Source organism: Castanea sativa, chromosome 3 (assembly GCF_040712315.1).
Source record: "Castanea sativa cultivar Marrone di Chiusa Pesio chromosome 3, ASM4071231v1".
Classification (NCBI taxonomy): domain Eukaryota; kingdom Viridiplantae; phylum Streptophyta; class Magnoliopsida; order Fagales; family Fagaceae; genus Castanea; species Castanea sativa.
The window spans coordinates 22,011,093-22,083,181 of record NC_134015.1 but is presented as its reverse complement, the minus strand read 5'-3'; the positions used below and the strand labels follow the sequence as shown (position 1 = coordinate 22,083,181).

Sequence of the window (72,089 nt, the reverse complement as noted above, 5' to 3'; positions counted from 1 at the left end):
ACTGAAACAGAATATATAGACAAAGGGTCAGCTAGAAATTTCATTTCATGGGACCTGCTATGAAGAAATAATGAAACTTTGAGGTGGCCAAGCACATAAGATTCTGGAGAGCATCAATTAGGCCTTGCTCCACTTGCTCCAGCCCTTACAGTAACCATCCTTAATAATTAATGGTGTGAAAGCTGGGATAGAGATGCAAATGATAACGAAAATAGTATATAATGCCTGAAAATCCGTTGGTTTCTCTCCAATGTCCAAACTAACCCTTTACTTTACAGTAACCATCCTTACTAATTAATGGTGTAAAAGGTGGGATAAAGATGGAAATGACAAAGGAAATAGTACAAAATGCTTGAAGATACATACATTGGTATCTTTCTAAATTAGTTTAGAGAAAAAACTCTTTAAACTTCTCATATATTTTTTTTAATAGATATAAATTTTGAAAATCTAACCGTTAAATTGTATATTTTTTTTTTATATACAAGATAGAATTCTACTCTAGCATAATCTAAGTATATATGTATGTAAAGCACCATCTTGGAGACTTGAATCCGGCCCTTGCCCCTACATTTCATAAGCACTTGTACTTGTAGAGTGACCATTACACCAAGGGCGTGCGATGGTAAATTGTATGTTCTTATTATATCATCGATGCTTACAAAATTTCAAGAATAATAAAGATCAATATCTATGTCATTAATCAAATGTTTAAATTTCAATTTTTTGTGGTCTACAATTATATATGAAAATTAAGTTTATTAGTCGAATAGTAAATAATATCTTATTTGAATGAAGTTTGACATATATGTTAAGAACATAAAGAATATGAAATTCAACAGTTAGATTTTCAAAATTCCCGTCCAATAAAAAGATATAAGAAGATTTCTCTATAAATTAGTTTAGAGAAAATTTTTGTTCATATTTCCAATTAATTCTTACAGTTGTTGCGCATCACATCACTCAAATTGAGAGAGACCATTAAGTATATACTAGAATACAATTTAATGCCTTTAGAAAAACAATTTATCCATAGAATTTTTTTTTTTGTAAATACACTAGAGGCAATAGTCATCCTTTAATAGTTGTAATGAAAGAACGTACTAAACATAAAATCATTCCCTCGATTGTAAATGACCTTCTCTAAGGTTGTTTGATATATACAATAGCCCCCAAATTGCTTGGAACAATATTACTTATCGTAATAAAGTAGTGAATGGCATTTATTACTGTACTCTTCTGTGTAAAACTAAAATATGCTCTTCTGAATATTACTTAAATAATCAAAAGATTCTATCACAGTGGTTATATATGGCTAGTTCCATTTTATCTAAAAAGAATGATATATTTGTAGAGTAATGCTACACAACATTTTTCACAATAATTTAATTGGTAAGTTTTTTCTAGTTATTTTTTGAATTTACCATTCACATCACTTTTTTACCTATTAATAAAAATTTGCTAGCTTTGCAATTGTGAAGGTGTTTATGTCTCTAGACTTATTGGTGTTTGCTAATCAATAGACTAATCAGAGAAATTAAAGGCATATTTGTAAAAAAAGAAATGTCAACATGAAAGTAGATATCAATGTCAAACATAGTTACATATAGGGCTTTCTTAGAGCTTGTTAAACCTGGCAAAAAGTAGTTATCTATGTTTGGATGGAGTGAGAAAAAGAAAGAATAGAAAAGAGTAAGGGGATTTTTTTTTTTTTCCTGTTAATATAAAGAGATGCCATTTGGTGTCATCAAAAGCAATGGAGATCAAAATGTCCATAATTTGGAAGCTACCTATGTAACTAAAGTGACAAGCTCTTAGAGCATCTCCAACTGTGTAGCTAAAAGCAAAATAATGTGTGAAGGTGAATAAAAATGAACATGACGGATCTAGGTAGTTGATGTGATAGTACAAGGGTGACAGATTGATAATGACAGCCAAGGAGGTCGGATCCACAGTGGACATGTCATTGGTTCCAAGAACCCCTAAATATGATTTACACTTTATGATTACGTCTGATATGGCTTTGCTTGATCTCCATGCAAACGTGTATGAGAAAAATTATTGCATCACATGTTTAGCCTTGATCAAAGGATTCCTATAAGGAAAAGAACTCTAGAAGGTATGTAAAAGGAAAGAGTTCCAATTTTGTAAGGAAAGGACTTCATGGTCAAGGTACGGATGTTAACCCTACACTACTATAAATATCCTAAAACCCTCATAAATCAAGGTACGCATTATTGACTCAACTCTGGCACTTTAGGGCTGTGAAATATTCTAACTTGACCTTCAGAGGGTTTTTGGCCGGCACCACATCGGTGCTCTTTGTTAGGTCTTCTTTTTTTGTTTTGTAGGTATTGTTTCGATTTGAGAGTGCGTGCAACTTATTGGTGATTTTTCGGCATCATCAGTTGGCGCCGTCTGTGGGAAACTAGCGAATGATCAGCCTTTGCTTTATCCCTGAGACAAAAAGTTACATGGTACTCACACGATCGATGGCAACAACCAACAATCAGGGCGACGAACCGCACGCCACGGCCCTGGAAAAGCAAGTCCAAATGCTTACAACAGCAGTCGAACACCTAACCAAGCAGAATCATGATTTGGAGGAGCAGTTGCGACAGAGGAATGCGCATCTCGACACACAGGAGGAGGACCAGGAAGGAACAAGTGCTGAGAGGAGAAATCAGGAAGGACCCGAAAGTAGCCACGCTCCGAGCAGACCAGAAAGGCAAGGCACCAACCGACCATCTTTCTCGGACACTTTCCCTCCTCATATAGCCGCTGAGATGCAGATGATGAGGGAACAGATGGATGTGATGATGAATGCCCTCAAGGGTCGAGTGTCCAGCGACCTCGATGACTTGGTCCAGTGAACTGATTCGCCTTTCACAACACTTGTTAGTTCATGCCACCTTCCCCCAAAGTTTCGCATGCCTCAGGTTGAGAGTTATAACGGGTCCAAGGACCCTTTAGATCACCTGGAATCTTTCAAGACCATGATGCACCTTCAAGGTGTGCCGAATGAGATCATGTGCTGGGCCTTCCCCATTACGCTAAAAGGACCTGTGAGGATATGGTACAGCAGACTGACGCCGAATTCGATCAACACTTTCAAGGAGTTAGGCACTCAATTTGTTTCGCACTTTATTGGAGGCCACCAATACAAGAAGTCCACAGCCTGTTTGATGAGTATTAAGCAACGGGAAGACGAGACGCTAAGGTCATACATATCCCGCTTCAACAAAGAGGCTCTCTCGATAGACGAAGCGAATGACAAGATACTGGTAGCAGCTTTCATAAACCATCTGCGGAAGGGTAAGTTCTTATTTTCCTTATATAAGAATGACTTGAAGACAATGTCAGATGTGCTCTACATGGAAATGAAGTACATGAATGTAGAAGATGCATTGCTGGCCCGAGAGGAAAAGCCTAGAAAAAGGGAAAGGCAGGAAGACACACGATCGGATAAGGGACGGAAGATGGCTAGAACTGGAGAGCAATGGGAAGATCGAAAACCCAAACCACCCACGGGAAGATTCACGAACTTCACCCCTCTCACAGCCCCAATCGACCAAGTATTAATGCAGATCAAAGATGAAGGAACCCTGACATTTCTTGGCAAGCTAAAGGGAGATCCGAACAAAAGGACAAAAAACAGATACTGTCGTTCTCATGGCGATCATAGCCACGACACGGCAAATTGTTATAACTTAAAACAGCAAATTGAAGCCCTCATTAGGCAAGGAAGGTTGCAAAGGTTTGTATCGAGTTTTGGTTGATAACGAAAGCTCAGTGGATATCCTCTACTACCCTGCATTCCAAAAAATGGGGATTGGTAGAGAACGACTGATCCCAACAAATGTACCACTCGTTGGCTTCGAAGGAACAAGGGTCTACCCTTTGGGCGTCGTCACGTTGTCTGTGACGACCAGAGAGTATCCCCAGCAAATAACCAAGGATGTAGTTTTTCTTGTGGTCGACTGCTCTTCTGCCTATAACGCCATCCTCGAACGACCCACTCTCAATGCATGGAAGGTTGTAACCTCGACCTATCATTTAATGGTCAAATTCCCTACCGAATACGGAGTTGGAGAGCTGCACAAAAATCAGGTGGCCGCACGAGAATGCTACGTCGCCATAATGGAAATGAACGAACACCTGCAAGCAATGAATATCGAGGAACAACGAATGGTAGCAAAACCGGTGGAAGAGTTAGAAGAAGTACACCTCGACGATTATAGGCCCGAACGGACCATAAGAATTGGCACATTGGCCAGCCAAACAGTCCCACAAGCGCTTACAATATTCCTCAAGGAAAACCAAGATGTTTTTGCATGGAGTCACGAGGACATACCAGGGATCGACCCATCGGTCATGGTCCACAAGTTGAATGTATCATCCTCATTCTCTCCTGTCCGACAGAAGAAGCGAGTGTACGCCCCGGAACAAGATCGAGCCATAGTTAAGGAAGTACAGAAGTTACAAGAAGCAGACTTCATACGCAAAGTGTACTACCTAGATTGGTTGGCAAATGTAGTAATGGTCAAGAAGGCTAATGGGAAGTGGAGAATGTGTGTCGACTTCACGAATCTGAATAGGGCTAGCCCTGAGGATAGTTACCCACTCCCGCGTATTGACACCTTGGTAGATTCCACCGCAAGACACGAACTTTTGAGCTTCATGGATACCTTCTCCGACTACAACCAAATTAAATTGGATGAGGTTGATCAAGAAAAAACCTCGTTCGTAACGAGTCAGGGGCTTTTTTGCTACAAAGTAATGCCTTTCGGGCTTAAAAACGCCGGAGCCACATATCAGAGATTGATGAACAAGATGTTCACGCACCAAATTGGCAGAAACGTGCAAGTTTACATGGATGATATGTTGGTGAAAAGCATTCGGGAGTCTGATCTCATGAGCGACCTCCAGGAGACTTTAAATACTCTTCGATCATACAAAATGAAGCTGAATCCGAGCATATCCACATTCATGGTAACTGCACGAAAATTCTTGGGATTTATGGTATCCTAAAAGGGCATTGAAGTCAACCCAGAGAAGGTGAAGGCGATCATAGAACTATCTCCTCCAAGGACGGTAAAGGAAGTACAAAGTTTGAACGGCAAGGTAGCAGCCTTGAATAGATTCGTATCAAGGGCGACGGACAAATGCCTCCCCTTCTTTCGCACACTGAAAAGATCATTTGAATGTACAGACGAGTGCCAAAAGGCATTTGAAGATTTAAAGGTGTATCTCTCTGCTTCACCATTGCTCAGCCCATCTATGCCGGGGGAAGAATTGTTCCTGTACCTTGCCATCTCCTCAGCGGCAGTCAGTGCAGCTCTTATTAAAGAAGAAGATAAGGTACAAAGGCTCGTGTATTTTATAAGCCGGGCACTAAGAGGAGCAGAAGAAAGGTACCCTCAGATGGAAAAACTCGCATTCACACTAGTGACCATAGCACAGAAACTCAAACCATGCTTTCAAGTGCATACCATAAATGTCCTGACAGATAAACCCTTACGAAAAGTAATGAGTAGTCCCGAAGCTACCGGACGGATGGCGCTCTGGGCGATCGAGCTGAGTGAGTTCGATATTCAATACCAACCACGGGCAGCCATGAAAGGACAGATATTGGTAGACTTTATCGTTGAATACACTATCATAAAAGACCGGGGGGCAGAGGAGACGCCCATGTGGAGACTCCATACAGACAGATCTTCCAATAAACATGCTAGAGGTGTCGTAGTTGTACTCCACACCTCGGAGGGAGATAAGATCAAATGCATGATCCGTTTGGACTTCTCTACCACCAACAACGAGGTGGAATACTAGGCCTTGATAGCAGGACTGGACCTTGCAATAGCTGCAGGAGCTAAGAGTATGGTCATATACTCCGATTCTCAAGTTGTGACCAACCAGGTTAACAGGAGTTATGAGTGCAAGAATGAAAGGATGAAAAGGTATCTTGAGGAAGTGAAGGGTCGAACGAATAACCTCCAAATCAAGGTGGTTCAAATCCCAAGGGAGGAGAACCAAGATGTCGACCGACTCGCAAAAGCAGCTTCAGCCGAACCTATGATCATCCCCAACTAGGTATTATCCTTCATCCAGCTCTCATCATTGTTAGATGGCACTAGCATGTAGGAGGTAAACAATGAGCGTTGTTGGACGGCTCCAATAGCGGCGTATCTCAAGGATGGCAAGCTGCCAAACAACAAAGAGGACGCAAGGAAGTTGAAGGTTAAAGCTGCCAGGTTTGTTTTGATTAAAGACGTCCTATACAAAAGAGGATTCTCCCGACCATACCTAAGATGCCTCGGCCACGAAGAAGTGGACTATGTGATGAGGGAGGTCCATGAAGGAGTTTGTGAAAACCATTCTGGATCAAGGTCTTTGGTACACAAGCTACTCCATGCAGGATACTACTGGCCAACAATGCAGAAGGATGCCCACACATACGTCAGAGCTTGCGACAAGTGCCAAAGATTTGGCAATTTCATAAGGCAACCAACAGAAGAACTCACCCCTATAACGGCCCAATGACCATTCGCACAATGGGGATTAAACATCATGGGTCCGTTCCCAACAGCGGTAAGGCAGCTAAAGTTCTTAGTAGTTGGCATTGACTACTTCACCAAATGGGTGGAAGCAGAAGCTCTGGCCACTATCATGGAGAAGAATATCCGTAGTTTTGTATGGAGAAGTATTATTTGCAGGTATGGAATTTCGAGGGTGCTGGTTTCAGACAACAGAAAACAATTTGACAACGACACATTCAGAGACTTTTGTTCCCAGCTTGGGATCAAGAATCACTACTCGTCACCCACCCACCCACAGGCCCATGGACAGGTTGAAGTCATGAACTAGTCATTGCTTAAGATTATCAAGACCCGGCTCGAGGGGGCAAAGAGCATATGGCCGGACGAATTACCAAGTGTTTTATGGGCATACAGGACAATGACGAGAACACCGACAGGAGAAACACCGTTTCGATTGGCGTATGGTAGTAAGGCCGTCATACCGACAGAAGTAGGTCTAACAAGCTACCAGGTGGAGAACTACGACAAAAGCAAAAATGACAGACAAATGCACTTACAGCTCGATCTTGTGGACAAAGTCAGGGCTGCAGCAGAGCAGAGACTAGTGCGATACCAGAACCTGATGGCAAAGCATTACAACTCCAAGGTCAGGCACAAGGACATCTAGGTGGGAGATCTGGTCTTAAGAAGAGTACTCGGCGCTACAAAATATGCCTCCCAAAGGAAGCTAGGACCTAACTAGGAAGGACCATATAGGATCATTTCATGGCATAGGAAGGGAACGTACTACTTAAAGACACTAGACGGAAAAAAGCTGAGTCATCTATGGAACACGGAGCACCTGAAGAAGTACTACCAGTAGACGAAGGACAAAGACAACAATAACATTTACCTCCTCATTTCCAGTTTATTTTTTCTAGTAGATAGCTATAGTTTTTATTTCCTACAAGTACTTTTAAAGCCAAAAGACGTTTTTCTTATTTTCTATGAACAATATTCTACCAATCCATTATAATAAGAGGAGTTTATTCAGAGTATATGGAATATATTTTGCTCAAAATCTACCAAGTCCACACAGTGGACGGATCATCCAACAAGGATGAAAATTTATCAAGTCCACACAGTGGACGGATCATCCAACAAGGATGAAAATTTATCAAGTCCACACAGTGGACGGATCATCCAAGAAAGAAGAAAATTTACCGAGTCCACACAGTGGGCGAATCATCCAACAAGGATGAAAATTTACCGAGTCCACACAGTGGGCGAATCATCCCACAAGAATGAAAATTTATCAAGTCTACACAGTGGACAGATCATCCGAGAATGATGAAAATTTATCAAGTCCACACAATGGATGGATCATCCAAGAAGGATGAAAATTTACCAAGTCCACACAGTGGACGAATCATCCAACAAACATGAAAATTTATCAAGTCCACACAGTGGACGGATCATCCAAGAAAGATGAAAATTTATCAAGACCACACAGCAAACGGACCGTCTCAGGACCACGTTCATTAAAATGATATAGTGAACGAGTCATTTAAAACAAGATAAGAATTTCTGGTTGAAGGATAAGAATCAACAAGGACGGCTAAAAGAAGACAGATTCATTGAAAATTAGTCAAAGCACTAACAAAATATAACAAGCAAATGACAACGGTTGGAATTAGCTATTCTCCCATACATTTCTGATATTTAAAATAGAAATAAATACATGTTATTCCTAAACCACAACGGTATCCTCGTTAGCATCAGAGCCTTTGGGTAAAGGTTGACGGGCGTCATCCTCAACGGGTCCTTTTTCACCAACCTTTAGGGCCTCGTCATCACCAGGACCTTCGCTAAAAAGCTCATATGTCCCTCCAGAGTCAACGGGGTGGGCAGGGGTCTGACCCTCGGTGTCTATATTGATATGAGCAGGGTTCAAATCAGGAAACGTGGCCTTCACCTGACCAAGACAATCGTCGAATCCGTCGCCAAAGGAGGAACCCAGTTCGGCCAAGAAGGCGTCGCAATCTCGGTATTCCTTTACAACATCAGTCTTGGCTTGACGGATGTTGTCTTCATTAGCTTTCACCGTCTCCCTCAGTATCTCCACCTCTTTTTCCAAATTTTCACAAGCCTACTCGGATAGCTTTAGCTTCTATTCATGATGAATTTTCCAGAGCTTCAACTCATCAAGCTCCTCTGCCATCGCCTTAGACTTTGCGCGGACACGTTCCAACGTCCTCTCATGAGCAAGGCACCGGTCCATTAATCCCTTAGCCGTCACGACCACCTAAACCAACAATATATAAGCAAAAAAGTAAAAACATAACGAAACAAGTAAGCAACAGGTACTGACCTGAGTAAGACTAAATAAGCAAGTCTCCCTCATTGCCTCCATCGCATGATTGCCTAGGTCTTTGTAATCCTCCTCTTTGATGATAGAAGTTAATTGACCAAGGGTGTACTGCGAATCCTCACAAAGCAAGATGGGGGGCTTCTCTTTGACGGGGTCAGGATTTACCATCAGACCCTTGCCCTTACCTATCCCTAGCTTAGGGGGCAACTTCGTCACACCGGACCCTTGACCAGCAAGCAATCCCGTCACTAGCTTTTGTTTCTTGCTGTGATGGTTAACCTTTTCAACTAGTAGCCTTTTTGCAGACGGATGAAAAGAACCCGTCTTGGTAGGAAGGTCAACACCTTGTTTTCTCTTGAGAGCTTGTTGTTTGATAAGAGCTCTTCTCCTGGCATCATCCATTTCTGCAAAAAGTAGATGGGTGAAAACAATGTTGCGCAACAAAGCAACGGTTGAGGGTTAAAAGACTTACGCTTGTATATTCCTAAGTCGTATCAATGGGCAACAGCTGTAGGTTCTGAACCGTCACAATACCAATGCAGGGTGTCCAAGGTGACGAGCTTTATCCAAGTCCTCTCCGACAACCTGGTGGTCTAGAAGATTTTTTCTAAAAAGCCGAATTGTTCTGTGGTAATAGGTGGATGGTCCCTAGCTGCAAAACTGAACGGTTAGAATAACTTCAATACCTCATAAAAACTTGTAAAGTAAGACGAGGCTCATACCGGACGGAGGCATTATCCCTCAAGTCTTATCCACCGGCATGTATTCGTGATCGTCAAGACGACACATCCAATCGTCTCCCTGAAGGAAGAAGTATCAACCCTTCCAATTACGATTGGAGTCTGGGGTCTCGGACACTAGCTTAGGCACCGAACTCCTTGGCACAAAGCTATACATACCCTTTGACTTGGTAATCTCAGACGGACAATAACAATGAAAGAACTCTTCCATTGTCAACCGTCTCACCCCGTCAGACATCACACCATACAAGACCTCAACACTTAGGAAAACTCTTCAAGCATTTGGTGAGATTTGACTGACGGCCAAATCTAAGTACTGAAGAAGACAACGGTGCAAACCACTTAATGGGAATCGAAGGCCCGCTTTGATCATCTACTCATACACACCAATGTCTTCAAGACCCTTGTAATAGCACTTCTCAGATTTAAAAGGTAGATGAATGGGAATGTTATCAGGTGTCTGATATTTCTGCCTAAGCATATTGAAGTGTGGCCGCTTGATGCCGGAAATGAAATCATTCACCGTCCACAGAGGAAGCATGACAAATTCCCTGAAACCATTAGGGCCTATGATGGACTGGATCGGTGGATCTATACCGTCTAAGTCATCGTTTGAGTCATACTCAGACCCATCCTCATCCTGCCCTTCATCTTCCACATTGGAAGGAGAGCTGGCTGACGGTTCCCTCTCCTCGCTAAAGGTGTCTTGGTCTGCTTGACCTGATGGGAACACCTCTTTGTAGCCCGCTCCCTCACGAACATAAGACTGACCACTTGATGCCTCACTAGACATCTGACACCTACATATGACATGTAAAGGAAACCTAAGACTCTAAATCTATACTGGCGACGGAATAAAATGCGAAATAAAGAACAGAAATTAACAAGCGAAGAAAGTACTCACAGGTGGACCATGTCAAAAGGCGACGGATGAGTTGAAAGGACGATGAATTTCAACTTCTTGAGGCGACGGATCACACAAAGTAGACAGTTACGCTCTGATCAGCAAAAAAAAAAATTCCAAAGTGTAAAAGTGAAAGGGATGGACAGTATATATAGAGGGAACGACGCGGTAAACGAAGGGGCGCATCGATTCCAACAAACTACCAGTGGAATACCACCACATGTCCCTAGCACATTTATGACTGTTCCAACGTGTCCATCAAAAAAATCCTATCACAAGTCAAAAATAACCGTCATTCCATAAGACCGCAGAGGAAAGTTGACGGCCTCATGTAATGAGGGGGCAACTGAAGGTGAATAAAAATGAACATGACGGATCTTGGTGGTTGATGTGACGGTACAAGGGTGACGGATTGATAATGACAGCCAATGAGGTCGGATCCACAGTGGACGGACAGATACAACGCGGTAGCCATTGGTTCCAAGAACCCCTAAATAGGATTTACACTTTATGATTACGTCTGATATGGCTTTGCTTGATCTCCACGCAAAAGTGTATGAGAAGAATTCTTGCATCACACGTTTAGCCTTGATCAAAGGATTCCTATAAGGAAAAGTACTCTAGAAGGTATGTAAAAGGAAAGAGTTCCAATTTTATAAGGAAAAGACTTCATGGTCAAGGCACGGATAATAACCCTACACTACTATAAATACCCTAAAACCCTCATAAATCAAGGTACACATTATTGACTCAACTCTGGAATTCTAGGGTTGTGAAAGATTCTAACTTGACCTTCGGAGGGTTTTTGGCCAGCACCACACCGGTGCCCTCTGTTAGGTCTTCTCTTTTCGTTTTGTAGGTATTGTTTCGATTTGAGAATACGTGCAGCTTATTGGTGATTTTTCGGCATCATCAATGTGCATAATGGAGAATGAGACCATAAAAATGGTCTACAATGGATTCTCTAAACCCTGAATTTTTTTGGCTTGTGAATAGTAGCTTATCAAGTCTGATGGGCTACTGTACATTAACAATTGGATTTCTTGGATTAAAAAATTATACCAACTACTTATTATATCAATTCTTTCTCTATCCTCTAGATTTCTTTTTTTCTCTCATTCTCTCCGTTGCTTCTTTTTTTTTCTCTCATTCTCTTCGTGAACAATTATTCTCTCCTCTTTTTCTCTTTTTGCTACAAAGGGTGATCTACAAATGATCACAGATCTCTCTCTAGAAGATTAACAATCCTGGATTTCTCTCACAAAATATGAAATCAAACTGGCTTGCCAACTTCAATCATTTGAAATCATATTTCTAATTGGCTATTTTTTGAGTTTAGAAAAATGGGTTTTTGGGTATATGATGGGTTTGTGTTATGTTTGCTATTGATTTGGATTTTGGGGTTTTAAGGGAATAGGGTTGATTGTTTATTTCCAGGTTTGGGACTGAGTTCAAAATGGGTTTAGATTTAGGTTAATCTTGAAATGAATTTGGATTTGTGTTTGTGTTTGTTCTATAATTTATTGTTCCCCTGTTTTTTATTCTTGATGAATACCTGACATAGTGTGAACAATGGAAATATTTTTGAAATTTTGATGTGAGATGCTTCTGCATTATAGTTTATAAACAATTCTTTATGTTGGGTCTTAGATAACCTTAATATTTTTTTTCCTGTACCTATAAGAAGGACACTGACTCTATAGTGGAAGGATAATTGCATTGCACCAAAGCAATAAGGTAATTAAGAATTTATAAGACATTGACAGTAGGGAATAAACTTTGAGGAAATAATGGTCCAAAGTTTCAATTAGAGAAAGCTTAACCATTAAGTACTTGAGCCAATAGATAAGTGATACCAGGACCTAATTTACCATTGGTTTCTACATGTGTTATGGCTTTTTGAGCTCAATATATGATCTGTCTGAGGAGTTTCTGCAGGGTGTGAAATCTGCCTGAGTGCGTTCGTTTGAATTTTTTCAGGTTGTGAAATCTATCTGAGCGGTTTCTTACAGTATCAATATGTGAATTATTGTAACATGCTGCAATGATATGGTGTTTTTTTTTTATTGTGGCAACAACTTAGGAAGTTTGTTCCATGGGTCATAATGCAAATTATGCACGTAATATGCTTATAAATGACTCGGATTCTGATGATGATTTTGAGATAATTGCGCTTCTTGCATTGGAAGAAGAACAATTAGAAAGAGAGGGGGCGTCAACGTCACATCGTGGTGTTGTAGGTTCATCCAACGTGATCATGGGCAAGGCTACCAAAGATTTTTTCAAGACTATTTTACAGAATCGCCAGTATATCCTCTTAACGTATTTCAAAAGAGGTTTCGAATGAGTTGTTCTCTTTTTCTACGTATTAAATCTAATCTAGAAGAGAAAGATGAATATTTTGTTCAAAAATGAAATGCTACCAGAGTGCTTGGTTTGTCTTCCCTTTTGAAGATGACTGCCGCACTAAGGATGCTTGCATATGGGGTAGCGGCGGATTTTACAGATGAATATGTGAGAATTGGAGAAAGCACTACAATAGAGTCTCAAAAAATTTGTTGAAGCCATAGTCGATATTTATTCTACAGAGTACTTGAGGTCACCAAATAGCAATGACATTGCTAGGTTGCTAAGAGTTGGTGAAAGTCGTGGATTTCTAGGGTTGCTAGGGAGCATTGACTGCATGCACTGGAAATGGAAGAATTTCCCATCAAGGTGGAAAGGTCAGTATAGTGGTCATAGTCGTGAGCCAACAATTATTTTGGAAGCAGTAGCATCATATGATCTTGAATATGGCATGCATTTTTTGGATTACCTGGGTCTCATAATGACATCAACGTGCTAGCCCATTCTTTTATATTTACCAAGCTCTCTCAAGACTTTGCACCTTCGGTGAATTACTCAATCAATGGTCATGATTATACAATGGGATATTATCTTGCTGATGGTATATATCATTCATGGTCCACTTTTGTAAAGACAATCCAAGCTCCACGAGGTAGAAAGAATAGTCTTTTTGCTAAAACTCAAGAGTCAACAAGGAAGGATGTAAAGCGTGCATTTGGAATGCTTCAAGCACGATTTGCAATTGTTCATGGGCCTGCACATCTTTGGAGAACAGAGGCTCTTGATTATATTATGAATGCATGCATAATATTGCATAACATGATAATTGAAGATGAACGTGATGCCAATGGAGCAGAAGACTTTGATTATGAACAAGTGCCTAAAAGCATCCCTATAATAATGTCCCACGAGCCTACAGAAGAATTTAGTTAATTTACGACGTTCATTGCAGCCCATGAAAAAAATTAGAAATAGAGAAACTCATTCTAAACTCCAATTGGGTCTCGTTGAGCACTTGTGGCAACGATATAGTGAGTTGTAGGATCATCTAATTTTAAGTTTTATGCTCGCATTAATTTTTATGTCTTTAGCCTTTATTATAATTTGAAATTTCTCTCCATTTATGTTAGTCTTGTATAAGTAAAATTCGATGTAATTTGAAATGTATCAAATCTATGTTAATCTTGAAATCTATCAAGTCTTTTTGAAAAATATGACTATTGAGAAATATTACCATTTGAAAAAATGGCCCTTTAAAAAAAGGGTATTGAGAAAATATAATTGTTGAAAAATTTGAAAATGTTACCGTTGGAAAATTTAAAAATATAGCTGTTAGGAATTTGAAATATAGCTGTTGGGAATGAATAAAGAAAGATTAAAAAAAGAATAAAGAATGAATGAAGAAATACTATTGAAATGAGATAGAGAATGGAATAGAGAATCTGTTAGAAATTGTATTTGAAAAAATGGGAAACTAAAAGGTAAAAATCACTGTTCATTCTCCAAACAGTATAAAAATTTAAAGAATCTGCTGAAGATGTTCTTAGGCAAGAATGGTTCAAAATTGAATTCCGATGATTCCTAGCTACGCAATCCAAACTAAGCAGGTGGTGGTGTGGTTATCCAAGTTCGCATCAGGAATTGGAAGCTACGAGTGTTGTGACGGAACTTTAGGCCCACCAAGATGGGAACTGTGCTTTACCTATGGGGTTTTCTTTTCTTTCTTTTTCTTTTTTTTTTTTGTTGCTAAATTTACCTATGGGGTTATTTGTTTTAATTGAATTGGATGAGCTTATTTTGGTTTATTTTCATATCAATATTTGTAAAGTTTAACCTAGTTTGAGCCCTATTGTGTATGACTACAAGTGTCTATTAAGGAGAATCCCCCAACACCGAGGTTAAGCATGTGTTTAGGGAAGTAAATAAATGTGCTAATGCGTCAGCATGGTTGGGGAGAACACAGGCTACTAATTTAGTTTTGTTTTCTTAATTATCCCCCCTCCCGTATTAAGTCTTTTGTAGACTTGGATATTTCTATGGATGTTAGTATTTGGCATTTTTCTTTCTGCTTTGCTAATATATTTCCCTTTTTACCAAAGAAAAAAAAAAGTAGTGAAGATGGTACAAAACTAAAAAAATTAAAAAAAAGTAAAGGTCATTACAATTATAATTAGGAGGAGGGCCATGCATGCCCTCCTATCTTTTGAAAATACACTTCTTCCTCTTATAATTTAAGAAATAAATAAAAAAGAAGAAGAAGAAGTTATTTACAGAATTTAATAATTTAAAAAATAAAAAATAAAAGAAGAAAAAGAAGAAGTTATTTACAGAATTTAACTAACAGGCCTTTTATTCTTATTTTTTTTAAATGTTTGGAGTTTTGGGCTTCAACCACCAATAAAAACATAACATGTGTCTTGTTGGAGCCTAAGACTCTAAACATGTTTGGACTTTGGAGCCAAACTTTGGCGTTTAAAAAAAATTGTATTAGATTAATGTAATTTTACACACTTTTGAACCAAAACATGGTTTGAGATAGATGCCTTCCAATTGCTGCTACATCAATCGGGCATATTTGTCCAAATGTGCATCATTCAAAGATTCTTTACCTTTTTTTTACACGTGAAATGGGATTCCATCTTCGATGTTTGACTCAACCCTAAAGACTCAATCATAAATTGGACTAGTTTTGGCACATTCAATTGCAGAAGATTGGTCTTGGCCAAATCTATCTTTTTGCTGCCACACAATAAGAAGGAAGCAATATGTGTGGTCATCAAGCAGCCGTGGTGAACCCGTTTTTTTTTTTGGCAGGAGTGTGGCTTTTATAGTTTTATGCCGAATAATAGACAAATCCTAGACCCCAATTATAATAATAATAATAATAATAATAATAATAATAATAATAATAATTGTAAGGTTGAATTTATTCAACCATGTGTTGGCTTTATTCCATGCCAAATTTGCTTGTAATTTCAGCAATTAGATACCCTATATTTAGATGGAATTAATGTAAGGGTTGTGTGAGAGAAAGTGTGAAGAAATTCAAGTGTGTGTGCATTTAGAGGTTTTTCGCGACTAAATCTCGTGAGTGACTCGCGACTGGCAACTCGCCAAAATGTCACACATGTGAAACATGCAAGAAGCTGAAGGGTCATGACAACTAGAGCACTACAGACAAAAAGTACAGTCTGGCCTGGCATTTTTCTTGCGACTCAAACTCATAACTCGTTTCAGTCACGAGAGTGAATCACCAGAATGCACTGTTTTGCAAAAAAATGCATTTTCACATTCCTCACGTACCCTACTATAAATACCCTTATACCCACGAAATGTAAAGAGCTTCCATAAAGAATTTTGAGAGAGAAACCCTAGAGAAAACCAAAATTAACTCATCCACAATCTTAAACTTTTGATTCTCCAAATTCCTCTACTCTCACCCTCTCCATTGACATATCCTTGAGAAGTTCATTAGTCAAATCCTTATCTCACTATGCCCATATCAGTGAGGAGGTATTTTGCTACTTGGGAAGCAGTTTAGAGATGATCAATTTATTTGGTTGATGCAATGGAGTTATTGCGAGATCTAGAAAGCTAAAAAAGACACGGCTAAGTTTAACCTTGTTAGAGCAAGAAGCTTGGAGGGCTTAGGTGCATTGGGTAGATTAAACTTGGAGGGTCTATTGCTATTTGTGTATCTCAACTTTATTCTTTAGTGGATCATTTTACCGCTTAGAGGGCAGCAAAGAGGTTTTTCACTGAATTCTTCAGTTTTCTCTTCGATAACACATGCTGGTGTTATCTTTGTATTTGCATCTCTCAAACCCCTACTCTTACCTTTTAATTGCTACTATGTTATGATTAATTATGGTGTAGAGTTGTTCATTTGTTTGAGGTTTTTCCTTGTACCTATTACTCCGCACATCTATTGTTTGGGTATAAGCTTGTGTTGGTTTAATTTGAAATTTGAGATGTAAACATTCATTAGTATTTTACACACTATTTGAGCTTTCATTAATAATAATAATAATAATAATAATAATAATAATAATGAAAACAATAGACTAATGATCAATTGGTTGACACAGTCAAGAATGGAACTAGTCAATTTTAAACCCCACCATATTACAAAGCAATGACGAACGTAATTGACATTTTGGAAAGAAAGGTACGTATGTGGTCCATTTGCATGGGACCAAAAATTGAAAATGTCAAAAAGGACGAAAAAGGTGAAAATGAGAGGAGAGGGAAGAGGTGAGGAAGCCCTACCAGTAGAAGGGCACTTTCGCTGAAGGTCCTGCTAGAAATCCGAATAATTAACCAAGTTCATGAAGAAATGGGATTTATATAGGAAGGACTACCTCACTTACGTATAGTCTTTCATAATCACCCTAATAAAAATAGTAGGGGGTGGTGGCCGGTGGGGTGGGTAACAGGGACGGAGGCAAGCTTTGACTTGGGGGACAAAAGGGCTCCCAAATTTTTTTTAAAAAATATTAGTAATTTTGTTCTATAAAATTACACTTTGTCCCTTTAATAATATCAGCAGTTCTTTTAAAAGTAATGTTTTTGCCATAATTTTTTCTACAATACTTTTACAAACTGTTGAAGTAGAAAATTCATATTGGTTTGTACTTGGTCCACCGCTTACACCATTTTTTGACTTATCAATAACCACTCACTATATCAACAATTTGTAAAAAAGTTTGTAACCTTACCATTCCTCCTCGTAAAGACCATAAAAAAGTCAATAGATTTAAAATCTAAAACAAAATGTACAAGCCCAAAAAATTAGCACGATAACAAAAATTATCAATAGTAAATCTAAAATGAAATAAGCCCAATTTTACCCAATACAAAAAACTCAGCACTTTAAAAATTTTGAATAAAATTATTTTGTTCTTACCCAACATCAAAGTCACACACACCAAAAAAAAAATCTCTCAAACGGCTAAGTAGTAGTAGAGCCAAAGGTCAGAGCTAGTGTACATAGCTAACAACAGACCTGCCTCTCCTAACTTTAAGTCCTAGCTCTGTCCTTGGTGGATAAGCGCACGCGCGCACACACAGAGAGCTTAAAGATTTGTATAGGTAGCTGATCAATTGATTATGTAAAGATTAAAGGCCTTCCTAAGAAATAATATTCATCACTGTATAGGTAACTGATCAATAAGATCAGGATTCTTTTAACATTGTTAAAATAAAAAATTGTATTTAGGTTGAGTTTGAATGTTCTATACTGCAGGATTTATCACGTTACCAACTTTATTATATAATATCAATACGAATGTAAATGAAATGATACTTTTACAACTGTTGAGTTAGAAAACTTAATGATAATGCAAGAAATATACATGCATGTGTTTATATGATTGATTTTCCCTTTCTCCTTCTCTATCCCCCCACCTCTGTTAGTAATTTTCTTCGATATTCACAGTGGCAGGTTGTAGTCAAACTGTCGTGAACATAAATTTGTGTTATTGCTCTGTTTAAGGTTCTTAATTATCAAGTTCCGATTCTTCTGATAACACTTCATGTAGGAAACTAATAATATTTTTTTCCTGATTCTATGCATGATGAATCCAATGTTTGGTCTACCACTTATCCTGTTGGGTTGGCTTCCATGGCAAGTCCGACATACTCATGAACACAATGAAATGGACTCAGAAAAGTCTGTCTTATTGAGAAGAAGATTCCACGCCTCTAGGAAAAATGTCATATCCATAGATTACGCTTATTTGGTATAGCAAACATAGGCGGACCACATTGTTAGGTAGCAGCTAGAATTGGTCTGGGATTGTATTCATGCATCTTCAAATCTCTCATCTCTCATTGTGATTACTGAATTACATACACACACATGCAAGAAAAAAGACACAAATAATTTTCACAACTTTCTTTATAATAATTCAGTATGATTTATTGTGATTATTGAGTACTAAATTTGGTATGTTTACAAGAAGATGATATTATTCTAATCATAACTTATTATCTTGATAAATTGTAAAAAAAAATTATTTAAAAAAAATCCCCAAAACTACTCTTGTTATCCATTCTCTTTAATGGACTTCAAGAATCCAAATTGCAAAAAAAAAAAAAAATATATATATATATATATATATTTACACACACAATATATGGCAAACGAAAGTTTTATACAAAAGTCTTTCTTTTCAATTTCAAAAGTATCCTTGAGCCTAGCCACTTAGCCTTTGTGAGTTGTGACAAAAAAAAAATTCTTATAAAAATATCATAAGAAGCGCATTTTTCAAAGTGAAAAGCCAATAGATATTAGAGAGGGATGTTATTGTTATTAAAAATTTAAGTTTATATATACGCTTTATAAATAGATGTATCAAACTTTTAAAACCCACAACAAAAATTAATTTAATTTTTTTATTAATTTATTAATACTACACTAATTACAATTATTGGCTTGTCAATTTATAAGTCTTTTCCATTCAAATTTTTATGATAATTTTAGTATTTTCCTATATATCACATTCCCCTCAAACAGTCGGCAGAAAGGTTTTTAAGAGATTTAGAAATAAAAAGAGGGGAAAAGAATATAGGATCATGCCCTTTTGTGCCATAATAACTCTAATGTGATAGGCTGAGTGGTGGAAAAAATTTAGTAAGTCTATGTGAAAATAATAGACAGTCAATTATAGTTTAACACAGAACAATTGTGAAAAAATGTGTAATATTAAAATGTGTGGTCTTAGAATTATTTATTGAGTCTCTCTGAAGTTGAAGGTCGGATAGTCTTTAAAGAGAAAAAGACATTTGGAGTTTTGGACTGTCCCCAACCTAGCAAGAAGTATTATATTTCAAAGTTGAAACAGCTCGTAGAACTGGATAAGACAAAACTCTCTAACAACCTCATCCAGAGCATTGCATTAAGGCATGGATGTGGCTATTCACCTAAGACCTAAAGTAAAAGAAAACCACATGCTAATGAAAGGCTCAAACTTCACGAGTCATCCCGTGTGAATTTAGAAAGTAGGATAGCGGAGAAGCAATTAATGTAAGAAGAAAGTTTCATCTACCCCCAATTAATGCAACTATAGGTAATCTATGATTAAGATTGATCACTCACTCATAATATGAGTTATTGTAGATATTTTAGATTTCAGTTAAAGAGAATTTTTAAAGAAACTATAAATTATAATTCTTACAAGATTGGATTTGGATCCGGTGTAATATCTAAGGTATTGCACTAGGTGCAATTACACTGATTCACTCTTACATCAAATTTTACCATTATATTTTTTAGCTTTAACTTTTTAACTTCAACTTTCAATCTCAGCCATCCAATACTATATATGGCACCTAATCTTAATCCAGCAAGATTTTTCTTTTCTTCCGGAAACAAGGTTACCTTATAGGTAACACAATGAGTGATTTAAGCTTCATCTACTTCAATTAATGCAACCTGCTACGTGTGATTTAGCTTGATCGCTACCCAATTATTGCAACCAGCTATGAGAGATTCAAGATTGATCGCTTATTCTTATTGTAGACATCTTAGTCAAATAAAGTTTTTTTTAAAACTTCAATTCTTTAAAAGGAAAAAAAAAAACTTTCAATTATATTAATTTAGTTCTTAAAGTCTTTAAAACGACCAAACGTTACACATACCTTGATCATTATTTTTCTTTTTATACAAAATAAAATTTCTACTCTAACCTAATCTAAGTGTATATGTATATGAAGTTCCCTTTTAGATACTTGAACCCCGACTCTTACCCCCCACACCCCCACAAGCATTTATACTTGTGAAATGACCACCGCACCAAGGATGCGCGACGGTCCTTAATCATTACTATATTTAGGAAAAGCAATCACTATATTAATGATAACATAATAGGGCAAATACCTCTGATACTTATGTTTAATTAAAACAAGGAAAAAGTTTTGCAACATAATGTCCTATTTTGATAATGTCCTATTGTTTCTCAAAAAAAAAAAATAATGTCCTATTTTATTCTAAAAATAATAATAATAATAATAATAATAATAATAATAATAATAATGTCCTATTTATTGTAGGATGTCTCCTAAAGATAGTAGGATTTAATTTCATAATTATCTCAATTTTTCCTTTTGTTTGTAAATTAGGGTTTTAGGGTGTTTTCTAGCCGCACTAGAACTACTTTAGGGTTTTTTGAGCATCTCCTAGCAATTTTAGGACTTCTTTTCTATTTAAATACATTATAACCTTCAAACTAGTTCGGTATTTACTTTAATAAAACTTCAAACTTTTTTTTCTTTATTTTCAGGTAGATTCAGTAATTATTCTTGTGGATTCAAAATTATGTTTTTTTGAAGCAAACATGTTTTGGTTCTTATGACTTTCTATGAGTTTCAAATTAATGTGTCATTAATCACAAAAATAATTCCACATTCATGTGTTTTGTGAAATCCACTGCTCTCAATTATTACCACATCAGCTTGTAAGGATTATTATAATAATTCTAGTATTTTTTTTTTTAACGCACTAAAACCCATCAATATCCTTAAATGCTCACTTGTCACAGCCAAAACAACAAGTGCATTACTTAATTCCTACGAGAGAACGTTACTTGCATATAAGAATAATGAACCAAACTGCAAGGAAAATTCATCACTTGTCTGTCCTACAAATAGCTAGCTTGACCAAACTTTAAACGCAAAGCAACAAAGACTCATCAACTCTTCCCATCGAGACATATGTTATTTTCATCAATTATTAGGAAAAATAAATAACAAATCCTCCCGTAGATGCCATTTTGAAGTGCCGTAAATTTGCCGCTTCAATAAAAATCCTACGTGGCATTCGAAACCACCACAAGAAATTTCTAATACCAAATGAAGTCAAATCAAATAAACAAATAAAAGCCACAAGATTCTTGTTTCACGTGAGAATATGCATGGCCCCTAATAATTCATTTGATAAAAAAACAAACCCTAGCTAACGCGTTTCAAATTTCTGACACTAACTTATCCACGTACCGACGTACGTACGTGCCTACCATTCCAAGTTATTGCCTATATATAGAACCTTGCATTGCCATCTCACATTCAAAATCCTACAGAAAATCGCTCATGGATAAGCCTGTGTTAGCCTTGTCAATTGCATATCTTCTATGTCTAAATCTTAGGTTTGTGCATGGTGCTACTATTATAACATCATGCAACCAAACCCCATATCCAAAAGTATGCAATCAATTCATGAACACCAATCTTCCATCAACCGTGGATGAATCAAAGTCCGAATTTCATGTATTAGCTCATAAGGTGACTATGGACCAAGCTATCGAAGCCCACCGGCTTATCTCATCCATGGACATGAATTTATTCAATGAACAAGCCAAGTTGGCTTGGAATGATTGTTTGGAGCTCTATGAGGATACGATTAACCAGCTCAATCGTTCCATTAGCTCCAACAATCCAACAGATGCATTAACATGGTTAAGTGCATCAATCGCCAACCAACAAACATGTGAAAATGGTTTTAAAGACTTCAACTTGTCTTCCACTTTACAATACTTTCCTAATATGCTAAGCAGCTTCTCGAAATTGCTTAGCAATACACTCGCAATCAATAAGGCCTTAGCTTCATCATCAACTTATTCAACTATGTTACATAGCAAACAGATTGGTGGGCGGCGCTTGCTTAATTCTGATGGCTTCCCGACATGGGTTTCAGCTGCTGATCGAAGAAAGCTTCTCCAATCATCAGAATCTGGACCAAAAGCTGATGCTGTTGTAGCCCAAGATGGGTCTGGAAATTACAAGAAAATCTCTGAGGCCGTAGCATCAGCTAGTGGTTCTGGCAGATATGTTATATATGTGAAACAAGGAGTCTACAAAGAGAATGTTGTGATTAAGAAGTCAAACATAATGCTTATTGGGGACGGTATTGACAAAACCACTGTTACCGGTGGCAAGAACGCTCAAAGTGGCTCCACAACCTTTGGATCCGCGACTGTTGGTAAGTACTTTGAAAATGGCCTTTCTTGTCAAGGAGATATTATTAATGGTCGATGTTTAGTTTCAATAATAACCAGGTCACTTTTTCTTCTTTTTTTTTTTTGCTAAACAATAATAACCATGTCACAATTGATAAAAATAAATAAAAATAAAACTACTCATTTTAATTAATCATATTTTTGAAAAGTTTTAGACTTTGTCCCTGGGTAAATGCTTAGCTAGACAATTATTCCCAATATGAGCTTAAGGCTTGGTTTGGATTGAGCTAAACGCATGTCCAGCGTTCAGCGTTTTTCATCTTTTTTTTTTTTTTTATTCTACTGCATTTCAGATTTTAGGGGACAAATGCATTGTGTGCGTACTGTGTACGTACTTTTCAACAACTTTTTATTAAAAATTGGTCTCACAGTACTATTCACACATTTAAAAATTATTTTGTTACAGTATTTTCAATTTTCAACTGTATCCAAATGAACCCTAAAAATCATTTTTATTTGAAATTAATCTATTTATAGTTTAGTTAAATATTATAAATTGAAATGTATATCGAATGTCTCTTCATTTAAAATCTTAAATGAATTGACAATCTATATTATTAAATCAAAAATAAATAAAATTTGAATGGTAAAATAGATTTCTCTATAACACTTGTGTGGAGAGAAAATATGTCACAATTATATATGTATATATAAGTATATGTAAATACTAATATTATACACATATATACGGATATTTTTATTGATCTTTTCTTCAACAAAGAGACAGCCGACATAAGCTCAATTTGCATTATATAGTCAACAACAAAGGAATGAAAACAACAGGACAAAAACATGTCACAGATTACCTGAATATTGAGTTGAACCAAATAGCGACAAAGGAAAGAACAATGACCTAAAAAGTAGGGCAGTACGTACGGAAAATAGTTACTATTCATAAATTTTGCATATTACTATTAATTTCTCATGTAAAATTTTCTTTCTCAATGTCACAGCAATTTCTGGAGGCAGCTTCATCGCTCGGGACATAACCTTTGAAAACACAGCCGGACCAGAAAACCATCAAGCCGTTGCAGTCCGCTCGGCCTCGGACTTGTCCATCTTCTACCGATGTAGCTTCAAAGGGTACCAAGACACCTTGTACGTGTTTTCTCAGCGCCAATTCTACCGCGACTGTGACATATACGGCACCCAAGACTTCATATTCGGGGACGCCGTGGTCGTCTTTCAAAACTGTAACATTTACGTGAGGAAACCCTTGAGCGGTCAGAAAAACACCATCACTGCACAATCAAGAGAGGACCCCAATGAAAATACAGGTATAATTATCCATAATTCGCGTGTCACGGCCGCGGAAGATTTGAGCTCCGTTGAGACGTATTTGGGGAGGCCATGGAAAAAGTACTCGAGGACAGTGTTCATGAAGTGTGATTTGGGTAGTTTGATAGACCCAGCAGGTTGGTATCCATGGGATGGAAACTTTGCACTGGATACGCTTTATTATGCTGAATATATGAACACTGGAAGTGGTTCTGATACTTCAGGGAGGGTCAAATGGAAGGGCTATCATGTTATATCGAGTCCTGCAGAGGCTGGAAAATTTACTGTGGGGAATTTTTTGGCCGGAGATGAATGGATTTCAGGGACTGGGGTGCCATATGTGGATGGTCTTTGATGTGAATAATTAAGGGTTTAATTTCCCAGATTTTTTCTTAGAAGGGTGTCTATCGTGAATTTGAAAATGGGATAGTGACTTAAAGTGGTGAAATTGTCATGTACTTTGTGTTGGGTTCCGTTTTGTAGATGGAACACAAGAAGATGCTAATGCTGGTCTATTATTGTTCACATGTGTACAATTTGTGGTATTTGTATCATTTAAACTTGATTAAGAAGGCTACGCTCTCTCTCTCTCTCTCTCTCTCCCCCCATTTTGTAATTTAATTGTAAAAATTGTGGCAAATGAGAGGTAAGATCCTTTGAGTTAAAAAGACCGTGGAAGTCGGGGTGTTTCTCCAGCTTTAGTATGCACAACACTAACAAAAATCATTGTGGAATTCATCGATGACACTCAATGATAAAGTCAAACTAGGTTTAAGAATAACAATTCTATTTTTTGGTTTTGAAATTCATGCCTTTGTCAAACGTTTGGAGGCTTTTATACTTACTATTCACTCTACTTCCTTGTTCCAAAGCATGCCCTAGAGCTTGGTTTTTTCTAGATTGATCTGATGCATGTTGTACCACAGAGATTGTTGAAATTATTTTAACGAGATCTCAGATATGTGAGTCGAAAAATAGAAAGAAAAAAAAAAAAACAAACAAACAAAGGCAATCACACGACATAAAATATTTACATGGTTCAATAATTTGCTTATATCTACAGAGTTACTACATTTTTACTATGTTAGACAAAAATTACAGAGACAAAAATTACAGTACATCAATACATAAAAACAATAATCTAAAGCGACAAACAAATACTCAAACAGCAGGTCTAAATGGGCTAAAATCAGGCAAAAAAAATTTCAATCCAATAAGTCTCATCTCCATAAATTAATGTCTCATAAAATCTCTTATGTAAAATCTTCATACTTCCATGTCGGGTAGGGTCACAAACCAAATGAATAACAAATTAGGCCTCACATTACCCAAGAAAAGATGTACTCCCACCATTCTAGTTTATTTGTCTTCTATTTCATTTTAAAATATCTTAAAATATTGTCCTATTTTTAAAAATAAAAGTCATTAATTTACTAATATCTCTATTATACCAATACTTTATTTTCAAAACTATTTAAAAAGAAAACTAACAAATATTTAAAAAATCAAGTTAATTGGAACACCTTTTTAGTTGCCTCATTAAAAATACATCTTTTAAAAAAATGCTAATTTATTTATTTAAGGATAGTTTTGTAAACTTATACATTTTTATAAGGTAAACAAAACAATAAATAATATTCCCTTAAAAAGTTTAACTTTGCAAATAGGACAAACAAATTGAGACAGAGGGAGTATCACAAAGAAATGATATGTCTACTAATTTTTTACAACATTTTTATAACAAATTCTAAGTGGCAAGTTGTTACTGGTTGTTATTGTTGGAGCAAAAAAGTAATTTTAGTGTTAAGTTTAAATTTAAATTAATAACAACTAATCACTTATGATTTATTATAAAAATAATATAAAAATATGGGAAACGGAGCATTGCATGACATGTGATGGAGGTCCTTGCACGTAGTCTCATGCAATGTAGGTCTTTGTACGCAGTTAATGTAGAAATAACAATTATTCTAAACTAGCAAAGCTCTTTTCTAGTCATGTCCAATCCTATTAATGATAGCTTGCCATTGTTGACGACTTCGATGCGAGTCGTCCTCCCTATATATCGTTGACTTTTGGTTTGAACCCCTATAATAATAAATAATAAGAAATTTCTTTTTAAAATTAACTAAGCTTATAATAAGGTCACAAACCATTTCAAGTGTTCTTAATTTTGTGAGTGTACAAACGAATGGGAAAGCTACCATTCCTTTAGATTATTAAAAAAAAAATACTAAAATTATTATAAATTTTATTACAAAAACACTTAGAAATTAATAGGACAATAATATGATTGGTGTGGGGGGTAAAAGTGTTTGAATATACATTTGGGTTTTGGGTCTGATTAGTTGGTACAAATCTGTTCAATCAGGGTCTCTAGGCTCACAGGTCAGTCCATACTATAAATGATCCGAGGAGGTGTCCGAGGAGGAATATCTCATCGGACAAGCCCAGTAAAGGTCCTGGAACTTGCTAAACGGTAAAAATGCAGAATTCTGTAAGATCTGTGGGGTAAAGGTGTGATCCAAGCACCCTTTGGAAGCAGGAACGTGTGAGAAATATCTGATGAAAAAGCTGCCACCACCGCATTGAAGGGCATGCATCTACCTCCCTGCCGCATTAATGAAGAAATGACATCTGAACAGTAGAATTCAGTCTTCCAGCTCTATTATTTGAAGACTTTAAGAAGGTGGTGAATGGGACAAGTATCTGAAAAAAGACTTGTGTTACACGTGGATGAAACAAGGAAGGAGAAGAAGGATATAAGAAGACGAGAGAGGAAAGAAAGGGGAGGGGGTTTTCTTCTTTGAAAACTAAAAGTTGTAATCTTTTGCTAAAGAGAAAGAAAGACTATACAAATTGTCATCGGCTTACGTCCGAGGAGGGTTTTCTTGTCATATTCATCTATCATTTACAAAGATTGCGGCATTCTAGCCTGTTCATCAACTTCCAACACCCCAAACCTAGGTTTCAAACCCATACTCTACAAATTTCATTGTATAAGGCTCTTTAGGCCTAAGCCCATCACTTGTTTTTGGGTTCGGGTACAAATTGTGCACTTACAATTGGCGCCGTCTATGGGGATCTAGGGTGAAAGGAATTGGAATATCATGGCAGGCTTAGGTTCGCATCATGCAGATTCTTAGGGGTCCCAGCGCGAGGATCTTTTTGAGCGTCTTAAGCGTCGGAGGGATCGAGAGGAAAGCGTGCATACCGTATACCCTGATGCAAGCCATTCGCGTAGTGGGAGCAGCGCCACCCATGAGGATGATGCCAAGGCCATGTAGAGGGAGGTCAACCACCTCAAGAAAAAGTTACGCCATGTCAAACGAAGGCGGGCTTCACCCCCATCCAATCCTTCCTCAAGGGGGTCTCGGGGAAGCAGTTACAGTTCGAGGTCCAGGACTCCCCTAAGCAAAACCTACTCTTTTAAAAAGGATGACCTACCGAGTCGTAAGCATAGGAAGTTTCCTTCTAGGGGCTTGGGGAACGACGCTATGAGCCGAGCGTTGCACCAACTCTCCAAGTCACCCTTCTCACGCAGAATCGAAAAAGGAAGGCTCCCTAAGCATTTCACTCAGCCCACCTTTACCATCTATAATGGTAGGACGGACCATGTTGAACACGTGAGCCATTTTAATCAGAGGACGGCGATACATTCTTAGAATGAAGCCTTGATGTGCAAAGTCTTTCCTTCCAGCCTGGGACCTATTGCTATGAGATGGTTCAACGGACTAAAGTCAGGGTCTGTCGATTCTTTCATGAAACTTACCAGGGCATTCGCGTCTCGGTTCATTACATGCAGCAGAGTCCCTCGACCTTTGGACTCACTATTATCTATGACCATGAGGGAGGGTGAGACATTGAAAGCATACTCCGACAGGTACTGGGAAATGTTTAATGAGATCGATGGAGATTTTGATGAAGTGGCGATTAATACTTTCAAAGTGGGCCTCCCCACCGATCATGATTTAAGGAAATCCCTGACCAAAAAGCCCGTACGAAGTGTACTTCGCCTCATGGATCGCATCGACGAGTACAAAAGGGTTAAGGAAGATCAACAACAAGGTAAGGGTAAGGCGAAGGTTATCCCGCAGGAGAGAAGGGATTTCAGGTCAGACAGGTATCATAACAATAAGCCGAGGAGAGATTTCTTGGGGCAATCTGGTTCAGCCACTCCTCAAGTAGTTAATACTGTATTTCGAGAACCGGTGCACCAATTGTTGGAGAAAGTCCAAAAAAAGCCATACTTCAAGTGGCCCAGCAAGATGGCGGGGGACCCTACGAAACGGAATCAAAACCTTTTTTGCCAATATCATCAGGATGTGGGTCATACCACCGAGAATTGTCAGACCCTTTAGAACCATTTAGAACAGCTGGTTAGTGAGGGAAAATTGAAGCAACACTTGTATCAACCAAACGGACAAGGCAATCAGTCAAGTTCAAACAATCAGAAGAATAACTCATCTCAGCTGCCATTGGGAACGATTAATGTCATCTTTGCTGCACCTGACAGGACTGGTTCCTGTCCCACAAGGGTGATGGCAGTGTCTCATTCCCAGGCCGAGGAGTCAGGCTCGAGGCCGAAGAGGGTCAAAGGGAGTGTGCCTATTTTAGGATTCTCTGACGAAGATAAGGTTGGGACTATTCAACCCTATAACGATGCCCTAGTGGTCACATTGAGGATAGGGAATTATGACGTCAAAAGGGTGATGATCGATCAAGGCAGCGGTGCGGATATTATGTACCCTGACTTATTCAAGGGGCTTAAGTTAAGACTGGAGGACCTCACTCCCTACGACTCGTCGTTGATAAGTTTTGAAGGAAAGGCTATTATACCAAAAGGCCAGAGCCGATTGCCAGTACAATCCGGCTCGAAAACGGTCGATGTGGATTTCATTGTGGTTGACGCATATTCTCCATACACGGCCATCCTCGCCAGGCCTTAGCTGCATGCTTTGGGTGCTGTTTCCTTAACTTTACATGTTAAAGTAAAATTTCCTTCGGGTGGAATCATTGAAGAGATTCTTGGTAGCCAATCAGGAGCAAGGCAATGCATATCGGCTGTAGTGCTGCATCAGGCCAAGACAGAGTCCTCGGCCTTGGCTGTTGCAAACTTATAGCAATTAACAACTCTAGATGCGTCCGGTGCGGTGACAGCAGAGAAGGCTATGTGTGAAGATTTAGAAAGATTTCTCATAACCAATGATCCCGAGAGGTCTTCCAAGTTGGGGTACGGTTACCACACCAAGAGAAGGTGGAATTGGTGAAGTTTTTGAAAAACAATATCGATGTCTTTGCCTAGAAACCCTATGAGGGTCCGGGGGTTGACCCAAGCTTCATTTGCCATCATTTGAACGTCAACCCTGCCGTTGTTCCCAAGAGGCAACCACCTCCGCGTTCTTCGAAAGAGCATGTTGAGGCTATCAAGGAAAAGGTGCTCAAGCTCAAAAGGGCTAGGGCTATTAAAGAAGTTTTCTACCCAGAATGGTTGGCGCACACAGTTGTAGTGAAAAAGAAAAGCGGAAAGTGGAGAGTATGTGTAGACTTTACGGACCTGAACAAAGCCTGCCCAAAAGACTCGTTCCCGATGCCTCGCATCGATCAGCTTGTGGACGCTACAGTCGGGCATCCTCAGATGAGTTTTTTAGATGCATTCTAGGGTTATCACCAAATACCATTGGCGTTGGCTGATTAGGAAAAGACTGTCTTCATCACTCCTACGGAAAATTACCATTACTAAGTGATGCCATTCGGTTTGAAAAATGCAGGGGCTACTTACCAAAGGATGATGACCAGGATGTTTGAATCGCAACTTGGAAAGACCATTGAGTTATATGTGGATGACATGGTAGTGAAGAGTAAGATAGTACCTATGCATGTGAAAGATCTGGATGATACATTTCAAATACTTAGGAAGTACAAGCTGCGCCTTAACGTCTCAAAATGTTCTTTTGGGGTGGGTTCCGAAAAGTTTCTAGGCTACATGGTAACTCATAGAGGAATAGAGGTGAACCCAACACAGGTCAGAGCCATTCAGGGCCTGCAACCACCTCGGAATCCAAAGGAAGTTCAGAAATGACCGGGATGACTGCTGCTCTCAGCAGATTTATCTCTCGGTCCGCTAACAGGCGTAGACCCTTTTTCCAACTGTTAAATAAATGAAAAGGATTCCAATGGTCCGAGGAGGTGCTTTAGCTTTCCAGCAACTTAAGGAATATCTTTCCCGACCACCCATCATGTCTCGGTCGGAGGCCAATGAAATCTTGTTTGCATACCTAGCTGTAGCAATCGATGCCGTCAGTCTAATTCTGATAAGGGACGACTGTGGGGTACAAAGACCGATTTATTATGTTAGTAAATCTTTGAATGAAGCTGAGGTGCGTTATTTGCCTTTGGAGAAGGCAATTCTAGCCATAGTCCATGCCACACGAAAGCTTCCTCACTATTTCCAATCCCACATCGTCGTGGTTTTAACTCAACTGCCTCTCAAGTCAGTGTTACGAAGTGCTGACTACTCGGGAAGGGTAGCCAAGTGGAGAACTTTTCTAGGAGCTTTCGACATCAAATATATGCCACGCACCTCAGTGAAGGGCCAGGTTCTCGCGGATTTGGTGGCAGAATTCGCCGAACCATCGTTAGAAGAAACTGCGAAGGAATCGCACATGGATGAAAAATCAGTTAGCATGATCACGAACAAAGGACCTTCGATTTGGAAAGGGTATGTTGATGAGGCAGCCAACCAGAGGGGGTCTGGCGTCGGACTTGTTTTGGTATCCCCTGAGGGAATTATCTTTGAGAAATCGTTGAGATTAGCATTCTCGGCCACAAATAACAAGGCCAAGTACAAAGCTGTCCTGGTCGATATGAATATGGTACGGAGAAAGGGGGAAAAGGCAGTTCATATGTCCTCAGATTCTCAATTAGTTGTGGGCCAAGTGGCGGGGACCATGGAGGCTAGGGATCCAAGAATGCAAGAGTACGTGACCCAAGTCAAATGTTTACAATCTGAGTTCGATTCCTTCATCCTTTCACACGTTTCTAGAAGTGGAAACACGCATGCGGATTCGTTGGCCACTTTAGCGACGTCCTCAACTCAGTGTTTACCTAGGATTATCCTCGTCGAATGCTTGCTAAAGCCAACTTTAACAACTGCAAGTGTCGTCCATATCCATCTGATAAGGCCCGAACCTAGCTGGATTGACCCTGTGGTCTCTTTTCTGAAAAGCGATATTTTACTTGAGGAGAAGTCTGAAGCAGATAAGATTCGTCGAAAGGCGCCTCGTTTTTGGTTGTCCGAGGATCAGAAGTTGTATAAACGCTCCTTTTTTCGGACCATACCTGCTGTGTGTACATCCTAAAGTAACGGAGGCACTTTTGGAAGAATTGCAGGAGTAAGATCCTTAGCCTATAGGGCTCTAACTCAGGGATATTGGTGGCCCAATATGCAGAGGGAAGCTCAAGAATACACAAGAAAGTGTGACCAATGCCAAAGGTTTGCTCCCAATATTCATCAGTCTAGGGGAGTCCTTAATCCTTTGTCTAGTCCTTGGCTATTCGCTCAATGGGGACTGGATATAGTTGGGCCTTTTTCAAGGGCTGTGGGAAACAAAAGGTGGCTGCTCGTGGGAACTAATTACTTCACCAAGTGGGTCGAAGCTGAGCCTTTATCAAATATTAGGGATGTCGACTCCAAGAAATTTATCTAGAAGAATATTATCACTAGATTTGGAGTACCTCACACACTTATTTCAGATAATAGCGTACAATTTGATAGTAAAGTTTTCAGGAAATATTGTAACGACTTGGGCATCATAAATAGATACTCCACCCCAGCTTATCCTCAGGAAAATGGGCAGGCCGAGGCCGTTAACAAAGTTATAGTCAGTGGACTTAAGAAGATGCTGGATGATGCGAAGGGTAGATGGGTAGAAGAGTTGCCGCATGTTCTGTGGACATATCGGACTACGCCGCGGAGATCCACTGGAGAAACACCTTTCTCCATGACTTACGGGGCCGAGGCAGTGATACCTTTAGAATTTGGGTTTCCCACATTAAGGACGAGTTCCTTCAGCTCGGGGAATAATGATGGCCTCTTGGGAAAAAGCCTTGATCTGGTCGAGGAACGGCGAAAGGCCGCCATGGTCCAAATGGCTTATTATCAGCAGAAGCTTAAACGAGGATATGATGCTCATGTGAAACTGAGGCCACTAGCGCCTAGCGATTTGGTGTTGAGGAAAGTCATGGGTACTACCAAAAATTCAACATGGGGATAGCTAGCACCAAATTGGGAAGGACCATATTGGGTCATCTCCGTAGCGGGTATAGGGTCATATCGCTTAGCTGATCTAGATGAAAAAATTGTACAACACCCTTGGAATATAAACAACCTACGAAGGTATTATTATTAATAAAAAGTATCTTTGTCGATCGTTGTTCAAAACTATCATTGTGCAGTTTGGTTTATTTATCATTGCTCATAAGTATCAAACAGAATCTTGGACATGCATGGTCCTCGAACCACATGCCTTGTGGAAATTGATATCCTATTGTTTGTTAAATAGAACCTTAGTTATGTCGAATCCTCAGACCTTCTACTTTGGAGAAATTAACATTTCAATTTACTATTACTATGTATCAAACAGAAACTTGGACATGCATGGTCCTCGGACCACATGCCTTGTGGAAATTGATATCATATTGTTTGTTAAACATAACCTTAGTTATGTCGGGCCCTCAGACCTTCTACTTTGGGAAAATTAATATTTCAATTTACTATTTCTAAGTATCAAACGAAAACCTGGTCATGCATGGTCCTCGGACCACATGCCTTGTGGAAATTGATATCCTATTGTTTGTTAAACAGAACCTTAGTTATGTCGGGTCCTCAGACCTTCTACTTTGGAGAAATTAACATTTCAATTTACTATTTCTAAGTATCAAACAGAAGCTTGGACATGCATGGTCCTCGGACCACATGCCTTGTGGAAATTGATATCTCATTGTTTGTTAAGCAGAACCTTAGTTATGTTGGGTCCTCGGACCCTCTGCTTTAGGAATATGACCAGAAACCATACCACGTTAGTGTCGATTTATTGATGAGCCACAGTAAGTTTGATGGATCGCTTTATGCCTCAGACTAAATCCTAAGTTAAATTTTTGGTTGTGTGTTGCCGTGTTACATGTATTATGCTCTTGAGGCATGATTTACAAATATACGCTAAGTGTATGTACTTTTGTTTAAAGTTGTTTAAAGTTACGGCTAATTGAAATTTTGGAGGTGCAGTTAGATGTTCCATTCATTCATTTTTTGCACTAAAAAAGAGGTGAATGAGTATTTTTGTATTAAAGATTGGGAGACAGATAAAGATTAAGCCAGTCAAAGTTTCTCATTAATTTCTTTTAGAATATACATACAAAGCAAAAGTCTTAATATAAAATTTGTTACATGAAAAAAAAAAAAGGAAGAAGTCCTAGCTAGCCTAAGCCTTAAGCCTTAAAGGGTGGGTCCTGCTTGGAAGTGCTAGCAGCCTCTGTTCATTTCAGCTCTGCTTCAAAGGAGGTCTGGACTTGCTTCCCTTTATCTCTTGCCACCGGTGGAGGGACATTGGGCTCAGCATTTTGGCTCGCAGGCTTCTTGGCGCCATCGCCCTGTTACTTCTCTTTGTTAGAACCCTCAGGTTCTTTAGGAGTTGGAATGGGCTCTGGAATCATGGAGGGGAGCATGGAAGACGCCGTCTTAGGGGCAGGTGCGACATGAGGAAGTTCTTCGAGGACTTGGATGTCTTGGGGGAGCCAAATGTTTTCAAGCTTCCTAGCTCGGCAAACTCCTCAGTCAGTTGGTTTTCTGTCGTCTCCACCCCTTCCTTGTAAGCGGTCTTCTTCGCGGCCTCCATGGTATCCTTGAAGGTACGAGCCTCTTCCTTCATCCTAGCAATCTCGTTCTTTAGGTCAGAGTTCTCTTGCTGAGCTTTGGATAAGTCTTCGTCCTTCTGACGCGGATACTTGCGTTACCCCTCCACCTGGGTCCTCATTGTCTTCAGGTTGGCCTCGGCGCCGTCCCTCTCCCTTTTTAGCTCTGCCAGTTGCGTGGTTAGGTTCTCGTTCTGCTCCAGAGCTTGGCTTAGGGACTTCTCAGTCTCCTGCCTAACCTCCAGTTCAGCTGTAGCTTTCTTCCGAGAGTCTTCCACCCACTTCTCAGCAGCGAAGACTTCCTAAATGGCCTGTGGTAAAGTATTAAAATAGATGCATTATTAGTAGAGCAAATTTAAAGTACATGAGAATGGTTTTTTCGTTAAAGATGTAATGAAAACAGTAAAGCAAGGTTGAGACCAAGACGCTTACCAAAGCCAAGTCCCTTTTTAGCGAGAGGAACAGATGCGGTTGGCTCATTTTATCCAGGGCGTCCATGTCCTTGGGCAGAAGAAGGGGACGTTCCAAAGTCTCGGCCAAGTGATGAGCATGACCTTACTAGAACACCCTAATGCTGGATTGGCAAGAGATTGGCGCCCCATCCAGCTTCAGCTCGGGAGACCAGTTGGCCGGTGTACGACGTACCTCAGCCAGTTCCCGATTCTCCCCACTTTACACTGAAGAGGCACGTCCCTTGCCTTTCCCAAATTTTTGTTGTTGTTGTTTCAGCTTCTTTTGCCTCTCCGCATCTGCCTCCTCGGCCTCATTCTTCTTCTTTATCTTAGGCTTCGGAATGGGAACCTTAAGATCGAAGGGAGGAGGGGGTGGTGGCAAGGAAGGAGAGACCTGGGACCCACCCGCTCCCTTGTTGGAGACATTTGAGCCCCTCTTCGTCATCAGCTTCCGTAGAGTGGCCATGTCGTCCTCCTCGGAGCTAAAGTCAAGCTGTGTAATGATTAGACCTTGTATGCCCAAAGTTTCGACGGGTGCACGTTCTTCGTCTGAGAGGATGACGAGATGATCCTCTTGAGGTCTCTCAGCTTCCTCGAGTCGAAATTGGTCTATCTCCTCGTCCAACAATTGTTGCGAGGACGCTTGCTATTCTCGGATGGCAATTGTTTGGGAATGTGCCGAAAGAGGAATCGCTGCGATAGGGCAAGAGTATAGTATGATGGAGGGATCGTCTGGGAGTTTGCGGTCAGAAAGGAAGCCTAGTCGTGACATGCCTATCCTTCTGCGTCGTTTATCTCTCGCAGTGATCGCGTTGTCAATCTCTTGAAAATCCACTGATAGAGGATCGTATCCTAGTATCAGGTGGGCAACTCTCATTTGTAGGTCTTCACTGACAAAGACTTCGGAGCGAAGGACACGATTCAAGTCTACGATGTTGCAAAGGCTTAGACACGGACGTACGTGTTGCTTATCTGTGAAAAGAAACATCCGAGAAGACAAGCATGGTAGGATTAGTGACAAATATCAAAGGAAAAAGCAATGATGTGTAGTAAAATTAAAAACGGTAAAAGTAACGGGATTGAGTCATGGGTTAGGAAATCTAACTCCTATGGAGTCACACCTGGCTCTCCCTATTCAACTGGGCAGTGAGGACCGTCAAACCAGTTTCCCGAGACGATGAGATAGTCGTCTTTCATGCCTTTGTTAGATTTGGGAAGACAGGATATCAGTCTAATGATGCTAGACCTAGATTTAATGTAATATCCTACACTTTTGAGTTTGTGGCACTCATACATATAGACAACGTCGTGCCATGTGAGGTTCAGACCTATTTGCTCGTTTAAAGTGTCGACACAACCTAAGACCCTAAATACGTTTGGTGTGCACTGATCTGGGCATAACCTATGGTTACGAAGGTATTCGCTGGTTACGTTTTTCATGGGGAGGGTCATCCCACCTTCTAGGAAGGCAATCATGGGAATGATAACTTCTCCCTCTCTCCTAGCGTCACCTATGGCTTCTACTGGGCAATAATTCAAGCCTACATCGTGAGGAATCTGATATTTAACCCTAAAACCCTCCATACCAGCGTTGGTATCTACTAAACACTTAAATCTACCCATTTGGTGGGAATGAAAATAAAAGTTTAAAGAGGAAAAGGGATCTAAATGGTGGCTGAGGATGGAAGCCGAGAAGGAATGAGTAGAGAAAATGGAAAACTTACGGGATTTGATTAGGCGATTCTTCACGAGCTTCTTGAGAGCAAAGATAATGATTAGCACTTAAATGTGATGGATTTTTGAAAGAATGGATGGAGATACGGATTCCCAGGCGTTTTGACGTGCGGGAGGTGGCCTCGAAATCAAAATTCTCCCGCCTAATTTTTTAGGGCAAACTTAGGCCGTTGGATGTGTATCTCACCGTTGAACATGGAGGACAAGATGTAACCTACAGTCATAAATGCGAGCGTACCGGGTTTCGAAGCGTCAGAGACGGTTTAAGGGAACGAAAGGACCCCTACACGTGTGGCGGTTTGCAAAGTGCGTGGAGGGTGCGCTGTTTGGTTCAAAACTCTATTTCTCTCCTTGGATGGGAGGAAAAAAATAAAGTTTTGAGGGGCTATTGTGGGGGGTAAGAGTGCTTGAATATACGTTTGGGCTTTGGGCCTGATTAGTTGGTACAAATCTGTTCAATCAGGGTCTCTAGGCCCACAGGTCAGTCCATACTATAAATGGTCCAAGGAGGTGTCAGAGGAGGAATATCTCCTCGGACAAGCCTAGCAAAGGTCCTGGGACTTGCTAAACGGTAAAAAGGCAGAATTCTGGAAGATCTGTGGGGTAAAGGTGTGATCCAAGCACCCTTTGGAAGCAGGAATGTGCGAGAAATATCTGATGAAAAAGCTGCCACCACCGCATTGAAGGCCCTGCATCTACCTCCCTGGCCGCATTAATGGAGAAATGACCTCTGAACAGTAGAATTCAGCCTTCCAGCTATTATTTGAAGACTTTAAGAAGGTGGTGGATGGGACAAGTATCTGAAAAAAGACTTGTGTTACACGTGGATGAAACAGGGAAGGAGAAGAAGGATATAAGAAGACGAGAGAGGAAAGAAAGGGGAGGGGGGTTTTCTTCTTTGAAAACTAAAAGTTGTAATCTTTTGCTAAAGAGAAAGAAAGACTATACAAATTGTCATCGGCTTACGTCCGAGAAGGGTTTTCTTGTCATATTCATCTATCATTTACATAGATTGCGGCATTCTAGCCTGTTCATCAACTTCCAACACCCCAAACCTAGGTTTCAAACCCATACTTTACAAATTTCATTGTATAAAGCTCTTTGGGCCTGAGCCCATCACTTATTTTTGGGTCCGGGTACAAATTGTGCACTTACAATTGGTGCCACCTATACAATATAATAAATTAATGTTTGAATTACTTTTATGAAATTTATAACAATTATCAATTTGTGAGATTTATATAATTAAATTTTTAATATTTTTAACATTACTCTTATATATTAATTTATAATATTCTTAGCATCACTCTAACGTATAAATGGAAAAAATAGAATGAGCTACATAAAAATTCATCATGTGTGTCTTTAGTTACTAGACAGTATAGTTGCATTGACATTTGATGCATGTTATGTAATGATACAAAAATATCATAATTACATTAAATGAATTCTATATATATATATATATATATATATATTAAATGAAAGTTTTTCTTTTTATAACCGATTTTAGATTAAAAGTTTTACTTCACAATTATTTACAGAACTCACAAAGACAATAGAGTTTTATTGTATACAAGTAAGAGGTTCTGATACCAATTACACTAGGCAGAGAATAAAGGAAGTTATCAAAGAAAAAATATCATTAATTAAAGCCTTAATTCTTTGAAAATGATGTTGAGAGTGAGACACATCGTGCTTTGTTTGCACAAAGTCTAGTGTACGCATATACTAGTGTTGTTCAAGTATTGGAATATCAATCAACTCTTTTATTTCTAGTGCTAGTGTTAATGCAACATCCACCCCCACCCCCAATGCGATATCAAGGAAAACGTCAATGTCCCTAGTCATCTTAACGTAGAGAGGTGCACAGGCTGCCTTATAGACTTGATTTTAGTGGAAAAGGACAATCGCCATAAAACAAGCTCTTCCTTTAGCAGGGTAGGCCTAATTTTGTAGATAACAAAATTGTCATCATTGTAATGAAGACCCAGAGCTTTAATAAGATCATGTCAGTTCTCTCTAATCCTGTTAAAAACTTGAAATAATGTGTTTTTTCCCATAAGAGTTAGATGTACAACACAATTCTAAAACGTAGCCAACAACAAAAATAAAAATGCACACAAAATTTCTTGTGGATATGTATGAGCTAAGGTGGGTATGATTGTTTATCTATACTATTAATAAGAGGATTCTTAATTTAGATTTCATCATTTTGCGTACTAAAATATCCTTACACAAATTCTTAAACTCTCTAAAATACTACTATCTTTTAGGTAAATAATTTTAAATTTAAAAACATAAACCGGTTAAAAGTGTATTTTACTATTTTTTTTTTAAGTTCTTAAGTTTTAGACATTTTATTTTCTCTTCTCCAATCTGAATTACCACTATTTATTTTAAATTTTAATTTTGAAACTTTTATCAACTATAGATCCTAAATATTATGACATTATATCTATCTCACTTTTAAACATTATGACACTAGACTCAAAATTAAAAAATAAAAATAAAAAAGAGCATGATGGGGCTATCTAGCTGCGCTAGCATTACATAATGATAATCATGCCCGCCATATCTATCCAAATATAATTATTTTCATCTTCTTCTTTTTTTTCTAACGCTCCGTTTGTTTCAATAGAAAACTTTGTGTAAAGATAGTTTTTCATATTTTCTAGTGTTGGATAGCATAAAAAAAAAATGAAGCAAAGGAAAACTATCTTTGGTCAACATAAAAAGTATGGCTTATTTTTAAAAATTGTTTTCCATTAAATTTTTTTAGAAAACAACTATATCTCACAGCAAGCTAAATAAAGAAAGTTAGAAGATTATTTTTCAACTCATTTAAAGTTGTTACCAAACATTAAAAAATGAGATAGTTTTATAGAAATATTTATTGAAAAATTGACTCTTTTTCTAGAAAACTTAATTACTAAAACAAACAGAGCGTAAATCAGAATTATTTATACAAACTAATAATATTTAAATATTTAAATATTTTTGGAGTCTAAAAAACCCCTATAAAAAAGAGCATGATGGGGATAGCTGCGCTAGCATTACATAATGATAATCATGCCTGCCATATCTATCCAAAAATAATTATTTTCATCTTCTTCTTTTTTTCTAAATCAGAATTACTTATACAAACTAATAATATTGGAATATTTAAATATTTAAATATTTTTGGGAATCTAAAAAACCCCTATTAGATTTTGGGATTTGATGAATGTCCTCAACCACATCCGAGAAGTATATGCGGTACTGCTGGATCAGATTCATTGGTCTTCACAGTTTTAGACCCACAATATTACACACAATCTATAGCATTTTATAAAGTGAAGAGTTAGGATAGTGATTTTATACCTCAAAACAGCACTAAGTTATGAACCATATAAAAATTTCTTAAGCATTGAGCTTCAAATTTTCCTTTAATTTTTTTATTTCTCTTAGAATCGTATTGTTTTTCTTTTTTCGTAATAGTAGGTATCTTGTCTTTACTTATTATTATTGTTGTTGTTGCGAGCTATAGCCTATCTATGTTCTACAACATTTTAGGATAATCTTCACGATGTGTGGCTCCTACTCCTAGTCCTAGTGACCAAATATTAGCCAAAAACTTATATTAAGATGTGCCCACATAAATTAGCTTGTATTTTTGTCAAGTCTCTTGTTAGACTGTACGCCGTGTATTAATCGCATAGTACTGATTTAAGTGATACATGTAATTGTCTGTGGCTATATGATACCTTACTAAATAATACTTGAAGATTAGAGCTAATGGACATGTCCACATGGATTAACTAAAATCCAATTAAACGTGTGGTCAGCCACTGATGACTTCGACTTGTAACTTATCATTCAACCAGTAGGTTGGTAGGTTATGAAATCATAGTCCCATGTGTTGATAGAAAAGTTCATTGATGATCACCACCTTTTTCTTTTATTTTTGCTATTATTCTTCTGCACATTCATGATCATCTCGCATGTTGTGAAAATGAAAAGCTCATGGATATGATTATAAAACAATGATAATGGTGAAATATAAAACTAAAAATATATCAATAAAGCAAAAAACACAATAAAAATTCACAACAATTTCATAGTGTTTCTAAATTAATGTAGTCTCTCGCATGACTCAAAACGTAAGACCTACAACTGAATTGGAACCTAAGAACCCGGAGAAATATTATGTCCATAATATTTTCACAACAAATCTTTAGTGGTAGGTTATTGGTTATTATGAAATGGTAAAAATGTAATTTAAGTAACGAATTCAAATTAAAACTTATAACAACTTTTCACCTATGTTTTGTTGTAAAAATGTTACGAAAATATTGTGAACGTATCACTTCTCAATATCTCAAATCAAACAATTAAACAATGGGCATAATCTTCTCACAACATTTTCACACTTCCACCTCACGCACTAACCCAACACTCCAAAAAAGGAATGTGAAAAAGAACAGAGAGGCTCTAACGCCAGTGAAATTTCGGCATCCCTGTACAATCACTTCTTATCACCAGTGGTGAGCCCACAACTATTGAAATCTTGAACCCTCGACTTTTATTTGTCTCTGCCTTCAGGCCCATCACCTTCGCCCATCACTCCACTCTCTATCTTCGTTGTCGGTGAGACCCACAACTCAGTATTTCTCAAAGCCAGTATTGATTGTTTTGTATAACAACATTTAACTTCTTTTTGTTATAATCTTGACTTTACAACATGAACATGATACTTTGTGCAAATTTCTTTCAAAATCAACATTTGAACTACCTTTCAAAATCAACATAATCAACATTTGAACTACTGCATTTCCTTGACATGATAATCATTCCACAATTACAAGTGTTTGTGCAATGAAAGAATAAAGGCCGAGATTCAAGTTTCCAGAAATAAACTTCACACATATAAATTTATATCTCAACTAAAAAATAAAATTTTTGAAGAATAAAAGAAAAAAATTAGCAATAAGAACTGCGAGTAGTTGAGGGGTTTTAACTGTTAAATTTTTATGTTTTTTTATGAGCTTTTGAATCTAGGTTTTTTTTTTTGTGTTTGAAGTGATCATATTCAGTTTTTTATTATTTCAATTAGTTTTTTTACATTGTTAAGAATGGAAAAAATAAATGTGTTGATTTTTTGGGTAAATTTTATCTATGAATTTGAGAAGACTGATGTGAGTGCTCTAACACTGCTTTCTCGAACAGAATAATTGAGGTTTAACGTAGAGATATCCAAGCATAATTTTTCAGAAAGTTATATGATTGTGTAGGAAAAAAACAGGAGGAATATTATCAAACGAGCTGCCTCAACCTTTTTTCTCTTACAGGCAGAAATTAAAGAAAAATAAAAGCATGCAAAAAGAGTTAACCAAATTCTGCAGAAAATCTAATTCTTGTCAATTAGGACATTCAGCAACGTAATAGAACATTCATATATTTTTGAAGATCCAAAAAAAAGATTGGTAAGTATCTTATTAGTTGACAATACTCTCATATCCACCATCCGAAAGACTGCAAAATGATACAGATATATGTAGGGCATCCAACTGATATCAAACTTCCAAAGTTTTCCATTGTAGATGGAACAGCATTAAAACAAACAACATACAATGGCACTATCACCCTGTGTGCCTCTATGTGATAACAGTAGGGGCAGTTCGGCCAGTGAATTCCTGCATCTTAGAAAGTTTCAAAGCAACCTCAACCTGAAATTGGGTGCATTATGGTTAGCCCAAATAATTGAATAAAATGTAGGATAATCAGATACAAGTTAGGGATATCTCACAAGAGGAGCGAGTGCATCTTGAGAATCTCGGCCAGTTTTTGATGGATCTTTCTCATACTGCTCAATGTATAGACGGATGGTTGCACCTTCTGAGCCAGTTCCTGAAAGACGGAAAACCTGCAAGTGTGTTCAGGAAGGGAAAAGTAGAATAAGTCTACTGAGCTCCAACATAATTACTTAGTAATAGCAACTTCATCATGCCAATTCTGTTGAATGTCCACAAAAGTTTGATCTCAGCAATTTTTTCAAAGTCTAGCAAAGGGTGTCTACAAAAAACAGCAAATCAACCAATAAAAAACTGCAATTCTAATAAAACTCTTATTTGCAAGAAGAAATGATCAAATAAATTTTCTATTTCAGAAAACAATCTCTTTGCATTCTTTATGGCCAGTTTGGATTGAGGGGGAGGGGGAGGGGGAGGGGGAGGGAGAGGGGAGTAAAGTAGAGTTAGATGCACTCCTAAAAATAGCCCTTAAAGCCAATTGTGTATAGCAGTTAAATGCACTCCTAAAAATACCGGGGAAAAAAACAAAAAAACTAAACAATTACAACCAGTCAAGTTCAGTTAAATAAATCTTATTGTGTTTGTGTTGCACTCCCATAAATTAGATCCTAATAATAAAGGCTTCCCCTGATGAATTATCAACAACAAAAGTAAAACAAGTCAACTTACCAATCGTGACCCATCCTCAAACAAATATCGAATACCCTGGTGCTTTGAGATGGAGCCATCAACAGGATCTTTGTATTCGAATTCATCAGCATTGACAATTTTTGACACATCTGAGCGTGTTCCTTTCACAATTCTGTATGAATAAATTGCAAAATTCTTTAAAAGGAAATGTGAACCCTTTATTGTGAAAAAATATATATTAGGCATGTGGCTCCAAACATAACACCTGATTCAAGGTCAAGGACATAATGAATGTACACACATTAACTGTAGATGATTGCTGCAGATTCACTATTTACAAGAGTTTAGCAGCTCATTTTTAACTGAAATCTTGAACAGTTAACTGAGAAATTTTTAGCTGAGCCTAACCAAATGAGCTCTATAAAGATCTCTTGTAAGAGGAAAAAGCTCGAGATTTACAATTTCAAAATATCTCATATATGACTCTGAACTACAATTTCATCCTTGATAGAGACCATTATCAAGAAAATCCTCAAACATTAAGTCACCTGAACCTAATTAATTAAGCAAGTAAATAGGAGATTCTGAGAACAAGTCAGTTCGCCCAACAAGCATCTACAACCTTCTCTAACAGATTAATGGAGTTGACTGAGTATCTAGAGGTAGACACCAATTTAGAGTAAACGAAGTTCTTGATATGCAGCAACAATATAAATTAAGGAGTTTGAGTTCATGATTTGGAAGATGATAACAGCACTGAGACCACAACAACATTCCCTTTTTTAGCAAAATAATGTTTGTCACTACTTAATGAAACCACTGAAGAAACATGTCAAATCTCAGAAATAAAGTAGTCTTCTAAAGTGCCAATAGTCTATAGCTCACCCGGCACCTCATGGTGTTTCCAATGGAAACATCTACGATTCACATTCCCCCTCTCCTTCCTAACTACTGATTATCAACAACAACAACAACAAAAAAACAAAAAGTGGTCTTTAGTAGTCGAGAACATACTCATTAACTTCAGGAAGGGAGGATTGCAGTTTGACCAAATATGCCATTAGTTCCTTGGCTGCACCAGCATCCACATTCTTCAAGAAACAATTTCAACAAGTTAGATAACAATCCAAGATTTCCTATTGCTAAACAGGGATAAAACCCACCTCATAATCATATCGAGTATAATAGTGGCGACCATAAGTGGTCCAATGCTGGCGCACTATGTCTTCAACAGACACAAGCTTTTCCCCTCCAAGATTTTCCTTATTCTTATGAGCGAGGATAGAGAGCCAAGCCAAAACTGCCCAGATTCCATCTTTTTCACGTATATGGTCTGAGCCTATCAACAAATAAAACAAATGATAATACAACAGCAATATGCGAATTTATGGCTGTTCCAAATGTTAAATGATTTGCTTTGTAAAGGGAAATGCCAATTACTAACCAGTTCCAAAACTTTCTTCACCACAAACTGAACATAATCCAGCATCCATTAAATTACCAAAGAATTTCCAGCCAGTGGGTACCTGAAATAAATGCCTCCAAAATCAGTACCCATCAGCACAGGGATGAAAATAATCATTTTTTTTTAAGATGTGCCCGGAGAATACCTCAAAAAATTTTAAATTTAAATTTTTAGCTACAACATCAAGGGCAGCTGAGGTCGGCATGCTCCTACAAGGGGCAAAGTCAAAGGATGGTATTATTTTTATATTTTATTACAACAACAAAGCATAAAGGATATCTTCAATCAACATTGGAATACAGTGCATGAATCAATGAAATACACCAAGGGTGGAAGTCTCAAGTCATTAGAAGGAGCCTTAAAAGTATTTTGTGGCTCTAAAATGCGTCAGAATGCAGGCACTCATATGGGTTCATTTCATATATATTACAAAAAGAAGTAGCTCAAGCCCATACATTAATGTGAAATTTGTTTCAAGTATAGTAGACCTTTCCATATCTTATATTATATGGTGTTCCAATAGTTATAAAGAGCTTTTAAGCAACCGCGGCCATCTTTTCTAGTGGCCTGTACCACTGTCTTTGCTTTATGGCAATGAAGGCTGCACCAACTCAGGGCGTTCAAAGCAACATGGTAGAGACAAATAAATAGGGGGAGCAGCAAGAAATCATTTGTCAGTTCTCGTCAAACAAGATCAGGGCACAAGCGACCCATCTACGACTTCCATTAATTAATAGATAATAACTAATATCAACAATAACTGGCCAATACTTTTTTGATAAGTAACTATTTGTTCTATACTACTAGATATCAATCTACTATGTAAGTTACATGGATAAATCGATTTAGTAGCTAAATCATTGCATCATCAATTTACAGACACCCTCACAGTAGTATACATAGTAAACAGCAATCCTCGTGAAAAGTTCTTATAATGTGTATTTTCTTTTGCCCTCAGAACCAAACCCCCATGGGCCACCCACACCCCCCGCCCCCCCCCTTCCCCTCCCCTCCCCTCCCCTCTCCCCACCACCCTAAAAGTATACAATATAAATAAAAATAAAATCGTTTTTTTTTTTTGCCCTCCAATTGTGCCAAATCATCCGAAAACCATTTTCTCCATCTTCAGATATGTGTAACAAAAACCAATTTATATGCATGGTCATTGTTGCAAATTTAGTTTCAAAATGTATCTAAAGAAGAATAATTCATTTGGCAGGTGTATTTTTTATTATATTGTTTTGAAGATTTGGAAGTCAGTATGGAGTTTAAAAGAAAGTTGAAGTAGAAGTAATAAATGGCCTCTATATGAGCAGTGTATTTTGCAGAATTTAGCCTTAAAGAGTTATCAACCTTAATTCATACAAAATAATTGCCTGACCCTAATCATTAAAAACATCTCCATCATCAAATAGAATTTCACAAATACTCTTCAGCTTTTAAGACAATCAACACACAAATTTGTACTAAGATGTTATGCTAAATGATCTCCACTTAGCATTTAAATATATTCGTTTATGTTCATCCAACATAACCGTAACTAATTAAGTTCCCCATGGTATCAACCAATTCAAATGTACTGCTCAAATAAGAAGGTAAAAACAGCACCCCTAATTGCATTTACACTCAGAAACAGTAGAAGTTAAACAGAAAAATATGGAACCTGGCAACACCCTTTAGACCAGCAGAGAAGTAGGGTATAGATTCGACTGCATTTGCAGCAATGATGGCCACAGAATCCGATGGGGTAACAAAGAACCTAAGAGAGAGAGAGATGAGTTGTAAATGCAAGTTATAAGTAAGATAAAAAAATAATAATAATAAATAAATAAATAAATTGTCTTCAAAAAAAGTCCAAAGAAAATGCTACCTTTTACCAAGGATCATATTACGGTCCGCATCACCATCAGCAGCCGCACCAAATTCTGGGGGTTCACCCTGAGAGCTTGATTTTCCTAGTCCCATGCAAGCAACCAACTCTTTTGCATAAGTGAGATTGGGATCTGGATGGCCCCCACCAAAATCTTCCTGTTCGCACGAAGTCGTCCATGAACCAGCAATATTAGGATATCACAGGAGGGTGGAAGATATAAAGAAAGAAAATTCTTCACAAACTTAGCAGGACCTTGGGAATGCAATTCAGCAATGAGCTTTCTTGCGCACCAAGTTCTTCAACAAAAATACGTTTTGCATAAGCTCCAGCAACCCCATGTAGCGCATCATAACTTCAAAATGACAACATATATAAGTCATAGCATTTACAAAAACTTCACACACACACACACACACACACACACACACACACACATATGCATATAATGTGTGTATATGTAGGTATATTCACACACAAAAGAAAATATAATATTCTGCACAAAATATGAAAATAAGAAGCATTATACATACCAAAATGTGAATTTTGGAGATGAGATTAGCTTCCTGATAGACTCAAAATCAAAAATAGACCTGGAAAATTCAGAAAGAAGGATTGGATAATGTTCTAATAGGGAGAGAGAGAGAGAGAGAGAGGAAACTGTGCAGATATCATGGATAATGTCCCTAACATTTCCAGAAAAATTAACAATAAAAGTAACAGAATATATCAAATCCCTGCAACATTCAAGAAAATTTCTACTGATCAAAAGATACATGCAAGCAAATTTCCTTAGGAATAGTTCCACTTAGGAGTCACTGCATAATACTGTTTGTGGAGAAAGAAGCATCAGATAACGAGGCTGCAGTGAACGTAGCCCTTTTGCCATTTAATACTAAAACAGGAGAGATATGAAGATCCTGTAGGGAAAGCTTACTTCATTAATTTCACATAATCACTCGCTGAATCAAAAACCTCAACATCAAATTGTCCCTCGGGCCCTGCAAAGCTGGTTACACCTTCTGCTGAGATATCCACCTGTATGCAGATTTTGAATTGTAAGAGAACAATATGATAAATGAAACCACACACAAAAGTTTAACAACATTAAAGGGAGAGAGAGAGAGAGAGAGAGGGAAATTTATGGTGTAATACATCAGGCAGATCTTCTGCAATAAAATACTCCTTTATTGTTTTTGTGTTCTCATATATCTTATCAGTGATTCCCTCTGGAGCAGGTCCACCATTTTCCATGTTATATTTAATCCCAAAATCCTGCAATCATAAAACAAGGGGAAGAAAAGACTTTATTAAAGTTTCCTAAGCAATATATCTAACAAAAAAGGCATTTTCAACTGCTCAATTGCCATATTAGAAAATAAATTCTTATTCTAATTTGACATTCTATACTTCACAAGTTGCCCTTCCAATAAATATGTTTTTGATGCATCTAAGTTTTTTTAAATACATATTATTTGGTACCTAGCCCAGTTCCACAAATCATAAGCAATTCTCTTCTAAAGTGTCTAGGAATAAGCAATTCCAGAGGCAGATAATACCATAACTTACTGAAATCTTTTTGATGAAGATTTTTTTTTTTTTTTTCAATTACTAACTTACCCCATGAAATCTTAGGATTATGATGGTTGGTATCCCACATAGTGGTAAGAATAACATGAGTGACAATGAATTGTATCCAACAATGGAGACACACATTCTAATGGTCTGGAAACATCATATATAACAGGTGGAGAAATTGAGACTCTCAGGGATGATAGTAAGCAAAAATAATGATTTTATATAAAATTATAGCCCAGAGATAATTCAGGCTTTTAATCCATAAGTCTGATTTCAGCTATATGGTGCATAATCTAAAAAGAACAAATGAACAATGATGATAACTGTAATGTGCAAAGTCCAATCTGGCGCAAATGCTGACAGTACATGAATAAGTGAAATTGGAGTGGGGGAGCAAGAGAGGATGGAAATTAACAGAGAAATTGAAAAGATCAAACTGAGGCCAGTAGGAAAGTAACAGAGAACTTGTTCTCAATGCAGATTCACAACCAAGAAATTGATTCATTAACGGTGGAAGTGCACTCACAAATTTGAAAATAGTCAAGCTAACAGTTACGCTTTTAAATAAAAAGTTTCTCTCAGACAGGCAAGGGGAACTAGATGTTAGAAAGAAAGAGAATGCTATCCTTCTAGAGACAGCTGAGGCAACAGCAGTATTTAGAGCTAGCCGTATCACTTGCAGAGGATGTGGGCTAGGTTACCCCATCTCTATCCACTTTGAAGCATCAAGTTAAGAGTATTGATCCTGTATCTTTTTTGTCTTATGAAGTGTGTCAGATCAGCAAACATAATTGTGTGTCTTTCCCATCTAGGTTGGTTGGTCGATGCTCTAATCCATTTGAATCAGTACACTCTGATGTATGGAATCCCTTTCATGTTGCATCCACTAAATTTCAGTACTTGTTACCTTTGTTGTTGACTAGTCCTGAATAACTTAGTTATTCTTAATGAAAAATTGTTCTAAGTTAATGTCCATTTCTCAACTTTTTCACAAAGAGATCAAAACTCAATTTCGCCAAAAAATCCAAGTGTTGCAATTCGGCAATGCCAAAAAGAGTAAGCTCTAAAGCATCCTTTGCTTCTTATTTATCCAACAAAGGCATTGTACATCAAATCACTTGTCCTTGCATGCCACAACAGAATGGTGACACTAGGCGCAAAAATAGACACCTCTGTGATGTTGCTTGCACCATCTTGTTTCATATGAACCTACCCAAACATTTCTAGAGCAATGCAATACTGACTGCATGCTACCTCATGCAGAGTGTGGCTTCCGGAAGGAGGTTCTACTAGAGTGTGGAATTTAAGGTTTTTTAGAGCCTTTGAAGATTGGGAGCTTGCTGCTTCTTTTTCTCTTCTTCATTTTATCCAACCTCATATTCCTCGGGGGGATAGGAGGGATATTCTTTGTTGGCGGCTCAAAGGCAATGGTAAGTTTGACACCCGCTCCTATTACTAAGCAATTCGGGGTTCCTCGAATTTTGTGTTTCCTTGGAAGGGTGTCTGGAAACCTAAGGTTCCTAAGCGAGTAGCTTTCTTCTTGTGGATAGCTGCTCACGGTCGGATTCTCACATTGGATAATCTCATGATTAGGGGTCGTCGCCCTTTGGCAAATCGGTGTTGGATGTGTTGTTGTGATGGGGAGTCGGTTGACCACCTTCTTCTTCATTGTACTGTTTCTCATACCTTATGGTCTCTTATGCTTCAGGCTTTTGGTATCCACTGGGTTATGCCAAGATCAGTGACGGGGTTGGTACCTTGTTGGCATCAGTGGTTAGGGAAGCATAACTCGAATATTTGGAATTTGATTCCAGGGTGTTTAATGTGGATTGTTTGGCTGGAACGGAATCGTCGCTCCTTTGAGAACATGGAGAAGACATTGGATGAGTTAAAGGTGTTATGTCAGCGTAGCCTTTTTGAGTGGTCTCGTTGTTGGGGTTTTACTGATTTTTCGTCTCTTTCAGAGTTTATGTTTTCCCTTAGATTTTCCTTCCCTTAGTTTTTCTTTCTTTGTATCTTTCTGTTCATCATCATGAACATCCTGTACTATTTTTCATTATTAATATTACTTCTTTGATTACCTATCAAAAAACAGAATGGCTTCCACTATTCTTGATGGAGCATCTCCTTACTCAATATTCTTTCCTTCTTCACCAGCCTTCCATTTACCTCCCAAAGTGTTCAGATTGGGAGAGGGCTCACTATAAAAACAGCCCATTACTTTCATAATTATATTCTTATTTGTATCTTCTTTTCCACTCACACTTGAAAACTAAGATTTTCTCTACCCCAATAGGAAAGAGAGCCTATGCTAATTATTATATGATAATTTTAGCTATCCGGCCCTCAAGCAGTCAGATTCACAGCACTTTTTCTTAATGCAAAACAAAAAGACAGACAGCAAGGTAATAATCATCAATCTTAGCCATAAACCAAAATATTCAGGATATGAGCAATTAGGCCTACCTCATGTGGACCACCTGGATTGTGACTTGCTGTCAATATAAAAGCTCCTGATGCCCTGGATCCCTGTTATCAAAGGTTACAACTGTAAATTTACAATTATTATTTTCAAATTATTATAAGCAGTTTCCCAAATAATTTTGAGGTGAGAAAAAGGAAGATGTCAGTGTTAAAGCAGTCCAACTTACATCTACTCCAACTCTTTCACGTATAACTGCCGATACAGCAGGAGTAGAAAGCAATCCATTTTGACCAACCCAAACACGTCTTACTCCATTTGCTGCAGACATCTTAGTAATGATCTGCGCATTTAACAAAACAGATTAGAAGTAGATACTCAAATCTGACCTTCCCCCAGAATCCCAAAAAAAAAAAGTAATGAGACAGTATCATTAAGCAACAAACACAAGATGTAAGCAAATCATATCATAACTAGAAAGAAATGATGACCCTGAAAGAAAAGAACGGGGAGTCCAACAATCATGTAATTTGGGACAGTTCAGAGGCATTGTGACAAGCTGCAGACCCAACCAAGCCCAATCCCAGGAGCAAAACATTCAGCCCGTACTGAAGGACAACACATGCAATACATTCAACCTCTTGGTCATGGTTTAGCCAATTTAGATCATGGGGCTTCATTTAGGTTGCAGCAAAGCAATGTAATGGTTAAATCCTATATGATTGAATCAACAACAATAGCCATATCCTCCTAAAAAGAGAGAATATATGACATAAATACAAACATATAATGCCATATCTGAACAAATTTTATTTAAAATTGGTGACACATGTACCTAGTGGGTTCTAAACCCATAACCTCACCCTCCATCCCATTATTATGGAAGGAGGAAGGGCCATTTGAGCTAGAGCTCATAGGCATAATGCCATATCTGAACAAATTGTTTTCAATCTGCAATAAATTAATGCAGAAGATGCCTCAACTAAGCTAAGTCCACCACTGACTAACAAATTCCAATTCAGTGCGCAATAAAAGATGAACTAGATAAACCAAAGTTCACATCCAGAGAAGCAAGTAACCAGAAGAATTTACTAGAAAACACAAACAAAGAAGCATAGTCATAAGCAAGAAATTTTTTCCATGATTGTACACCTACTATAAATAATTCAACATTAGTAAAAATCTTTTGTGGACAGGAGCATATAAGATTTTGAACCTTTATACCACTAAATGATAAGCTGACCGCACATTCAAATCTAAACAACTTTTAGTTCCATAGAAGAATGATTCTTAGTTTTTTCATCAGACCATGCTATATAACCTTGTTTGCTCTTTAGGATCAAAGAACCAAAGAAAGTTCTCATATGCTATTCACGAATGTCGCCGGAATATTAAAAGTTCTGTGTGGATGGGTCGTAAGGGATTGGAATGGATTCTCTCATGTTTTGCCGATATTCGTGATTGGGTTCCAGGAAATGACTACTTGTGCAAACGATATAGAGTTAATAATAAGTTTTTCGAATTCCAAGGAAGGTCAAATAAGGCTGGTATTTTTGTGGAGATAGCTATGTATTATGGTGGAGCTCGTCGTGGTTGGGTTATGGTACCTGCAAGCTCAAACCGGTCTGGGTGGTGCTTGTTTACAAAAGAATTAGATAGTTTCCTATCAGGTTCAAACACTGTTTGGGTGGAAGGGAGGACCTCTGATGAAGCTGTTGGTGGTGGTCCGTTGGATGGTGGTGGACAAAATGGGAAGAAATCTGTCAAAATCGGTACTCAGCGAAAATTAAGGAAATTTGAAATTCTAGAGCTAATTCGGGACATAACGTGTTGAAGGGTGATACTGTGGTTGCAGTTTCTTCTATAAATGGCAAACCCACGCGTGAGTTTAAGTTTGAGTTTGAGTTGACTTCTGCAAAATTGGCGCTGAGGGTGTCTAAATTAGTTGGGGGAAAACGTGTGGCAACTTGGTTGAACCCATATACTCCTCACAAGTCCAATAATAGTGGGCCTGTTATGTTAAATCTTGTATCTAGGCATGAAAAAGCCCATGTAGCTAACCTAAGAGATAAGGCCCAAGGGGAGGTCTCTTATCCTCTTGGCTTGGGCGTGAGTGAGCTTTGTAATCAGAGTGTGAGTGTGGTGGGCGAGAGATCAAAGCCACCAATGGAGTCAACGGTGATGCCTGAGGCTTCGATAGCAGGTATACCGCGGATATCCAACTCCAATCAAGCTTCAAAGCTTCTCATCTCCAACCCGACGAGTGTGTTAGGAGACCCAGAGACCAAAAAAGCCTCAGCGTCAAGGAGGAGCTCCGCCATGGAGGTTCTTGTCTCCGTTAAGGTTGTTTCTTCTATGGGCTCAGTCTCCGATGCCAAGGTAACCCTTGGACTAGGCATTCGAGACCTTGGGTCCACTGGCGATATGGTGGTTAGCTCGACGACGACGGAGATTGAGGCTCCGATTCGAAACGTAGTGTCACCAATCCTTGGCCAGAATCCTTGGGTGGTTCAAAATCGATTTTCTATTCTCTCAATCCTGGGAATTGGGGTTGAAGATGAGTTTGTGGAAGGGGAAGATCATGAAGAAGAACAGAGAAGCAATCAAGTGTTTGGCCATAGCTGTGGTCGTGGAGAGGAAGATTTTTGTGTCAGAATGTGACCCTCTGTCTCGGTGGGAACCCAATGAACTCAGAAAGTTAGTGCTGGTTCAGGACTCTATAGAAGGAACTCAGGTGACGGAGTCATGGCCACCTTCAAAGTGGGTGTCCCAGTTGATGAATAGTTTCTGCACCATGGTGGGTTTCCCTATCGTGAAACACAAAGCTCAATGTTTGGCTGTGTTTCACCTTTTGGAACAGGAGTGTCTCAAGGTGATTGATGATGGGGTGCCCAAGCGACCTGCAAATTCAGGGTCACAAGGTCTCAAAAACTCAAAGGGCTTATCTCTAATGTTAATTACGATGGTGTCTCTTCTAGGAGTAGGAGCAGAGTTTCTTCGACTGTTGTGGGGGTTGTTGGTAATTGTAAATGACTCTACGACAAATTTCTTGGAATGTAAAGGGGCTTAACAATCACCGGAAGAGAGAGGTTTGTAAGAATCTTCTTAAAGATTGGAAGTGTGATATTGTATGTTTTCAAGAAACGAAAATATCTTCTACTAATGTAGCTTTTGTTCAGAGTCTATGGGGGAGCCCTTTCACTAATTAGGCTATTTTGGACGCTGTGCAGACTTCGGGAGGAGTCTTGCTGATTTGGGATAAGAGGGTTTTTGAAAAATTAGATGTTATTGCTGGACAGTTTTCTGTCAATGTCTTATTGAGAGGAGTGGTGGATGACTTTGTTTGGACTTATACAAGTGTGTATGGCCCCTATGATGATGGACAACGGGCTACTATGTGGGAGGAGTTGTCTCAAGTGCGTGCCAGATGGCCCATGGCTTGGGGCTTAGTAGGTGATTTCAATGTCATTAGGTACCCAAGTGAAAGGCTTGGCTATGAGTCGTTTAGCCCGGCTATGTTTGCATTTTCGGACTTTATAGAGAGTAATTCTTTAGTTGATTTACCTTTAGAAGGGGCTTTCTTCACTTGGTTTAGAGATTCTGACCTTCCCCCTATGTCAAGAATTGACAGGGCTTTGGTTTCTCTAGATTGGGAAGAACAGTTTGAGAATGTATCCCAAAGGGTGCTTCCCGTGTTATTTCAGACCACTGCCCACTTTTGTTGGAAGCTGGTGTTGTCCAACGTGGTCGAAGTGCCTTCAAATTTGAAAATATGTGGTTGAAAGTTGAGGGCTTTGTTGATAGAGTTCAATAGTGGTGGAATGGGTACAATTTTGTGGGCTTACTAGGTTTTATTTTGGCTCAAAAATTGAAGGCTTTGAAAGCAAATTTAAAAAAGTGGAAGAGGGAGGAGTTTGGTGACTTGGCTTTTAGAAAGAAAAATTTGCAGACTGATCTGATGGGTTTAGATGCGAGAGAGGAGTTGCTAGGGCTTTCAAATGAGGAACAGCTTCGTCGTATTCAACTCAAAGGTGACATAGAACAGTTGGCTTCTCTTGACGAAATTTCCTAGAGACGAAAATCTCGGGCTTTGTATGTGAAGGAGGGAGATAATAATACTCGTTTCTTTCATAGATTAGCAAACTCTCATAGAAAAGCTAATCATATTAAGAGGATTGAGGTGGATGGTGTTCTTTATGAGGATGAGTCGGATCTGCGTTCTCAGTTAGTTCTCTTCTATCAGGGTTTGTATGAGGAAACTGAATTGGGGCATCCTACTATGGATGGATTAGATTTTGCATGTATTGAAGAGGAGAGGTTGTCCTTAGAGGAGTTCACGAAGGAGGAAGTCATCCAGGTCTTAAGGGAGATGGAGGGTGATAAAGCCCCTGGTCCTGATGGTTTCACCTTGGCTTTCTTTCAAAAATGTTAGTGTTGTGGAAAAGAATGTCATGGATTTTTTTGATTATTTTCATCAGCACTTTGTGTTTGAACGGTCTATGAATGCTTCGTTTCTCACTTTAATTCCTAAGAAGTGTAATGTTGTAAACATTAAGGATTTCCGCCCTATCAGTTTGGTGGGCAGTGTGTACAAGTTGTTGTCCAAGGTGTTGGCTAACAAGTTGAGGGCAGTTTTGGATAATCTCATCTTTGAGACTCAAAATTCTTTTGTTGGTGGAAGGCAGATTCGGGATTCAGTGCTCATTGCAAATGAGTGTTTGGATAGTAGGTCGAAGAGCCGGTTATCAGGTGTGGTTTGCAAGCTTGATATTGAAAAAGCTTATGACCATGTTAACTAAGAGGCCTTGTTTTATCTATTGGACCGGATGGGTTTTGGGTTGAAATGGAAGGGGTGGATTAAGGCTTGTGTTACTTCTATCCATTTTTCAGTCCCGGTAAATGGATCCCCTGAAGGTTTTTTTGGAAGCTCTCGCGGGTTGAGACAAGGAGACTTATTATCCCCGCTTTTGTTTCTCTTGATAATGAAGGTTTTAAGCAGAATTTTGAAGAAGACACAGGAGAATAACCTTATTCAAGGTTTTCATGTGGGAGCAGTGAATTCTGTTGGTGTGCAGATTTCCCATTTGTTGTTTGCAGGCGACACTATCTTATTTTGTGATGCCTCTAGGGAACAATTGTTGTCCATAAGGTTGGCATTGTCTTATTTTCAGGCTTTTACGGGTTTGAAGGTTAATGTTGGGAAAAGCGAGATTGTCCCTATTGGGGAGGTGAATAATCTAGTTGCATTGGCTAGAATTATTCAATGTAGAGTGGGGAGTTTGCCTATGAAATATTTGGGGATGCCGTTGGGAACTTTTAAGACAGCTTCAATTTGGAATCCTATTTTGGAGAAGATAGAGAAGAAACTATCAGGGTGGAAGCATCTCTATTTATCTAAGGGTGGTAGGCTCACACTACTAAGGAGTACTCTCTCAAGTCTCCCAAGGTATTTTTTATCTCTCTTCACTATTCCTAAAGCTGTGGCTGCTAGAATGGAAAGTATTCAGAGGAATTTTCTTTGAGGGTCTTCTGAGGAAAGTTTCAAATATCTTTTGGTGGCTTGGGAAAAGATGTGTTTACCCGTTGAATTGGGTGGTTTGGGGATAAGAAGTGTGGCGTCATTTAATCAAGCTTTATTAGGGAAATGGTTGTGGCGTTATGGGCATGAAGTTACCCATCTTTGGTGGAGAGTTATCTCCACAAAATATGGTGAGGGTCAAGGGGGGTGGTGTACGAAAGTGTGCAGGAGAACTCATGGATGTGGCCTTTAGAGAAGCATTCATAAAGGGTGAGAGAGTTTCTCTAAGCATGTCTTTTGTAGCGGGTGAAGGCACTCGTATCCGCTTCTGGCATGATAGGTGGATTGGGGATAACACCCTGAAAGATCTCTATCCTGAACTCTATGTGTGTTCAGCTGCCAAAGATGCTTGCATCTTTGAGGTTTTGTGGATTCCGGAAGGAGGTACTTTTAGGGTGTGGGATTTAAGGTTTTATAGAGCTTTTGAAGATTGGGAACGAGCTGTATTTTATTCTCTACTTCAGTTTATCCAACCTCGTATTCCTCAGGGTGATAGGAGGGATACTCTCTATTAGCGGCTCAAAGGTGATGGTAAGTTTGACACCCGATCTTACTACCAAGCATTTCAGGGTACTCCGAATTCTTTGTTTCCTTGGAAGGGTGTTTGAAAACCAAAGATTCCTAAACAAGTGGCTTTCTTCTTGTGGAAAATTGCTCATGATCGGATTCTCACATTGGATAATCTCATGCTTAGAGTTCGCCCTTTGATAAATCGGTGTTGTATGTGTTGTTGTGATGGGGAGTCAGTAGACCATCTTCTACTTCATTGTCCTGTTACACATACCTTATGGACCTTCATGCTTCAGGCTTTTGGTATTCATTGGGTTATGCCAAGATCGGTGGCAGGTTTGTTATCTTATTGGCATCAGTGGCTTGTGAAGCATAACTCAAATATTTGGAATTTGATTCCCGGGTGCTTAATGTGGATTGTTTGGTTGGACTGAAATCGTCGCTCATTTGAGAACATGGAGAAGACATTGGATGAGTTAAAAGTTTTGTGCTAACACAGTCTTTTTGAATGGTCTCGTTGTTGGGGATTTACTGATTCTTCGTCTCTTTTAGAGTTTATGTTTTCCCTAAGATTATCTTTCTGATTTCCCTCTCTTTTGTTCTGATGTTTGTTTTTTCTGTTTCTTGTCGTTCATCGTCATGAACAATTTGTAATTTTCTTTTTTTCTCATTAATAATAGTTCTTTGATTACCTATCAAAAAAAAAAAATTCTCATCTTCTAATTAGTAAAATATTTGAACATTGGACATCTTCTGTCTTCCATATTTGTGCGTCTGTGAATGAAACTTTTCATATATACAAAGTTCATTTAGAATAAAAATGGATTAGAATGTACCTGAATAGCATCTTTTGAGTAGTAGCGGCCATCACCAGATACAACAAGTGTAGCACCTACATGATTGATAGTAGAACATAAGTAGATTTTAACCAAATGAAAGAACCGTATCTTAGTTGTAGAACTGTGTTGTATGAGGTACGTGGAATCTTCTAATATCAAGTTGCACTCATTGTGCAGGGTGGATGTCCTGTGAGAGTCTAATACCAAAGGGGCTGCTTAAGTCTCAAGGTGTGCTTTAAAATACTTTTCACTCATTTATTTATTTATTTATTTATTATATTCTTGATGCCTTTGCTTAAGGCTAACCTCAAAAATAGGCCTTAAAAGTTAAAACCCTCTCATTGCCGGAATATTTTCAAACTCTTGATGCATAATGAGGTATAAAAGTCCCATTGCGACTGACAAAAGAAAAATATCTTTTAATAATTCCCACTTGCAAAAGAACCGTTTCACTAATCATACACATAATCCATTCCATAACAGAACCAACCCTTACCTCTGACTTTTTCTGGAGTAAGGGCATTGAATGTTGATTGAACAAAATTGTGCAAGTAATGAGGTTGTATGAAAACTTTCACCTGAAAAGGTACGGCATTAGTAATACTTTCAGTTAAATAAACAAAATAAAATCATAGTGAACTCTTGCAAAATAAACAAACATTTTCCAACATAAAATCTCTCATCACATGGTGTTCATCAAAAACGATATTGCTTAAAAAAAACACAAATCAATTTGGTTTTCTTTAAAAATTCATAACGGGTTTTGAATGTGCAATGATTCCATACACATCCTGTATTTTGAATTTATCAAAGTTTTTTTATTTTTCAATGACCGTTGAGCTCAATATTAATTTAAGAGAAGTGCTACGTCCACAACATTTTCACAACAAATCATAGATAAAAAGTTGTTACTCGTTCTAATTTAAATCCACGACTTAATACTTTTTTGCCCACCTATAACAATCAATAACAACCTGCCACATAAAATTTGTTGTGAAAATATTGTGAACATAGCATTCCTCTTCATTCCTCTTCATTTAAAAGGGAAAATATGGGATCTACAAATCAAAGATCAGCAATTGGACAATGTTAATAATACACAATCACAGTTACCAGAGCTACTTGAGACAACGTGTTTCTTCATTACTCAATATTCAAACCTCTGATAATTAAAAATTGAAAAAGCTAGATCTGAAGCAAATTAATTATTAAACTAATACGCATTAGATCCAAATACTACAAACAAAGACAAAAAAAAGTGCCCCAGCAGTTTCCACACAATTAAACAACAAACAATATAAATTAACAAATATATCAACAAACGCATAGTAACTCAGCAATTGATAAACTAATAGTTCTTGAATCCAAAGCGAAATAGAGAAATCAATATTCATTCATCAACACCGTCAGTATAAGAAAAGGCCGAGAATTCAAATTGATTTCAAATATGAGACTGGTAAGCCTCACTGATCCAAAGAAGCAGTGCACTAAGATCTGATTCGATGAGAATCCGAATGAAAAAATCAGATGCCGCATGTAAATTGATCAATTTGATCATATAGAGATCGGGTTTGCATGGTTTAATTTCGAAAAACTGATTGATTCGGTGAAACGCAATAGATCAAATAAAAAAGCAACGAACATTAAAGCGCAACAGTGAAAGAATCGAATCGAATTGAACTGAATAGAAAGAAAGAAAGAAAGGGAAATTGAACCTTCTTGCGGAGACCAGAGGTACCAGGCTTTTGGCCATCGATTGGCTTGGTCTCGACGCGAGAAACCTTGAACACCATGGCTGAGAGAAAGAGAGACGCTGAGAGGTGAGGACTGAAGGTGGAGATAGAAATGGAAGTTTATATAAATATATGAGAAATGATATAGAGGAAAAGAAAAGTTGGCCAAAAATAAACTATTCTTGGGTGAGAGTGAGCTAGTGAGTTACGAACCGAATATTGGGGATTACGTTTTTGCGATGAGTACTGGAGCGAGCAATTGACCCTTTTCTTTCTTTATTTTTTTTTTTTTTTTAATTTTGGACAATTTATAACGGCGGTTAATATGGAACTGTATCAGAGCGCTTCTCACGGGAACTGGCCTGAAGCTGCCTCCTAATTTGACATGATAAATGGTAATAAATAATTTTAAAGTATTGGAGTATTTTTTTTTTTTTTTAAGAAAAATGCAATGTAATTAAGCATTTTATTTTTTGTGATTAAATTAATTTATAATGTTTGTTAAAAAAATGTAATAAAATGTATAGTTGGTATTTGCTTGCTGGTACTACCTCATTCTCGTGGGGACTTGCAGGTGGGCTACTTAACATTAATCTTAAAATATTAATGGTCTCTATTTAAGTTGATACCAAAAATGAAAAATGACACATTATTTCTTTTTCTTTTTTTCTTTTTTGAGAAACCAATTGATGACACACTTAACTGTTTTCTAGTACATAAGTTACATGAGCCAGATCTGCCATTGTGAATCACATCATTTTTCCTTCTAAACCAATTAATGTGTTTAGGCCTATCCACGGGTCAAACCGATTCAGTTTTGGACCCGACTTGCTGGTGTTGGGTGGAAGGTGGAGGACCCGAAACCGACCACCGACATTAATCAATCAAGTCAGTTTTCGGGTTCAAGTGGTGGTCGGTCGGTTCGGTCAATGGTGAAGTTCGTTAGAATCTGCAGAACGTTGCCAAGAACTGCAAAAAAGTCACCAAGATATGCAAATTTTCGCTGAAATTTGCTGGGATTAGGCTGGAGCTAGCTAAATCCCATCAGGTCTAGTCGAGATCTCACCAAATCTAGTTCAGATCTCGCCAGATCTAGTTCAAATCTCGCCAGATCTAGCTTAATCTTGTCAAATTTGGCCCGATTTTTTATATAGCATTGGTCGGGTCAGGTAGCTCAAGTTTTGGAGAAGGAAACCCGCCACTCAACCCACCGACGTAGGTTCTTGGAATCGAATACTGCCGCCGACCGACTAGAGCTTTAGTTTGAGCTAAAATTGAGTCAATGTTGGGTGGTTTGGTCAGGTTTTCGAGCTCTAGTTGGGTCTGGACACCTCTAGATGTGTTAATGCTCTTGCAAAAGTAGGGCAAAATAAGACTATGATTAAGTTCCTCATTTCATAACACATAAGCATCACTCGAGCATGTTATCCATTTTATTATCTTTTGATTGGCAGACATGGTAATTTTTTGTGCAAATTTTTCATACTCTTGTACAAGAAATCCTCATTTACCCAATTTTTTTTTTAAAGCTTACCAATTGACCATGCATAGAATTATAAATGAACCAAGCCATTTATAAAATAGCGCTGCTATATAATTTTATTTTTTTAAAAAAATTGTTTATGTTCGCTTATTTAACAAACAAGTCAAGTTCAAAATACTTTTCCTATTTTAACTAACCATTTTTTATTTTCACCCACATTAGATTTCTGTCATAAACACTACTTCATTCAAATATTATTTACTCATTCATTTTTTTATTTCTCTCCCACTTTTTGAAACACTCATTTTCCTTTATTGCAAATTTGCAATTATCAAGACACATAAAACAATAAACAAATTAAATAGGAAATGAATAATGTTCCCTAAATATAGGGAACAACCATAGCAAAACCTCAAAATAGGGAAGAGATAGGTCATCTAATGTGAGCTATTTTTAGATTTGGTTCCCTATTTTGTCCTCATATCCTATTTTTATGGAATTTTCCACCAATGCTTAGGGAGAATTGTTTATTCCCCATTGTAGACACCTCATTTTATATTGGTTAATAACATTTATTCTCCAGCCCCAATAATGAGCTTGATATGTCAATAAAGGGTTATCAAAGTTATTTTGATAGTTCAAAAGTAATTACAACTCAAAAGTGCTCTAAATCAATTTGAAAATGATGTTGGAAAATGACTTTTGCTCACTATTTTGATCAAAACTTTTGAGCCACAAAGAATGTTTGAGTGGATTTGTTTCATTAGAAATTAGACATCTTGGGATTCTATTTGAACATAAATAATTTGGATTTAAAATGAGTGAGTTATAGGCGTTTGAAGTTGGACCAACAGTGCAGTCAAAATTAGAGTTTTCGGGAAGCATGCGTATGCATGGGTTAAGAATGAATACGTAGCCTCAAGGCTGCGTATGCAGGCATGCTCCCAAACCTTCAGAATTTCAATTTTAAGGGCCCAAAACATCATTCTTTGTTGAAGGCCGGCTCCTAGACCCTTGGGAATATCCAAAAGTCTCTAAAAACCCCTGAAAACCCTAGTTTGAGCATATAAATACAACCTTATGCCCCCAATTTTAAACCCTAGCAAGAGAGAGACTCTTTTTCACCAAAATGCATCCAAGAACACTTTTTCACCTTGAATCTTCTACACGCACAGAGCTAACATGTTTTTCTAAGTTCTTAAAACCTCTTTCTAGTAGATTAGGCAGAAACTACTTTCAATCATCAAATCCAAGTCTCTTTCAAAACCTTTATGAGATTGTTTTGTAGAAAGAAAGTATTTTGTTGTGTTCTTCATGAAAACCTATTTTCTTAAGAAAAGATATGTGCATAACCATGTTTATAATCTGTAACATCTCTCTCTAGGAATTATTTTCATAAAGGAATTTTTTTTCCAAATCGTTTTCAAAAGCTTTATTAGAATATTTTGTTATTTGAGTTGTGACTATCGAAAGAATTGTTGGGTTCTTTAATCCCTTTGAAATCTCACTTGATCTTATTGTGTAGGCTCTGAGGGGTCGGTTAAATACTCAAATCTATGATCTTCAAGCAAGGCTTTCTCCATGGCTCTTCATTAGTTTGAATAGTTTTTACTTCTTTTGTTGTTTTTGAGAATATTTAGCATGTGTAGGTTTTGTCGTTGATCGATTTGTTTAATTCACATTTTTTGTTTTGTTTTGGATGAATAGTTGAGTGATTAGATATATAAAATGATGAATATTGATGAACCAGAAAAATACACTGTCCAAACAACAATCAATGTACATTATATTCGCAATAAGTGCACTAGTAACGGCAGAACGTTACACAAATAGGTTTAAATAGCCGTTGGCCATTAAAGCCGAGTAGACTAAACAACTGGATACGTTATAGAGGCAATAAAGCCTAGTTAATAGCATCATAACAAGGAAAAGGTATGCAAAACACACAGACCTAAAAGAAAAGACAAGCTATTTACGTGATTATTGAATAATCTCATTCAAGAAATACAACTCTAACTTTTCCATCGGAGGGTTTTTGAGAATTTCTCTAACCAAATCTCTCTCCCTTTTTTTTTCTTTTTTTTTTGCAGGTGTTGAAGAAAGTTGTTGGCTCCGTTGGATGAACAGCAAACCAATGATTTTAGACATAATCAAATATGATTAAATATATGAATTGAAGAACTTGACTAGGTATATGATTTGATGAACATGTTTTGTTTGTGACGTTTGTTCTTGGCAGACTGTGATCCAAAACATGCTTAGGATATGAACTGATTTATTTGATATTGATTTGTCGTGTCTTACCATGTTTTGATTAAGGGTTGAATTGGTAATATATGAATATGCGAATCTGTTTGAACATGTAATTTAATTTTGGATTTGTGTTTCTAAGTGAATATGTGCACGCATTATTAAAGGTGTGTATGCATTCTCTTAAAGATGCATACGCAACTTTTTCCATGTGCACACATCTTGACCCAGAGAATTGATGAATCTTTTGTTTTAATTACGTGATTGATTTTCTTTGATTTTTCCATGCTTGTTTATTATGCTTTACCATGAGTTTTCCATGATATTATATTTGACATGTTTGGAATATGATGTTCCCTTATTTATGCATGAATTAGTTTTTGTCTGATTTGATTTGTAATTATTTGATATTTGATTTGAATTTATTCCCTTTTATTTCATTATGTGAGATTTTTGCCTTGTGTGTTTTATTTTACTAAATAATTGCATGATTAGATTTTGGGCTTTGTTAATAATTAAATATGGCCTATCAAAATTAGTAAAAGACAGCCCATGGGCGGGGCAAGGCGAGGTTTGGTGCCTAACACCTTCCCATCTTTATACCTTGACTTCAGACTTAGTTTATAGTATGTAGACCCCTGTAAGAGATCCAAGAGGCCCAATTTGGTTCTTGGACTTAAACCAGGTAGTAACTCCCAAAAAAAGAGAAAACAGGTCATGCAACTCGCAAGTGCGAGGTGGTGCGCTCATATCCATGTCAACATTTTATTGCTTTTGTGTGTTGATAACTATAATAAAGAAAAGTAGTGTTTTGAAAAGTGAGAGAAGTAATAAAAAAAAATGAATGAAGAAATAATATTTAACTTAAATAAGGTTTAGAATACAAAATATGATGCGGGTGAAAAGGAAAAGTAGTTAAGCTAAAACAGAAAAGAATGATCTTATCTTAAAGTAAAATAAAGAAATTGATAAGCTCATACCAATGTTCTTATATTTTAAGTTCGTGTCAAGGAGGTTTCTGCCATTAGTTCTTGCTTTGATTTTGAGTTGAGACTTGAAACTGTTCAGCATAATAAATTTTGGTTAAAGCAAATGAGGGGAAAAAATAGTTACTTAAATATTTTCTTTATTTTGTATGATTGTTCGAATTTTTGTTTTTTAACACAAATTGAAAAGTATAAGGGCTAAAATAAAACATTTTAAATGATGAGGCAAAAATTTGAAAACCTTTGTGTTTAGGAAGATTGTGAGGGTGCTTACAACTTACAACTGCCTTTCCCGCTCGTCAGCCTAGTCTTACAAGTTACAACTCACAACTGCATTTCCCCTCTAGTAGATGGTAGTTTGCTTTATCGAGACTCTAACTAAATTTTTTTTTTTTTTAATTTTTTTGGGAAGACTCTCTACCTAAACTTCTTTGTGTGCAGCCTAAGCCTGATTACTAAATCAGTATTGACAAATATTATACCATCTTGATTCTTTACATGTGAAGATAGTAGTTAGTGAACAATTTTTGTTCCGGTTTTTTTTTTCTCAGAATAATAAATTTCTTTTGCTGCCAAGTACGTCTTTTTATTGGCTTCTTTTTTCTTTTTTTCTTTTTTTCTTTTTTTCCTTCTTCTTCTCCTTTAAAGTCTAACAAAATTGACTCACACCAGTTCACTCTTGAATCTTTTTTTTTTTTTCAAATGATTTTTGCGGATTCTTAAACTTGTGAAATGTATAGTATTTAAGTTTTAAGTCAATTATATGTTCATCAGAATCATCACATTGTTATATATATATATAAAGCCTATAACATTCACATCATGATGATTCTTTTATTATAGGCTAGGACACTAGTTGAATTTTGGTGTAAACAGAATTTGAACTCTAGATCTATTATTCAATAACAAAAGAATTTACTAATTGAGCTAATTGGAATCCACAAAAAGAAACTTAGTTAATTTGTCTCTTTAGAGAACTCTATTGATATGATTGAAAAATAAATGAAACAAAAGGCTCATATTTTGTTCAATAAAAAGTTTTTTTATTCGTTCATTTAATAGTTGAGTTAGTTCAAAGTTCAAACATAACTAACTAGTGAAATGCAAAGTATTCCACTCCCTTGCATTTTTTTAAGTCATTACTATGTTCATCACATGGTTACTGTGTGTCCCTAGTGAACTTTGTTGGTAATTTGTAAATAAACAAAAAGCTTGAGCTTAGCTTAAGAGAAATCTTGTTTATATTTGTTTATTTTGCAAACAAGTTATGTTAAAACAAAATAATGTATTTGTGGACGTGTGTTAGTAAAAGACTCAATTTAAATAATAATAATAATAATAATAACAACAACAATAACATATGTTATACATATAAATGTATAAAAATAAAAATAATTGTGTAAATAAATGCATAACATGTCTTTTTTTTTTAATAATATATATAGTCCATTTCATAATTACAAGGTTACTAAATCTTTTTCTTTTTTTTGAGGAAAACAAGGTTACTAAATCTAATTCTTATAAGTTCATAAATGAAAACATTATATCTAATTAATTCAAATAATATAATTTCGTTTGGTTTCTAATTGAATATCTTTTCATGTATTTGTCTTGTATTGAGGTATACCAAAGATATGAGTAAAAGTGGAGTAGTCAACTAAAATTTAGTTATTAATTACTATTATAGAATTGTAAAGCAATTAAAAATTATAATTATTATGTTTATTATATAAATAGAAATAATGAGAATAAAATAACTCATAAGTAAATTTCAACTTGTTCGACAAGAAAATAAACCAAAATTGAAATCAAAATATAGCTTGTGAACAGCTTTAGTTGGTCTTTGGGTCAAGCTCTTGTAGGCTTTGGTTTTTAGTTTGTGTTAGGTTAAGGCAAAGCCCAACTGGCCAACTTTTTTGTTTGGGTTAGGTTGGGTCAAGCCTGTATGGCCGTATGGGCCTATTTATCATTCTTTTTTTTCTTTTTCTTTTTCGCTTGGGGAGGGGTGGGGGGTTGTATGTGGACCAGTTGGACTGTGGCGTGACATTGTTATCTTTTTATTTAAATGCATCTAACTATATATAAAACACTTTATATGAGATATTTTGAACACAATTTCCTTTTTGTTGTATATTACAGTTATTTTGTTTGTTATCATTGATGTATGTAAGTACTTATTATTACTCTATCAATGATAGCTCAATTGGTCAGTACTTTCTTTTATTTTCAACGAAGATATTTAGAATCCTAATTTCCCCTTCCATTGTAATTATCGAATTATCAAAAAATAAATAATAAATAAATTGGTTAAACGGAGTACAATCATTAAGGAATTTAAATTAAACCACAAACAAACCGAACTTGAACCAATGGAGAGGCTCCAGACAATTAAGTGATTAACAAAATCATGCCAATGTCTTTTTTTAATGCAAAATCAAGCCAACTATAAACAACCTCAAATATTTTTCTAAATAAGTGTGCACTCCATCTTAAAATTTTAATGTATGACACGGTCCGCAAACACGACACAAGTTTTTACGGGTTAACCTTAGACTTTAGCAAGTTCAGGTCATAATTGAGTCAAGTTCAGGTCATAATTGAGTCAACCCAAAATCAACACAATAAGAAACGTGTCAAAAGCGGGTTGACTCTCTCCTTGATTTGCAATTGACACATTTGACATATTAATTTATTCGAGTGTCAACAAGAAATGGCTTATCACGACCTATTTAACTCATATAACAAATAAATATTCATTTTATTTTAAATTTATCAAGTACTTTTTATATCCAACCTATATTTTAAACTTAAAAAGAAAAGTATGCAATTACAACTATTAGAGAATTTACCAGTTGAGTTAACTGGAACCCACTTGTTTATTAAAAATTTAAAACAATATTAATCAAGTCAAACATGTTGAAAATGGTTGCTTATTTTAAACGGGGTAAATGGGTTGTATTTGTGTCAACCCAATTTATTTAATATTAAGAGGATTAAAATGGGTCGTGTCACATTTGTGTCAACCCAATACGACCCGCTATTAAACTTGTCAAATGGGTCATGTTGTGTTAATTTGCTTCATTAGTATATTGTATTAGGGTTAAAGGGTCATGACACGATAGTTAAATAGGTTGTATTTGGTTTAAGCCATTAAGCCAAATACTCCGATCATAACATGACACGCCGACAAGAATTGACACCCTAAACTACAATCCTTATCTACAAGTAACACATGGCAAAACATGACGGAATTCATTAACCTAACTTGAACCCGAATTTTCTTACCCAAATAAAAAATGGGTTGACACGTGATCTGACTTGTTTTATGGGTCAACTCGACCCGACTTGACTAACACATGACCCAACCCATTTTTTAAAACCCTTTTTTTTGGTTAAAAAAATAAAATAAAATAAAGACATAGTTGGTTTACTTGTTTGTTATGAGCATTACACTATACAACCCAAACTCAATTGACAAATATAATGTAGGTGGTTTTTTTTCCCTAAAAAAAATCTATTTAAAAAAAAAAAATTGGATGATACCATTAAAACATGTTTTTATATTTAACGTCATTCAAATACAATGGCCTCAAGAAAACAATTGAGACTTTTATCTAGTTGCATGCAAACAAATTGATGATTGCATGCAATAAATAAAGATTGAGGCATTCTTCTTGCTTGAATAACATGATATGTAAAGATTCTTAGATATCAAATTACAAAGTACATACCAAGATAATCTGACTGCAGTAGACTTAAAAATATATATTTGAAATTATAAAAATGTATAAGAGAAGTATTCATAAATGTAAAAAGAGTAAAGCCAAAGTATTTAAATGAATTGACATAAATTATGAACGTTTAAGCTTATTTTTTAACAGTCCAAAGCCGAAATAAAAGACAATATTTTATGAGATGTAAATTTACAATAACATGATATTTATAAAAGAGACCATGTATAAATAAGTAAGCAATCAAATTTTGATGTATATTCCCCAATTGAAATAGAGTACCAACCACAATGCATCTAAAATTAAACACAACTATTAGCTTATTTTTCAAGATATTAGATTATGAAATTAGTTTTCAAGATTTTAAATTTTTTATATGTTTTTATTCTTTGTCAAAGTAGCTATCCATTTAGGCATTTGTAATTTTGTTTTATATTGTGGGACGTTGATATTGTGTAGTAGTGAAACTTATATGTTTGTTTCAATTAGATTTTCAAATGGTAGACTAGACTCCATTGAGCTTATGATGTTGATTTTGATTTTGATTAGGAATGTTGGGATTTGTATAATTTTATAATTATTGAACTAGTTGAGCTGAGATCTTTCTTGATATGGGTGGTGTAGGGATGAAAGGCCCAGGAATGTATATTGGGCCGTGGGCCTTTTCCGAGAAAGTTCAGCAGTCTGAGGACAATTAGACATTAGTTAAGACATACAAATTAGTAGGGTATGGAAGGATTCTGCCATGAAGGTTTGGGAAGGTAGCCCAAGGAGAAATGCCTCATCGGCTAAGCAGAGCAGATGACAGATCAAGAGCAACACTCTGGACGATTCTACTGGTAGGGATAAACATCAAGAGGGAATAGGATAAAGGGAAGCTAAGAAATATCTAAGAGAAAGCTGCTACCACTGCATTAAATGCTCAGCAACTAACTCTTTGGCCACATTAATGTAGAGGTGATACCTGAACAATGATATTTAGCCTTATAACTACCCCCAAAGACTTCAGGAAGGTGTTGATGGGATAAGGATCAAAGCAAGTAAATTGATCTACACGTGGAGGGTGGAGATGAAGCAAAACAAGAGAATATAAGGAAGAAAAACCCCATTACAAGAGGATCATCTGAGAATCTACAGAGAAAACATTGTACCAATAAGAAGTGTAATTGTAATCGTAATCAAGTCTAAGAGAAATAAATACAAGAGCTACTCTCCTCGAACTTTGCCAAGGAAGATTTTCTACGCACAAAACATATTTATCTTTGCTTTCTTGTCATCTTTAACCCATTATGATTATTGTCCAACTCATTGAAGTATAGTTTCAAGCCCACTCTTTACAAATTCATTGTGTTGGGCTTTTTAGGCCTTAATCCTTTTATCTTTTGGGCTTAGGATCCAAAACGTGTCCTCACAGGTGGTGTACTCAAAGTAATACATTTCACATTAAATAATTTGCTACATGACTTACCAAATGGAAAATGCATTCCTACCAACCACAAAAAAAGTGGCAAATAATTTTTTTTTAAATAAAAATATTTTCATTTCGAAAATACAGGTCAACTCGCCCAACTCAACCTGCACATTCGCTTTGCCACGTTTGTAGAGAGACTTTTATTTAAAAAAAAATCGAGTAACATAAAAATTAAAATAAGTAACTTGGATCCTTTGCCAACGCTAACATTAGGTTTTTGTTTGCTTGTTTACAGGGCCCTTTTCAAAAAGTATATAATGATAATTGTAGGGTACAGAAATTTAATAAGGTAGTAATGCCACGTGTCATACTTGAGGCCGAGGAGTCCTATGTAGTTCCGAGGAAACCATACCCTTGGATAGTAAGGCCGGAGGGGTGAGCCATGGCCACGTCAATGGCACATCACCAAAGGAGGCCACACTGTAGAGGAAGAAGTTCAGAGAGGGGGTTAGCCCTAACATGGCTGGAGGGACGGTAGCTACCACCACATTTAATGCACATCACCAAACTCTCTTGCAGCATTTATGTGGAGAAGACCCCTAAACAATACTATCTTGGTTGCCGCAACTCACAAAAGATTTGAGAATGCATCTAATGAGACAAGCACTCAAGTAGTGGCCTACATAATCAACAAATGGAGGGTCAAGATGGAGGGAAAGAGGCTATAAGGGGAAGAGATCCTCTAGGAAGAGGAGGTTCATTTGAAAAACGATGGAGAAAACACTGTAGGAACAAGAACTGAAATTGTAACCAAGTCTGAAGAACTATATTCAAGAACTACTCTCCTCGGATTTTGCCAAGGGAGGATTTCCTTAAACAAAGCTCATTTTTATTTGCTTTCTTACTATTTTTAATCCACTGTGTGCATTATTTAGTTCATTAAAGCCTAGTTTTCAAGCCCACATTCTACAAATTCATTGTGTTGGGCTCTTTGGGTCCTAATCCTGTTACTTCTTGGGCTTAGGATCCAAACCGCGCCCTTACAATAATAATTTGATTGTTACAATTGATGATGCGAATAAATTCAGTAGGCTGGATGTTTTGGATTTGAAAGGACTACTGGATGTCTTAATAGCCTGAAAAAGAAAGAACAGTGATTAAAGGTGACCGGGGTCGCCGACCAAGAACCCTCCAATGTCAAAATTAGTTTTTCTCTCTCACATTTTGGAGTTCCAACTTTTCAAGAAATGTCAAAAAACGTACCTTTACCGAGCCTGTATGGGCATTTATATACTGTGCCCCAAAAACAGTTATTTAGATTCGTAACTTCTTCCATATTTTTAGACAATCAGAGGGTCAAAGGTAACTTCCACAACTGCCACGAGAGTTATATTTCATTCTTTTGCAACTGCTGTTGACGGTTAATTTCTTGAGTGGAAGTTACAGTGGTGAAACCAGGTATTGCTCACGCCTTGGAATCATAACCCATGGTTATTTAAATAAGAGAGCGATACATGGAATTTTCTAAGTATCATGGATCATCCATGTGCTTTCCTAAAAAACGCAAGTGTGCTCTCCAAAAGACATGTTATGAAATTAAATGTGCCCCTAAATTCATTTATTTGTTCCATTATGACAAACTACCAAGAGAACCACTATTACCAAACAAACAAAGACTCGAAAAATTTCACATTTTTTTGACAACTTACCATGGTAGTAACTTATGATTATTGCAATACCATTTTCATATGAACTTCTGAATTAATATTACTATAATTTTGTTTTTGAATTAACATTATTATATTTTTGTACTACATTATTTATATTTATTGATATGAATTATAAAATCTCATGCTAACTATATTTATAGAATACAAAATAATTAATTACAAACACCAAATTAATTGTACATCTTTTTCTTCTTTTTTTTTTGGCTAAGAATTGTACATCAATCACAAGATGTATATATGCATTTTGAATTAGACTTAATTTATAAAAAATACTACTACTGAACTTGGGCTTTTATAACAAATTGAAGACTTCTTAGTTCTTACATCAAGACCCTATGTAAGAACTAAGAATAGAAGGACAAGGTATCTCATTCATAAAGACATGTATAGTCTCTTTCACAACACATCAATGTCGCATCAAATCAATGTCGCATGATTGTAGAACCCACATATGATAAGAAAAAGGAAACACAATACGAAATAAAAAAAGACTAAAGAGTGGAAAAAAAAAAACTCTATACAATCATCAAAAGGAAGAACAAATTAAAATAAGGATAGATTCCCAAACTTTGGATAGGAATTTCCTGAAAAACTCAAGCGTGCTCTCCAAAAGGCAACATGCTGTTATATTTACTGCACAACATTACCTGTAAAGTTTTCCCACAGTTTATATATATATATATATATATATATAAAGGAAAAGAAAAGGGGCGTCCATCCATACCATAACCTTTATATTTATTTTTCCTTTTCCCCCTTTAGCGAGATTCCATCTAAGGTACAGCAATGCTCAATCACAATCACTTCCTCTTAAAAAATAGAAACATAGTGAAAAAAAAAAAATTCAAAAATCCATGCCCTAAAGGTACCTACTTGATGATATTAAAGTAGGCAAAAAAGAAAGAATATATATAAAAGCAAAAAAGCAAAGGGTGAAACAAAAATATAATCAGAATGAACCTCAATTTTTTAACCCCTTTTTTTCCTAGAGAGAGATAATTCCAAATGAAAAAAGCCTAAACAGCCGCTGAGATGATTTACATGCAATTACAGTCACATTAGACCCAAGTCCCCACCATACAACCTTACATCACCCACCACATAATTTAAATTTAAAAAAAAATTAAAAAAAAAGCTAGAGAGAGAAATTAAAAAAGAAAAAGAAAAAAAGAAGAAGATAAAGCTAAAGCTAAAAAAAAAAAAAGAAAAAACATCAATTAGCAGAGACTAAACTAATATTATAAAAAAAAAAAAAATTCTCTCTCCCTCTCTTCAGTCTTTAGTAGTCAGCTCAGAGCCGAGCTGAACTCAACACCCAACTGGCGCGACAGCCGGCTTGACCTTTGGAGGCCTTCCTCTCCCTCTCGGCGAGCCTCCAGTTGGAGCCGCAGCCGGAACCGAAGAAGCCGCGGTCTTAGCCTTCTTAGGAGGACGGCCACGTGGCCTTCCGGAGCCGGCCGACGCGGTTTTCTTGGTAGGCGAAGGCACCGGAGCAAAAGGGTCTCTGGGCTTAGGCGGACGGCCTCTGGGCCTAGGCGGAGACGCCACGGCGCCGGGCGACATCGGCGCCTTTGGCTTGGGTGGACGGCCACGACCACGCTTCGGCGGCGCGTTGGGGTCTGGCTTCATGTAGTTGTTCTTGACGAGAACGAGCTGGCCGCTCTGCTTCATCTTGTTGAGGTGGTGCGACAGTAGAGTCGAGTGAGACGCTGGGATATTCGGGTAGGCAGTCTCTATGTGCTTCGAAATAGCCGATTTGTTCGCTTCGTTGTTCAGCGCCTCCACTGCTGTCATAATCATCTGAGAAAACATA

At 37.3% G+C, this 72,089-nt stretch overlaps 5 protein-coding genes across 5 annotated transcripts in view; 3 read left to right on the top strand and 2 right to left on the bottom strand.

The window, feature by feature from the left end:
- Positions 1-2,930: 2,930 nt before the first annotated feature.
- On the top strand, positions 2,931-5,832 carry LOC142628679 (uncharacterized). Its single transcript, XM_075802726.1, has 3 exons — positions 2,931-3,315; positions 3,740-4,533; positions 5,035-5,832. Exons 1-3 carry the CDS (start codon positions 2,931-2,933, stop codon positions 5,830-5,832), a joined length of 1,977 nt encoding a protein of 658 aa, XP_075658841.1.
- Positions 5,833-13,458: 7,626 nt separating this feature from the next.
- LOC142628678 (uncharacterized) lies at positions 13,459-13,812 on the top strand. The gene has a single exon (XM_075802725.1). The coding sequence runs from the start codon at positions 13,459-13,461 to the stop codon at positions 13,810-13,812; it is 354 nt and encodes a 117-aa protein (XP_075658840.1).
- An 8,146-nt stretch (positions 13,813-21,958) lies between these two features.
- LOC142629326 (pectinesterase) lies at positions 21,959-24,742 on the top strand. Its single transcript, XM_075803289.1, has 2 exons — positions 21,959-22,855; positions 23,846-24,742. The coding sequence occupies exons 1-2, from the start codon at positions 21,967-21,969 to the stop codon at positions 24,523-24,525; spliced, it is 1,569 nt and encodes a 522-aa protein (XP_075659404.1). The 5' UTR covers positions 21,959-21,966; the 3' UTR covers positions 24,526-24,742.
- Positions 24,743-41,644: 16,902 nt separating this feature from the next.
- Positions 41,645-58,867, bottom strand: LOC142627346 (phosphoglucomutase, cytoplasmic). Its single transcript, XM_075801190.1, has 18 exons — positions 58,668-58,867; positions 57,449-57,530; positions 56,950-57,005; positions 50,255-50,368; positions 50,070-50,132; positions 47,181-47,300; positions 46,963-47,063; positions 46,559-46,618; positions 46,281-46,380; positions 46,026-46,183; positions 45,819-45,914; positions 44,301-44,364; positions 44,135-44,216; positions 43,854-44,029; positions 43,705-43,781; positions 42,730-42,862; positions 42,057-42,173; positions 41,645-41,976 (listed from the first exon to the last, which is right to left on the bottom strand). The coding sequence occupies exons 1-18, from the start codon at positions 58,743-58,745 to the stop codon at positions 41,905-41,907; spliced, it is 1,749 nt and encodes a 582-aa protein (XP_075657305.1). The 5' UTR covers positions 58,746-58,867; the 3' UTR covers positions 41,645-41,904.
- Positions 58,868-71,222: 12,355 nt separating this feature from the next.
- Positions 71,223-72,089, bottom strand: part of LOC142626862 (HMG-Y-related protein A-like) — a 1,205-nt gene continuing 338 nt past the window's right edge. The window contains exon 2 of the mRNA XM_075800570.1: positions 71,223-72,076. Within this exon, the coding sequence (XP_075656685.1) occupies positions 71,585-72,076 (492 nt within the window). The 3' untranslated portion in view covers positions 71,223-71,584. The remainder of the gene's footprint in view (positions 72,077-72,089) is intronic.

Bases quoted from the DNA above. Each gene is read 5' to 3' on its own strand.
- LOC142627346 (XM_075801190.1), bottom strand. From the start codon at position 58,745: ATGGTGTTCAAGGTTTCTCGCGTCGAGACCAAGCCAATCGATGGCCAA. The intron at 45,915-46,025 runs GTAGCATTTTCT...TCTCTCTCTTAG, and splicing joins AATATGATCCTTGGTAAAAG to GTTCTTTGTTACCCCATCGG. The intron at 44,030-44,134 runs GTTAGTAATTGG...ATTTGTTGATAG, and splicing joins TGAAGAAAGTTTTGGAACTG to GCTCAGACCATATACGTGAA.
- LOC142628678 (XM_075802725.1), top strand. From the start codon at position 13,459: ATGGGATATTATCTTGCTGATGGTATATATCATTCATGGTCCACTTTT.
- LOC142628679 (XM_075802726.1), top strand. From the start codon at position 2,931: ATGCCTCAGGTTGAGAGTTATAACGGGTCCAAGGACCCTTTAGATCAC. The intron at 3,316-3,739 runs GTAAGTTCTTAT...AGCCCTCATTAG, and splicing joins CATAAACCATCTGCGGAAGG to GCAAGGAAGGTTGCAAAGGT. The intron at 4,534-5,034 runs GTAGTAATGGTC...GTATCCTAAAAG, and splicing joins ACCTAGATTGGTTGGCAAAT to GGCATTGAAGTCAACCCAGA.
- LOC142629326 (XM_075803289.1), top strand. From the start codon at position 21,967: ATGGATAAGCCTGTGTTAGCCTTGTCAATTGCATATCTTCTATGTCTA. The intron at 22,856-23,845 runs GTAAGTACTTTG...TCAATGTCACAG, and splicing joins CTTTGGATCCGCGACTGTTG to CAATTTCTGGAGGCAGCTTC.